The following is a 72,089-nucleotide window of genomic DNA, read 5'->3' on the forward strand; positions in this document are numbered from 1 at the left end:
GAGTTCCGTTAGCACGACGGCGTGGTGACGGTGATGGTGAAGTGATCCGCGTAGGGCTTCGCCTAAGCACTACGTGAATATGACCGAAGGCGTAAACTGTGGAGGGGGCGCCGCACACGGCTAGGAATCAATGTTGTGTGTTCTAGCGGTGCCCCCCACATATATATAGGTGGGAGAGGGAGAGGGGCAGCATGGGGTGCCCCAAGTAGGAGTAATCCTACTTGGGCGCCTCCTCCAAGTCGGCCTCCCCTCCTTACATAAGTGTCGGAGGGGGAAGGAAAGAGAGAGGGGGAGAGAAGGAAAGGGGAAGGCCGAATCCTCCCCTTTCCTTCCTCCCGTCCCCTCCTTCCTTCTCCTCCTATTCGGCCTATATGGGGGCGCACCAGCCCACTAGGGGTTGGTGTTGGTCTGTCCCGCCCTTGGCCTAATAAGGCCCATATCTTTGCCGGGGGTGGGGGGGGGGGGGGGTGGGGGGTGCCCGGAACCCCTTCCGGTGACCCGATATGTACCCGGTACCCTCCGGAACACATCCGGTGTCCGAATACTATCGTCCTATATATCAATCTTTACCTCTCGACCATTTCGAGACTCCTCGTCATGTCCGTGATCTCATCCGGGACTCCGAACAACATTCGGTCACCAAATCACATAACTCATATAATACTATATCGTCATCGAATGTTAAGCGTGCGGACCCTACGGGTTCGAGAACTATGTAGACATGACCGAGACACCTCTCCGGTCAATAACCAATAGCGGAACCTGGATGCTCATATTGTCTCCTACATATTCTACGAAGATCTTTAGCGGTCGAACCGTTATGACAACATACGTAATTCCCTTTGTCCATAGGTATGTTACTTGCCCGAGATTCGATCGTCGTTATCCACATACCTAGTTCAATGTCGTTACCAGCAAGTCTCTTTACTCGTTCCGTAATACATCATCTTGTAACTAACTCATTAGTCACTTTGCTTGCAAGGCTTCTTATGGTGTGCATTACCGAGAGGGCCCAGAGATACCTCTCTGATACTCGGAGTGATAAATCCTAATCTCGATCTTTGCCAACCCAACAAACACCTTCGGAGATACCTGTAGAACATCTTTATAATCACCCAGTTACGTTGTGACGTTTGATAGCACACAAGGTATTCCTCCGGTATCCGGGAGTTGCATAATCTCATAGTCAAAGGAATATGTATATGCAATGAAGAAAGCAATAGCAATAAAACTTAACGATCATTATGCTAAGCTAACGGATGGGTCCTGTCCATCACATCATTCTCCTAATGATGTGATCATGTTCATCAAATGACAACTCATGTCTATGGTTAGGAAACTTAACCATCTTTGATTAATGAGCTAGTCTAGTAGAGGCTTACTAGGTACACGGTGTTTTGTCTACGTATTCACACATGTATCAAGTTTCCGGTTAATACAATTCTAGCATGAACAATAAACATTTATCATGATATAAGGAAATATAAAATAACAACTTTATTATTGCCTCTAGGGCATATTTCCTTCAGTCTCCCACTTGCACTAGAGTCAATAATCTAGTTCACATCGTCATGCGATTAAACATTAATAGTTCACGTCGTCATGTGATTAACACCCATAGTTCACATCGCCATGCGACCAACACCCAAAGGGTTTACTAGAGTCAATAATCTAGTTCACATTGCCATGTGATTAACATCCAAGAGTACTAAGGTGTGATCATGTTTTGCTTGTGAGAGAAGTTTAATCAACGGGTCTGCCACATTCAGATCCGTATGTATTTTGTAAATTTCTATGTCTATACAATGCTCTACACGGAGCTACTCTAGCTAATTGCTCCCACTTTCAATATGTATCCAGATTGAGACTCAGAGTCATCCGGATCAATGTCAAAGCTTGCATCGACGTAACTCTTTACGACGAACTCTTTATCACCTTCTGATACGTCTCCAACGTATCTATAATTTATGAAGTATTCATGCTATTATATTATCCTTCTAGGATATTTTATATGCATTTATATGCTATTTTATATGATTTTTGGGACTAACCTATTAATCTAGAGCCCAGTGCCAGTTTCTGTTTTTTCCTTTTTTGAGTATCGCAGAAAAGGAAGACCAAACGGAGTCCAATTGACCTGAAACTTGACAGATCTTATTTTTGGACCAGAAGAAGGCCATGGAGTAAAAGAGTTGGGCCAGAAGAGTCCTGGGCTGCCCACGAGGGTGGGAGGCGCGCCCACCCCCCTGGGCGCGCCCCCTACCTCGTGGACAGCCAGGAGACCCCCCTGACTTGTTCTCGACGCCAAAACCTCTTATATATACAAAAACCTCCAGAACATAACCTAGATCGGGAGTTCCGCCACCGAAAACCAATCTAGACCCGTTCCGGCACCCTGCCGGAGGGGGAATCCCTCACCGGTGGCCATCTTCATCATCCCGGCGCTCTCCATGACGAGGAGGGAGTAGTTCACCCTCGGGGCTGAGGGTATGTACCAGTAGCTATGTGTTTGATCTCTCTCTCTCTCTCTCTCTCGTGTTCTTGATTTGGCACGATCTTGATGTATCACGAGCTTTGCTATTATAGTTGGATCTTATGATGTTTCTCCCCCTCTATTCTCTTGTAATGGATTGAGTTTTCCCTTTGAAGTTATCTTATTGGATTGAGTCTTTAAGGATTTGAGAACACTTGATGTATGTCTTGCATGTGCTTATCTGTGGTGACAATGGGATATTCACATGATCTACTTGATGTATGTTTTGGTGATCAACTTGCGGGTTCAGTGACCTTGTGAACTTATGCATAGGGGTTGGCACACGTTTTCGTCTTGACTCTCCGGTAGAAACTTTGGGGCACTCTTTGAAGTTCTTTGTGTTGGTTGAATAGATGAATCTGAGATTGTGTGATGCATATCGTATAATCATACCCACAGATACTTGAGGTGACATTGGAGTATCTAGGTGACATTAGGGTTTTGGTTGATTTGTGTCTTAAGGTGTTATTCTAGTACGAACTCTAGGATAGATCGAACGGAAAGAATAGCTTCGTGTTATTTTACTACGGACTCTTGAATAGATCGATCAGAAAGGATAACTTTGAGGTGGTTTCGTACCCTAGAATAATCTCTTCGTTTGTTCTCCGCTATTAGTGACTTTGGAGTGACTCTTTGTTGCATGATAGTTATATGATCCATTTATGTTATTATTGTTGAGAGAACTTGCACTAGTGAAAGTATGGACCTTAGGCCTTGTTTCCTAGCATTGCAATGCCGTTTTCCCTCACTTTTATCATTAGTTACCTTGCTGTTTTTATATTTTCAGATTACAAAAACCTATATCTACCATCCATATTGCACTTGTATCACCATCTCTTCGCCGAACTAGTGCACCTATACAATTAACCATTGTATTGGGTGTGTTGGGGACACAAAAGACTCTTTGTTATTTGGTTGCAGGGTTGCTTGAGAGAGACCATCTTCATCCTACACCTCCCACGGATTGGTAAACCTTAGGTCATCCACTTGAGGGAAATTTGCTACTGTCCTAAAAACCTCTGCACTTGGAGGCCCAACAACGTCTACAAGGAGAAGGTTGCGTAGTAGACACCACCTTCATAACCGAGAAATATTTCCTTAGTCCTCTTAAGTTACTAAGGATAACTTTGACCGCTGTACAGTGATCCACTCCTGGATCACTATCGTACCCCCTTGCCAAACTCATGGCAAGGAACACAATAGGTCTAGTACACATCATAGCATACTTCATAGAACCTATGGCTGAGGCATAGGGAATGACTTTCATTCTCTTTCTATTTTCTGCCGTGGTCGGGTTTTGAGTCTTACTCAACTGCACACTTTGCAACACAGACAAGAACCCTTTCTTGGACTGATCTATTTTGAACTTCTTCAAAATTTTGCCAAGGTATATACTTTGTGAAAGTCCTATTAAGCGTCTCGATCTATCCCTATAGATCTTAATGCCCAATATATAAGTAGCTTCACCGAGGTCTTTCATTGAAAAACTCTTATTCAAGTATCCTTTTATGCTATCCAGAAATTCTATATCATTTCCAATCAACAATATGTCATCCACATATAATATTAGAAATGCTACAGAGCTCCCACTCACTTTCTTGTAAATACAGGCTTCTCCTAAAGTCTGTATAAAACCATATGCTTTGATCACCTCATCAAAGCGTATATTCCAACTCCGAGATGCTTGCACCAGTCCATAAATGGATCGCTGGAGCTTGCACACTTTGTTAGCACCTTTAGGATCGATAAAACCTTCTGGTTGCATCATATACAACTCTTCTTTAAGAAATCCATTAAGGAATGGAGTTTTGACGTCCATTTACCAGATTTCATAATCATAAAATGCGGCAATTGCTAACATGATTCGGACAGACTTAAGCATCGCTACGAGTCAGAAAATCTCATCGTATTCAACACCTTGAACTTGTCGAAAACCTTTTGCGACAATTCGAGCTTTGTAGATAGTAACACTACCATCAGTGTCCGTCTTCCTCTTGAAAATCCATTTATTCCCAATGGCTTGCCGATCATCGGGCAAGTTCACCAAAAAGTCCACACTTCGTTCTTATATATGGATCCTATCTCAGATTTCATGGCCTCAAGCCATTTATCGGAATCTGGGCTCATCATCGCTTCCTCATAGTTCGTAGGTTTGTCATGGTCTAGTAACATGACTTCCAGGACAGGATTACCGTACCACTCTGGTGCGGAACGTGCTCTGGTTGACCTACGAGGTTCGGTAGTAACTTGATCTGAAGTTTCATGATCATCATCATTAGCTTCATCTCTAGTTGGTGTAGGCATCACGGGAACGGATTTCACTGATGTGCTACTTCCCGATTCGAGAGAAGGTACAATTACCTCATCAAGTTTTACTTTCCTCCCACTCACTTCTTTCGAAATAAACTCCTTCTCTAGAAAGGTTCTATTCTTAGCAACAAAAATCTTTCCTTCGGATCTATTGTAGAAGGTGTACCCAACAGTCTCTTTTGGGTATCCTATGAAGACGCACTTCTCCGATTTGGGTTCGAGCTTATCAGGCTATAGCTTTTTCACATAAGCATCGCAACCCCAAACTTTAAGAAACAACAGCTTAGGTTTCTTGCCAAACCACAGTTCATACGGTGTCGTCTCAACGGATTTAGACGGTGCCCTATTTAAAGTAAATGCAGCTGTCTCTAATGCATAACCCCAAAATGATAGTGGTATATCGGTAAGAGACATCATAGATTGCACAATATCTAATAAAGTACGGTTACGACGCTCGGACACACCATTACGCTGTGGTGTTCTAGGTGGCGTGAGTTGTGAAACTACTCCACATTGTTTTAAATGAAGGCCAAACTCGTAACTCAAATATTCACCTCCGTGATCAGATCGTAGAAACTTTATTTTCTTGTTACGATGATTCTCCACTTCACTCTGAAATTCTTTGAACTTTTCAAATGTTTCAGACTTGTGTTTCATTAAGTAGATATACCCATATCCGCTCAAATCATATGTGAAGGTCAGAAAATAACGATACCCGCCGCGAGCCTCAACACTCATTGGACCACATACATCGGTATGTATTATTTCCATAAGTCATTGGCTCGCTCCATTGTTCCGGAGAATGGAGATTTAGTCATCTTGCCCATGAGGCATGGTTCGCAAGTATCAAATGATTCATGATCAAGTGACTCCAAAAATCCATCCGTACGGAGTTTCTTCATGCGCTTTACACCAATATGTCCTAAACGGCAGTGCCACAAATATGTTGCATTATCATTATCAAGTTTACATCTTTTGGCATCAATATTATGAATATGTGTATCACTACGATCGAGATTCAATAAACCATTTACATTGGGTGTATGACCATAGAAGGTTTTATTCATGTAAACAGAATAACAATTATTCTCTGACTTAAATGAATAACTGTATCGCAATAAACATGATCCAATCATATTCATGCTCAACGCAAACACCAAATAACATTTATTTTAGGTCCAACACTAACCCCGAAGGTAGAGGAAGTGTGCGATGGTGATCTTATCAACCTTGGAATCACTTCCAACACACATCGTCACCTCACCCTTCACTAGTCTCTGTTCATTCCGCAACTCCTGTTTCGAGTTACTAATCTTAGCAACTGAACTGGTATCAAATACCCTGGGGTTACTATGAATCACTAGTAAAGTACACATCAATAATATGTATATCAAATATACCTTTGTTCACTTTGCCATCCTTCTTATCCGCCAAGTAATTGGGGTAGTTCCGCTTCCGGTGACCATTCCCTTTGTAGTATAAGCACTCAGTTTTAGGCTTAGGTCTAGCTTTGGGCTTCTTCATGGGAGTGGCAACTTGCTTGTCATTCTTCTTGAAGTTCCCTTTCTTTCCCTTTGCCCTTTTCTTGAAACTAGTGGTCTTGTTAACCATCAACAATTGATGCTCTTTCTTGATTTCTACCTTCGTTGATTTCAGCATCACGAAGAGCTTCGGAATCGTTTTTGTCATCCCTTGCATATTATAGTTCATCACGAAGTTCCAGTAACTTGGTGATAGTGACTAGAGAACTCTATCAATCACTATCTTATCTAGAAGATTAACTCCCACTTGATTCAAGCGATTGTAGTACTCAGACATTCTGAGCACATGCTCACTGGTTGAGCTATTCTCCTCCATCTACTAGGCAAAGTACTTGTCAGAGGTCTCATACCTCTCGACTCGGGCATGAGTCTGAAATACCAATTCCAGCTCTTGGAACATCTCATATGCTCCGTGGCGTTCAAAACGTTTTTGAAGTCCCGGTTCTAAGCCGTAAAGCATGGTGCACTAAACTATCAAGTAGTCATCATATCGAGCTTGCCAAAACTTTCATAACGTCTGCATCTGCTCCTCCAATAGGTCTGTCACCTAGCGGTGCATTAAGGACATAATTCTTCTGTGCAGCAATGAGGATAATCCTCAGATCACGGACCCAGTCCGCATCATTGCTACTATCATCTTTCAACTTGGTTTCTCTAGGAACATATCAAAAAATAAAAATAGGAGAGCTATACGCGAGCTATTGATCTACAACATATATGCAAATACTATCATGACTAAGTTCATGATAAATTAAAGTTCAATTAATCATATTACTTAAGAACTCCCATTTAGATAGACATCCCTTGAGTCATCTAAATGATCACGTGATCCAAATCAACTAAACCATGTCCGATCATCACGTGAGATGGAGTAGTCTTTAATGGTGAACATCTCTATGTTGATCATATCTACTATATGATTCATGTTTGACCTTTCGGTCTCCAGTGTTTTGAGGCCATGTCTGTACATGCTAGGCTCGTCAAGTTTAACCCGAGTATTCCGCATGTGCAAAACTGTCTTGCACCCGTTGTGTGTGAACGTAGAGCCTATCACACCCGATCATCACGTGGTGTCTCAGCACGAAGAACTTTCGCAACGGTGCATACTCAGGGAGAACACTTATTCCTTGAAATTTTAGTGAGGGATCATCTTATAATGCTACCGTCGTACTAAGCAAAATAAGATGCATAAAAGATAAACATCACATGCAATCAAAATATGTGACATGATATGGCCATCATCATCTTGTGCCTTTGATCTCCATCTCCAAAGCACCGTCATGATCTCCATCGTCACCGGCTTGACACCTTGATCTCCATCGTAGCGTGTTGGTCGTCTCGCCAACTATTGCTTCTACAACTATCGCTAACGCATAGTGATAGAGTAAAGCAATTACATGGCGTTTGCATTTCATACAATAAAGCGACAACCATAAGGCTCCTGCCAGTTGCCGATAACTTTTACGAAACATGATCATCTCATACAACAACGTATATCACATCATGTGTTGACCATATCACATCACAACATGCCCTGCAAAAACAAGTTAGACGTCCTCTACTTTGTTGTTGCAAGTTTTACATGGCTACTACGGGCTTCTAGCAAGAACCGTTCTTACCTACGCATCAAAACCACAATGGTGATTTATCAAGTTTGCTGTTTTAACCTTCAACAAGGACCGGCCACAGTCAAATTCGATTAAACTAAAGTTGAAGAAACAGATACCCACCAGCCACCTTTATGCAAAACTAGTTGCATGTCTGTCGGTGGAACCGGTCTCATGAACGTGGTCATGTAAGGTTGGTCTGGGCCGCTTCATCCAACAATACCGCTGAATCAAAATAAGACGTTGGTGGTAAGCAGTATGACTATCACCGCCCACAACTCTATGTGTTCTACTCATGCATATCATCTACGCATAGACCTGGCCCGGATGCCACTGTTGGGTAACGTAGCATGCAATTTCAAAAAATTTCCTACGCCCACGCAAGATCTATCTAGGAGATGCATAGCAACGAGAGGGGTAGAGTGTGTCCGTGTACCCTCGTAGACCGAAAGCGGAAGCGTTTGACAACACGGGTGATGTAGTCGAACTTCTTCTCGTTCCGACCGATCAAGCACCGAACGTACGGCACCTCCGAGTTCTACACACTTTCAGCTCAATGACGTCCCTAGAACTCTTGATCCAGCAAAGTGTCGAGGGAGAGTTCCGTCAGCACGACGACGTGGTGACGGTGATGGTGAAGTGATCCACGCAGGGCTTCGCCTAAGCCCTACGTGAATATGACCGAAGGCGTAAACTATGGATGGGGCACCGCACACGGCTAGGAATCAATGTTGTGTGTTCTAGCGGTGCCCCCCCCCACATATATATAGGTGGGAGAGGGAGAGGGGCAGCAAGGGGCACCCCAAGTAGGAGTAATCCTACTTGGGCGCCTCCTCCAAGTCGTTCTCCCCCCTTCCATAAGTGTCGGAGGGGGAAGGAAAGAGAGAGGGGGAGAGAAGGAAAGGGGGAGGCCGAATCCTCCCCTTTCCTTTTTCCCTTCCCCTCCTTCCTTCTCCTCCTATTTGGCCTATATGGGGCCGCACCAGCCCACTAGGGGCTGGTCTGTCCTGCCCTTGGCCCAATAAGGCCCATATCTTTGCCAGGGGGGGGGTGTCCGGAACCCCTTCCGGTGACCCGATACGTACCCGGTACCCCCCGAAAACACTTCCGGTGTTTGAATACTATCGTCCTATATATGAATCTTTACCTCCCGACCATTTAGAGACTCCTCGTCATGTCCGTGATCTCATCCGGGACTCCGAACAACATTCGGTCACCAAATCACATAACTCATATAATACAGAATCGTCATCGAACGTTAAGCGTGCGGACCCTACGGGTTCGAGAACTATGTAGACATGACCGAGATACTTCTCCAGTCAATAACCAACAGCGGAACCTGGATGCTCATATTGGTTCCCACATATTCTACGAAGATCTTTTGTCGGTCGTACCATAATGACAACATACGTTATTCCCTTTGTCATCGGTATGTTACTTGCCCGAGATTCGATCGTCGGTATCTTCATACCTAGTTCAATCTCGTTACCGGCAAGTCTCTTTACTCGTTCTGTAATACATCATCCCGCAACTAATTCATCAGTCACATTGCTTGCAAGGCATATTATGATGTGTATTACCGAGAGGGCCCAGAGATACCTCTCCGATACTCGGAGTGACAAATCCTAATCTCGATCTATGCCAACCCAACAAAAACCTTTAGAGATACCTGTAGAGCATCTTTATAATCACCCAGTTATGTTGTGACGGTTGATAGCACACAAGGTATTCCTCCGGTATCCGGGAGTTGCATAATCTCATAGTCAAAGGAATATGTATATGCCATGAAGAAAGCAATATCCATAAAACTTAACGATCATTATGCTAAGCTAACGGATGGGTCTTGTCCATCACATCATTCTCCTAATGATGTGATCCTGTTCATCAAATGATAACTCATGTCTACGGTTAGGAAACTTAACCATCTTTGATTAACGAGCTAGTCTAGTAGAGGCTTACTAGGGACACGATGTTTTGTCTATGTATTCACACATTATCAAGTTTCCGATTAATACAATTCTAGCGTGAATAATAAACATTTATCATGATATAAGGAAATATAAAATAACAACCTTATTAGTGCCTCTAGGGCATATTTCCTTCAGCCACCGAGGTGGGCACAACCCACCAGACCAGGCGCGCCCAGGTGTCTTGTGCTCACCTCGGCCCCCCTCTTCGGTACTTCTTTGGCCCACTGGATGTCTTCTGGTCCAAATAAATCCACAAAAAGTTTCGCTGCGTTTGGACTCCATTTGATATTGATTTCCCGCGATGTAAAAAACATGCAGAAAAGAGCAACTCGCACTGGGCACTATGTCAATAGGTTAGTACCAAAAAATGATATAAAATGACTATAAAATGATTGCAAAACATCCAAGAATGATAATATAACAGCATGGAATAATAAAAAATTATAGATACGTTGGAGACGTATCAAGGTGGGGTGTTGATCCTAAATGCGTGCACTTTGCATTCCAAAAGCATATCTACAGTAGTGCACACATCTAGGGGGAGCTCGTCTATATTTTGTAGACTGTGGGTTTGCATGCCTCACTGCTATATCTTTAGTGCAAATCCCATATTGTCATCAATCCACCAAAAAGGGGGAGAATGTTAGGGCATATTTCTCCCTAAGTGGTTTTTGTGATTGATGACAATATGTTTGCGGACTAATCGTGTGCATTGAGCATTCCAGACTATCAAGTATATGGCACAAGACGATTCGTGCCCCTCGGAGTTTTAGAGTGAAGACGGTTTTCTTTCCCGCGTTTCTTTTTCGGTGGACTTGAGTCGTAGGGATAACCGTACTATCAAGAGGGGGTCCGCTTCAGAAAGGTTTGGGTGGAATCATCATGTACACACTCATATTGCACCCATCGACACTTTCCGCTTCCTTGGAGTTGCCCATCTTTCTTGTTGAAGAAGGGGTGGAGGGCTGCAAGCGGTAGTACCGCGGGCAACAACGGTAGTATCGCCTATTGGCGGTAGTACCGCTGCTAGTCCTGCTCATACTACCGCTCGTAGTTGCGGTCTCGATTTTTCGTGTCGCGGTAGTATCTCCGGGTCTACCGTGCTAACTTTGACCACTCGAGGACAAGCGGAAGTAGGAGTGGTAGTAGAGGCAGTAGTACCGCCCCTACCACCGCTGATACTACCACCCAGTCCTCTGTTCTCCCCTGTTTCTTCTTCCTCCTTGGCTCTCTATAGGAAGCGGTAGTACCGCTCCTGGAGCAGTAGTATCGCTTGTGTGCAGGCTGAGAAGAGCATAACGGTTGGATTTGTTCCCCACTATAAAAGGGGGTCTTCTTCCTCACGAAGAACTACCTCTTCCTCCCCCAAAATTCCATTGTTGCTCCAAAGCTCATTTTCGCCCGATCTCTCTCCCTAGCCAATCAAACTTGTTGATTTTCTAGGGATTGGTTGAGAGGGCCCCGATCTACACTTCCACCAAGAGAAATTTGATTCCCCCACTAATCCCTTGCGGATCTTGTTACCTTGGGTGTTTGAGCACCCTTGATGGTTGAGTTCACCTCGGAGCCATATTCCATTGTGGTGAAGCTTCGTGGTGTTGTTGGGAGCCTCCAATTAAGTTGTGGAGATTGCCCCAACCTTGTTTGTAAAGGTTCGGTCGCCGCCTTCAAGGGCACCACTAGTGGAATCACGACATCTCGCATTGTGTGAGGGCGTGGAGAGAATACGGTGGTGTCTTCTTGGGGAGCATTGTGGCTCCACACCGCTCCAACGGAGACGTACTTCCCTTCAAAGGGAAGGAACTTTGGTAACACATCCTCGTCTCCATCAGCTCCACTTGTGGTTATCTCTTACCTTTACTTTGAGCAAAGCTATTATTGTGGTGTATCCTTTGCTTGTTCTTGTTGTAGTTGTTGTTAGCATCATATAGGTTTCTCACCTAGTTGCACTTCTAGACCACCTACGTGTTGCTTAACCTAATTTGTAAAAGATTAGCTAAAAATTGGTAGTTGCCTATTCACCCCCCCCTCTAGTCAACCATATCGATCCTTTCACAAGTACAATTTGGGCCCTGTGAACATTTTTTGGGAGATTTGTTTTTGGATTTGTGTTAAAAACAGAGCAATGGTTTTTTATTATGAATATGATGTTCTGTTCTATTCAGTTAATAATGGTAAGAACTTGTGTACGTAAGAGAGTTTTGGTTGTCAGTTATAAATTTGTGTTAAGACTTGGGAATGTTCTGTTAAATAAGAATGACTACTACGCTAACAAAAACGTACGTAAAGAGTGAAGTCGATTTCAGTAATGATTCGAACTTACACTCAATGCCACGATGCTCATGAGCTAGCCGTTGCAATCACCACGAAGACAACACACATACCTTAATGAAGAACCGCAAATTAGAGAGAATGTCTCCAACCTCTTGCCAGGAACACAAAGCAATAAGAGCTTTTGAACAAATAACTAGTCGACAGGTAGATATCCTGATCTGATCATACTCTGGTCCTCTTGGTAGAAGAGTCTAAATTTTAACTAAAACTTGCTCATCCCTAAGCTACAATTAATAGATAAGAATCTATATAGAGCTGGCGAAAGCTAGTTGAGATAATGTATGATACCCACCAACATACTGTACCAGGTAAACTTTCCAACTCAAAATTAAACTAGCCAAGCTACCCAAACGGTCACAAATTAGGAGTGTTGGGCGAGATGTTGCAAGCAACATATGTCATGAGTTGGAAAGGAAATTCTCTTGAAGTCAAGCTTAGGCCACCCCCAACATATGTCACAGTGTATTTTTCGAGCAACCCAACATATGTCACGAGTTGCTTCCAGGTTCCTTTACCTGTCTTAAAAAGCTAAACAAACCATAACAAATTTCCGATGAGGGTATCGAGGACGGAAAGAAAAAGTCACCTTGGAGGTCAGTGAGACTGCTTACGATCACCAAAGTATTTGGGCATAATGGGTTTTCATAACGTGGCCATGTTTAATCAAGCTATGCTTGGAAAACAATGCTAGATCTCGAACCAATTCACGATGTGCGCGTTTGTTACAAGGTCAATGTTATGCTGGTGGGTATTTGTGGACAACACAAAGCCCAATGTCATCTTCATACACATGGTGCAACATCATGCATGGAAAGAGTCTAATTAGACTAGTAATTTAAGATTTATTTTGACCATCAATTAGACCAGTAATAAGAGTTGTGTACCATAAGAACATACTATTGAAACTCTTCCAAATACAAATTCACTTCTATGTTTTATGGTATACAATTAATATTTTGTTCATCAAATTTATTGTTAAAATTGGTCTCAAATACGTGTGGGCCTTGTAAACCGAAAAAGAGGGAGTACCCGAGAAATGCATTTTCTAGAAAGTTGGTGATGGTAAGTACATAAACACCCTTAGGCCTCATTTTGTAAAGGAGGATTGAATAAGTTTGACGTGGATTTTCCGCGCGTGACCCAAAATTCCCTAAAATCGCCGTGTGGCCTTTTGGTAGACAGGTTTCACGACCCATTCCCTTCCAATCCCCTGCGACCCTCTCCTATCCATGCAGCTCCTAAGCGTGTTTAGTCAAATGATCCACATCACGGCTTTGCATTCTCCATGCCACGACACACCACAATTTGTTTTCGTTAGTTGTTCAGGCCACTAGTGAGCCACCCCAATTTCTGTTAACCTAGTGAGCTTTCCATTCCTTATGCAACTAGCCATAATTGTAGTTATATCTTGTTGCACCATCATACTAGCTATTCGGCATATCATGTTGCAGCAGTGATCAAATGTTATCATATGAAAAATTGCTTTGTCGACGCGGACAAGACTGCTGATTCAATTCTTGTATTGTTTGCAATTTATGTATCAGCTGTTCATCTGGTTACTGTCCAATAATGCCCCATCTCTCACCGTGAATTACCCGTGCAAAAGAAGCATCCCATGTTCATCTCTTTTTGTTTCATCAAGGTCCAAGCAACCAACGAGGCAAGACTAAAGAAGCTGGATGGATAAACTTTTTGGCCACTCAAAAGTTGGATGGTCATGACATCGAAAGAGCAATTCATCTCTATTGCAACATCATTCTCAGCCTCGCTTGGTTTGCAAAAAAGTATAGCTGGTCTTGAGCTATTGCACAAGTACTCCGTGTTGCAATCTTTGTTGCAAAATTATGTTGTGGCTGTGATGAACTGTTGTTTATGTGAAAACTCACATATGGCATATTGATTTTAAGTCATGTTGTTTGTGATATAACCAGGGTATCCTACCCTAAACGCCAACACTATCGATGAAGTAAAATACAATATGAGATTCACGAGGTGTTTCACAGGCGGTACACATGAGGTTGCTTGACTGAATCGTTCATTCCTTATGTTTAATTTATTTCAACTAATATTCATGACATGATCAAATATATTAAAGATAATTGTCGACGATAATCACGGGATAGTAATTTGGTAAATGTTGAGCGGTAAACGTGAACGGTTAACATATCGCGCAATGTGGATCATTGGATTGATGACTGATGGTTCAGACGGATTGGATCTCCACAATGGGTGCTTTTTATATTAGTGGAGATGGAGATAAAGATGATGTAGGCATCGGATAGAAGAGAAAATAAGTGTTTTCTTTCTTTCCAGGAAAGAAAGGAAAGCTCCTGGCTGTTTACGGCTTCCCTGCCTCCTGTCGTCCTGGCCGTTGATCTGTCTCGTCTTCCCTAACATTAGGGCTATGTAGGCGCGGTGGATCCCGGCCCTTGCCAGCAGGAGGGCTCATGCTTCCTTTTTAGGTGATTTTTTTAATCTATTTAGGGTTTGTGTCCTGCTCAGGAAGACGAGATGAGGCGACTCCGTGAAGATGGAGTGAGGTTCTCCCCGCCTAGCCCCCGTACCGGCTGCGCGTCTCATGTCGTCGGAGAGCGTGTGGAGATGTGTATTCAGCGGATCTCGCGGGATTCAGATGTCTTTGTCTTCGATGGATCTACTTGGATCCGGTCATCCTTCGTCTGCAGCCATGTGTCTACATGTTGGATACTTCTGATTCACGTTTCTCTTCATCGGCGACGATTGTTGTTCTGGTGCGCTGGTCCTTCGGGCCTTAGCACAACGGCTTTTTGACTGTCTACTACAACAAGGTCTGCCCGGCTCCGGTGAGGGAGGGGCGATGACGGTGACGCGCATTCGGCTCCCTCCAGTGCTTAGTAGTCGTCGCTAGGTGGTCTACGAACATGGATGTAATTTCTGTTGCTTTTCATGTTCTTTATACTGTCCTGATGTTCGATGAATAGGTCGGATGTTTTAATAATAATAATAATAATAATAATTGGAAGCTTGCTAAACATTTTTTCCACCACTACCACTGTTTGTACTTACTGGGAGTGATGGCGTTAATCACGTACTCTTGCCTTGTTGCTTGTTGAGAAATGACAGGGTTAATAAACTGGAGAGAGACAGAGAGGGAGAGAGAGACGGGGAGACCTCTGAAAACCACCCGCCCCATTGGCGATGCGATAGTCCCCTTCCACCTCCACCACCGCCCGCCCCCCGCCCCCTCGGGGTCGCCGCCGTCGCCGCTCCTCCCTCTGTCCTCGCCGGGGCATCGCGCGCCGCTGTCTCCGCCCCGCCTCCGCCGGAAAGTTCGAGTCTTTGGCTGGCCGGCCGGCCGGCCGTCCGCCCCCTCTGACTGATTGATTGAGGTATGAGCAGCTAGCTAGCCTAGGTCGTTTCTTCATCCATCCATCCAGCGCCGGCGGCGATTGGCCTCTACCTGGCAGTGAATCTCGCTGCGAATTTCTCCGCAGATCCGCGCCCGGAGCCGCGGAATCGCGCATGATCTAGCAATGGAGCCGTCGGATCTGAACACGCACCTGCCGCCGCGGAAGCGGCTGCTGGCGGGGCTCCGGACGGCGGCCGCGGCCTCCCCCTGCGACGCCGCCGAGCCCGAGCCCGCGCCCGTGCCGCCCCTGCTCCTCCCCGACGGCCTCGCCGCCCGCCTCCGCGCCATGCCGCCGGCCAGCACGCAGCAGGAGATCATCCAGGCCGCCCAGCGCGCGGCCGATGCTGCCGCCGATGCCGCGGCCGCCGCCCGGGCGGCTGCCGTCGACAAGGCGGCTGTGGCCGCCAGGGCTAGGGCTGCGGCCAGGGCTGCCATGGAGTTCCTCGACTCCCTCTGCATCGCTGGCGCGTCCAGAAATGGGATCCAGCTGCTCAAACCGAAATCCAAGAAGAAACATGTGCAGGTCAAGCTCCTGTACCGGCCGCCGTCGTCCAATGGCCGGGCGATCGAGGGCGCAGAGGAGGCTGTTGGTGGTGATGTCACTCCCAGGCCACATCGTAGGCGCAGGGAGAGCGACGAGGAGGTTGCTCGCAAGCTGCACCGTGTGATGAACAGCTCACCGCGGATTTCATTCACTGGACCCAAGAGACCCCGAGGTATCGCCGATGGGTTCCATAGCGAGGGGAGTGGGGGTGATGCTTGCAATGGCTCGTCGACGCACACGCCAACCTCAGTTGGCGTGTTACTTAACGGAGGAAGCTCTGTAGCGAAATCCGGTGAGAGAACCATTCACTCTTCCAAGACTAGGGCTCCGGACGCCGACGGTGAAGAGTATCCTTGGAACACTGCAAAGAGCAGCAGGCACATTGCTGACAATGGAGATGGAATTGGAAACCTAAGCGCTGGTCGGAAAGTGAAGATCAAGAGGAAGCAGCTGTTTTTGAACCACCATTCTAACGGTGAACAGAGAGAAGAGGATAAAGAAACAGAGCAATCCAGAGGTCCTCCCATAGGATACTGCAATGAGCTGAAGTCCAATGGCGCAGAAAAGCGGCCTAGTTTCGCAGACGCAATGGCAGCACCTGGTGGCGGCGATGATCCCGCGCCGACCAAGATCACGTCCGTGTGGAAGTTCAAGAAGTTCAAACAGGCGTCGGCGTCGCACTGCTCCTCCGACAGCAAGATGTTGTGTTCCTCGAGTTCGGCGGCTGAAACCTCTGCTTCGGTGAAGGCTGATTGATTAGTGAGGTGAGGTTGTTACCTCATTAGCTTACATATATATATATATATATAGTTGTCAGATGCGTGTCCTAGCTATATATATATATATATGCTTGTTGTGAGATTTTGTATGTTGAAATTTTTACTCTCCGGACAGACAGACAGACAGCGAGAGGAGGCGGTCTCTCTCTCTCTCGGTAGATTCTCACCTTTCATTCGATTTTCATACAAATGTGCTTGCTTTATAGTATATGAGTTACCGGGTATTTGTACCGAATCGTTCCTGTTCTGTACTCCCCATTTTTATATGTCAGTAATGATAGAAACTGTGACAAATTTGCCAGAGTTGATAGTTATACTACATGCTGTACTGGTTGGTGAAATGCCAAGTGCCATATAAACTTGTAGCTACTGTCTTCTTGTGAGTAAACAACCTCTGTTCTTTTTGCCTCATTTAACTTTAATTTAAATTTAATTGAGACGGTGAAAGTTATAGCAAAATTGCAGCATTTTTATTTGAGAAAACAAAATGGGCAGGACCCTTTCATTCATTTATAACCTGTTCATCATATCACATATAATGGTCCTGATCTCCTCAGGTGACGACACATTAAGCCAACAGGACTCAACACCATGTTCTGCAGATTAACATGGATGAAATTACAAGATAAATACTCGACTTGATATCCTGGACAATGGCACTTATATCTTTGCACCTTGTTTATCAGCAACCTGCAACTTCTGAAATCCTGCTCTTTTTTATTGGCAAAGATGAGGGGCTGACGAACAGCAAGAGCTTCAGCCATTTCTGGGCTTTCGGTATGATGAAACAAACATCGATTTGCCGCCAATAACAGCCCCTGATGATCGCACACCACAACGCCCCAGCCTGCTCGTCCTGATCATCGATATCGATCGTAACAGGCCATCGGGCGGCGGAGACCATTTCTGAATTGACGTCTATCTGTTGTTGGAGCCTGTCGAGCTGACATTATGTAGAGTAATGGAATCAATATAAGCCTTGATTTTCCCTGACCACACAAAGAGGATGAGGCAGCGCCTCGCCATTGCGAGAACAATCTCTGTTCTCCCATACATGCCACATAGCAACTGCCGCAGACATGGAACGGACAGCCCAAACTTCAGTTGTCCAGTCCAGCAACCATATCTTGTGGCATATTCCAGCAACCATATCTTCAGTTCAGTATGTTATTGAGCTTTAGGCAGATTCCATATTCCTTCTTAAATTCCTTCCAGATTTATATTTCACATGTATATCTTTGGAAAAAAATATATTGCATTTTCACTCAAGCTATGCTCGTCTTCAAGCATAACAGAGTTGGTTAACATGTACTCCCTCCGTTCGGAATTACTTGTCGCGAAAATGGATGTATCTAGAACTAAAATACGTCTAGATATATCCATTTCTGCAACAAGTAATATCGAACGGAGGGAGTAGGGGAGAGCAAGTCGATAATGTGCCAGGGATCCAGTGGTCCCTAAGGATGTTTCTGTTGGTCCCTAAGGATGTTTCTGTTTTCTGCTCCTGAGCTCAAATGCACCCTCATAAACAGTTGAAACAACATAGAAAAAAAAACTGATTTTGTTGGCAACAAACATTTTTGCCACATTCCAAAGACCCCTTCTGCCCAAATTCCCGAGGATACCTAGTCTCAAGATTTCCAATGTGCCTTCTTTCCCTCTTCGATACCCCCACCAATTTTTTTTATAGAAGCAACTCATGGCATATGTTGGGATAGTCTAAGCCAATGACTTCAAGAGAACTTCCTTTCCAACTCATGACATATGTTGCTTGTAGCACCACGTCCAACACTCCTACTTTGTATCTGCCTGAGTAGCTTGGTCGGTTAAATTTTGAGTCGGATCGTTTACTCGGTACAAAAGGTTGGTAGGTATCATACATGATTTCGACCAGCTTTCGTCAGTCCTATATTTTTGGTCTATCGTGGCTTCAGGATGAACAAGTTTTAGATAAAGCTTAGACTCTTCTACGGAGAGGAACCGAGTATGATCAAGTCCGGGTATCGATCCGTCAAATAGCTTCTTGCTCCTGGCGTGAGATTGGACAAGTTGTCTCTATTTGTTGTTGACTCATGGATGCAGTTCTTCATTAAGATATGCATGTTCTCTTCATGGCTAACTTGCGAGCTCCGTGACATTAAGTTAACTTCAAGATCATTATCGAAACCGTACTGCGAATGATTGGACAACAATCAACTTCACTACTTTTGCTTAATGCAATAGCCATTTTCTTAACCGAACATCCTCTAATCTTAACACAAATTTTATAATAAAAAATAACAACTCTCCTAGGTACATAATTCTTACCACGATCAACTGAACAGAATAGAACATCATGTTCATAATTAAAAACCGTAGCTCTATTCCTGCGGAAAATAACATAACTTTGTTTTTAACACAAATCCAAAAAGAGCTCTTAGAAAACATAACTTTCACTATGACAGGACCCATACTTTTGGGGAACTTCCTGCGGTAAAAGAGACAAAAAGCTAAAAAGTGGCTAGTCAACATCATGATATGCCCTGCGGTAAATATTGATATTTCACGGCCAGGTACCCATTGCAAAGCCTCATGATACAATCCTTTTCTTCCGTGAAGAATAGCTCCAGAACAACTCATTAGTCTAGGCCGACGAGGCCAGACATTTCTCTCCTTGACTGACGAGGCTAGGAGATGTTACTTTTTTTCTGTGGCCGACGAGGCCAGAAATATTCAAGTCCTCGCTGACGAGGCTAGGCATACTTCTCCTTGCCGACGAGGCCAAGAGATCATTTCCCTTTTCCGTGACGGACGAGGCCAGAAATTATTTGTCCCGACCGACGAGGCTGGACGCACTCTCTCCTTAACCGACGAGGCTAGGAGACGTTACCTCTTTCTGCGACCGACGAGGCCGGAAATCATTTGTCCTGGCCAACGAGGCTGGACGCACTATCTCCTTGACCGACGAGGCTTGGAGACATTACCCCATTCCGGTTCCGACGAGGCCGGAACCCTTTTGTCATGGCCGACGAGGCCGGAGTCACTCTGTTCGCGACCGACAAGGCTGAACACATTTTTTGAGGCTTTACTATGAACCCGGTGCCGACAAGGCCGGATGTCTCATACCAAAGGCCGACGAGGCTTTGGGATATCATTACATGCCACATTTATTTCTGAACACATGAGAATATTTCAGGTTCAAGACGACGACCATCAGCGCAGCTTAATCGGAGGTGTTCTGCGGTATTTACCAGCAGATGTAATTAACCGGATTGTCTTACAAGGCTCCGGGAACCAGAACCCCCATAATTGTTGGATATTAGTTAGATGTACTTGTCCATGTCGCAATATTTGTAATCAGTGGGAAACCATACTTTGTAATTCTCATGAGAACTAATAAATAAATGTTTCCCTAAGTGTCCTTCTCCTTTATTTATTTTGTATACTAAAGTATACTGGCACGTCCACATCCTTATTGCCTTTACGCGCTAGGAAATATCCCCTACCCGGGGACGTTTCTTTTTCGTGAAACATCGGGTCAATAGAGTTTTTTCTAAAAAATTTAAGCCCTCGAAAGGTATAACGCAAGGGGATCCTACACTAGTAGAAAAATGACCATTTGTCCCGGTTCGGGAACCAGGACTAAAGGGTCGGTACTAAAGCCCTATACCTTTAGTCCCGGTTCTTATATCAACCGGGACAGATGGGGCTCCACGTGGCCACTGCGAATTGCCCTGGCAGGGGGGCCTTTTGTCCCGGTTGGTAGCACCAACCGGGACCAATAAGCTACCACGCGTCAGCAGTTCAGGGGCTAGGGTTTTGTTTTTTTTTTCTGAGGGGGGGGGGGGGGGGTTGGGGGTTTTGGGGGGTTTTGTAGGGTTAATTTAGGTGTTTCATATATTGTGTTAGGTAGCTAATTAATAGAGAGAAGTGTCCTCTCTTATCTCCGTTCTTGGTCGACGCTACGTACTATACGTATAGAGAGGACTCGACACGTTAGCTAGTAAGCAAATGAAGGAAACAATTAAGTACAGAAGATCGTCATGAACATATACAGAGAGAAGTGATCGACCTCTCCTTCTCCGAGAGATTGGTCGAACAACAAGTTTTCGTATATCTATCCGACGCTACTAGCTACATATATACAATATAAGATCTCTTACAATCCCCTAACATTTGAACTCAACTTCCACATGGTATTCTCCGGCTTTATTGATGTCGTGATCAAGAAAGAATCCCGCCAATTCCTCTTGAATTGCTTTCATGCGATCTTGTTCTAGGAGTTCATCCCGCATCTGCCACGTCTAATTTGAAGAAGGGGGTCAATACATATATATGAATGAAACTCAACACAAATGATGGTAATAAAATGAAATTGTGAATATTATTGCTTACGCACATCATATTGTCTTTTAGAGTAGCCCCGCTTATTCTTGGTCCTCGCGTTGTAGATGAACTCGCAGACGTAGTATCCACAGTAATCATTCCCTTGTTCCTGCCACAAGCACTTTACGAGAAATAGAAGTCAATCAAACTGATAATGAAGCATTATAAATGGCATTGATGAAAGTGGCTAGAATCAACGGGAGATGCGCGGAACTAGCTAGCTAGTAGTACTTACTTTCGGGTATGTAAATCGCAACTCCCCCGACAGTCCCGGAGCTTGTGCGGTGAATAGTCTCCAAACCCTGCGAGACAAAGAAAATAATTACTTGATATCAGGAAATGAACAAAAAGTTGCCGATATGGTGCGATAATGATCGATTGAACTTACTTCTTGAGCATTTTAGTCATGTCCGCATATTCCTCGGGATCTTTTCGTCTCGAGTCTAAGACGGTTACTAGTCCCATCTCAAGCTTGATCTCTAGGAGAATATAGTGGAAGCTGCGCACGTATGCATAACTCATCAATTACATTACCATAACCTCGAGTAATAAGGGAAACCGAATATGCACAAGACAGTAACACTCACTTGAAGTTGTAAGGAAAGAGTATTTTATCTTTGTTTTGATTTATTATCAACGATCGTAGCAAGTTGGCCTCGGTGTCTTTGGCATGAAATTTAATCGTAAATTCATCTATGAGATTTGTGTTAATGAACCCAATATCATAGATTTGTGCTTTTCTGCATTCGACGATCTTCAATCTGCATAATATAGTGAGGATAATTATATATACATGCAATGAAAGAGCTGAGCTATATATAGAGACTTAATGACAGAAGTAGTACTTACAGACAGTAGCAAGTGACCGTTAATTTATCGAGGGCCTTTTGATTGAAAAACTGGAAGAACTCCTCAAATGGAATAGTCAGCGGTTCAATTCCAACGAGGTCGTGCTCCTCTTTAACTCTCAGCGTCAAAGTATCCTTCCCCCCCAGACTCTCTGCAGGTTTTCATGTACCATCATGGAATCTTCGCATCATCATTGTTAGAGGAGGACTTCCATCTTTGACGAGAGGCTTCCCGTACTGGTATTTGTGTTCGTCCACCTCCATTATATCAAAATGTGCATCGTCGTCGTGCATGTAATCTGCAGGATTGGTACCGGGAAAGATCCCCGGATGATTAGCGACGATATCGCTAGACACCTTGAGCGGGGGGCACGATAGGTTCGCTTGTTCGCCGAGCTGGGCAATTTTTTTCCCAGCTCGTCGTTCTGCTAACCTTCGATCACTGCAAGTACTTCCTGACTGCTCCGCTTCCTCATATGTCCTTTCAATAATGCGCTCATAGTTGTTTTTCGACAGAGGCGGTGGTGGTTTCTTCAGGGCATCGATAGTGCGCTTTGCTTTCACCGCATCTATCTTCTCCTCCGGAGGTGGATGTTTCTTAGCTCTTTGCGTTTCAAAGAAGTCCCTCACTTGGGCTTCACAGATCTCCGCGTTTTCCTTGTCAGTCATCTTGTATGGTAACTTCTCGAGAGGCTTGAGAGATGGACCGAATCTGTATTGCCTCCCGGATCTGGCTGTACTGCTACACGCCGGAGCAGACGGAGCGGCTGTCTTCTTTCCTTGCTTACGAGGCGGAGGACTACGACGCGCCGGAGCAGCCGGAGCGGCGGCAGGTCTTTTCCGCCCTTGCTGACGAGGCGGAGGAGGAGGTGGGCTGCTCGGAGGCGCCGGCTGATACGTCTCCAACGTATCTATAATTTTTGATTGTTCCATGCTATATTATATTCAACGTATCTTCCACCTTTTTTTGTGTTCTCCACAACCACCATTCTATTCCACATATAGTGCTATGTCCATGGCTCACGCTCATGTATTGCGTGAAGATTGAAAAAGTTTGAGAACATCAAAAGTATGAAACAATTGCTTGGCTTGTCATCGGGGTTGTGCATGATCTAAATACTTTGTGTGGTGAAGATAGAGCATAGCCAGACTATATGATTTTGTAGGGATAATTTTCTTTGGCCATGTTATTTTGAGAAGACATAATTGCTTAGTCAGTATGCTTGAAGTATTATTATTTTTATGTCAATATTAAACTTTTGTCTTGAATCTTTCGGATCTGAATATTCATACCACAATTAAGAGAATTACATTGAAATTATGCCAAGTAGCATTCCACATCAAAAATTCTGTTTTTATCATTTACCTACTCGAGGACGAGCAGGAATTAAGCTTGGGGATGCTTGATACGTCTCCAACGTATCTATAATTTTTTATTGTTCCATGCTATATTATATTCTATTTTGGACATTATTGGGCTTTATTATACACTTTTATATTATTTTTGGGACTAACCTATTAAACGGAGGCCCAGCCCAGAATTGCTGTTTTTTTTGCCTATTTCAGAGTTTCGCAGAAAAAGAATATCAAACGGAGTCCAAACGGAATGAAACCTTCGGGAACGTGATTTTTGGAACGAACGTGATCCAGAGGACTTGGACCCTACGTCAAGACATCAACCAGGAAGGCACGAGGTAGGGGGGCGCGCCTACCCCCCTAGGCGCGCCCTCCACCCTCGTGGGCCCCATGTTGCTACATCGACGTACTTCTTCCTCCTATATATACCTACGTACCCCCAAACTACCAGATACGGAGCCAAAAACCTAATTCCACCGCCGCAACGTTCTGTACCCGTGAGATCCCATCTTGGGGCCTTTTCCGGAGCTCCGCCGGAGGGGGCATCGATCACGGAGGGCTTCTACATCAACACCATAGCCTCTCCGATGATGTGTGAGTAGTTAACCTCAGACCTTCGGGTCCATAGTTATTAGCTAGATGGCTTCTTCTCTCTTTTTGGATCTCAATACAATGTTCTCCCCCTCTCTTGTGGAGATCTATTCGATGTAATCTTCTTTTGCGGTGTGTTTGTTGAGACCGATGAATTGTGGGTTTATGATCAAGATTATCTATGAACAATATTTGAATCTTCTCTGAATTCTTTTATGTATGATTGGTTATCTTTGCAAGTCTCTTCGAATTATCAGTTTGGTTTGGCCTACTAGATTGATCTTTCTTGCAATGGGAGAAGTGCTTAGCTTTGGGTTCAATCTTGCGGTGTCCTTTCCTAGTGACAGTAGGGGCAGCAAGGCACGTATTGTCTTGTTGCCATCGAGGATAACAAGATGGGGTTTATATCATATTGCATGAGTTTATCCCTCTACATCATGTCATCTTACTTAAAGCATTACTCTGTTCTTATGAACTTAATACTCTAGATGCATGCTGGATAGCGGTCGATGTGTGGAGTAATAGTAGTAGATGCAGGCAGGAGTCGGTCTACTTGTCGCGGACGTGATGCCTATATACATGATCATACCTAGATATTCTCATAACTATGCTCAATTCTATCAATTGCTCAACAGTAATTTGTTCACCCACCGTAATACTTATGTTCTCGAGAGAAGCCACTAGTGAAACCTATGGCCCCGGGTCTATTTTCCATCATATTTAATCTCCCGTCAACAAGCTATTTCTGGCGCCGTTTTTATTTTGCTTTCTTTACTTTGCATCTTTATCATAAAAATACCAAAAATATTATCTTATCATATCTATCAGATCTCACTCTCGTAAGTGACCGTGAAGGGATTGACAACCCCTTTATTGCGTTGGTTGCGAGGATTTATTTGTTTGTGTAGGTGCGAGGGACTCGTGCATGGCTTCCTACTGGATTGATACCTTGGTTCTCAAAAACTGAGGGAAATAATTACGCTACTTTACTGCATCACCCTTTCCTCTTCAAGGGAAAACCAACGCAGTGCTCAAGAGGTAGCAAGAAGGATTTCTGGCGCCGTTGCCGGGGAGTCTACGCAAAAGTCAACATACCAAGTACCCATCACAAACCCTTATCTCCCGCATTACATTATTTGCCATTTGCCTCTCGTTTTCCTCTCCCCCACTTCACCCTTGCCGTTTTATTTGCCCTCTCTTTTCCGTTCATCCTTTTGTTTGATCGTGTTGCCATGTGCCTTCTATATGCTTGCATCTTCGCTTGCTGAAAATCTATTGATATGGATCCACTTAAAGTGTTCTACTTGGATCATCTTCGATCCTTATGCGCTCGTGCTGAAACCCCAACTAGCCTAGTTGATGGGAAATCTTTAGATGAGCATGCTCATTTTGTGCTTCATCGTTTGTCTGAAAAAGGGAAGCTCTTATGGTATCATATAAATAGTTTGCTATGCTATGCTTGGAATCTTTGTGAAATTTGTGATTTTACTTTTTGCTCTAAGAACCCTAAAAAACACCTTCCCTACCTATGTGAGTTCAATGATAATGAAATCTTATCTTCTTATGCAAAGGGTGTTTATAGTTACTATGATATCGAACAAATTGAAGAATTTGTCGTTTTTAAGGGTGCTCATGAAGTTGCTTCTTTGATTGAAAAGTATGATTTTACTCTCAACAAATCTGAAAATTCCGTCATACTTAAATATTGCAATGAAAACTTTGCTCATAATGTCTATGTCCAAGAATTTATTGAGAGAATGACCGTTGCTTTGGAAGAAAATAATGATATGCATGAATCTATAGATAATGATGATTCCGATGATTTGGTTGAAATATCCCTTGATGAACATGATGCTTGCTATTCTTGTGGCCATGATGCCAATATTTATGAGACGAATTTGCTATAGTTCCTTATGTTAAAAATGAGATCGTTGCTATTGCACCCATGCTTGATAGTTCGTTCGATGAAAAGCATGATTGCAATAATTTTACTATAAATTCTCTTGATGTCAATTGTGCTAATAATATGCAAAACCCTAAGCTTGGGGATGCTAGTTTTGCTATGTCCACTATTTGTTGCAATGATCATGATTGGGGTGATTTTTCTTATGATCTTGAAAATTTATTTAATCCCCATGATGAATATGAGATTGATAATATTGTTTGCAATAATATTGAAAGATCCGACATATTTGGAGAATATTCAATCTTATGAATTTTTTGATAAAGGTGGATTTGGAGAGGTCATGACTTTAGTTAATGTTAATCCCACTATTTCGGAAGAGTGTCAACTTTGCATGCATGTGGATCGTGTTGAAAATATTTTATATGATAGCTATATTGTTGAATTTGCTTATGATCCTACATGTAATTATTATGAGAGAGGAAAATATGGTTGTAGAAATTTTCATGTTACTAAATTACCTCTCGTCATGTTGAGATTGCTATCGTCTCTTTCTTCTTCCTTCCATATGCTAGTTTTTGCTTGCCTTGATAATTTTTTTGCTCATAAAATGCCTATGCATAGGAAGTATGTTAGACTTAGATGTGTTTGTCACATGCTATTTGATGCTCTCTTTGTGCTTCAATTCTTGTCTCTCATGCGAGCATCATTAAAATTATCTATGCCTAGCTAGGGGCGTTAAACGATAGCGCTTGTTGGGAGGTGAAAGAACATGTGGTATCCCCATGTTTGGTTTTGGTAATTGACGACAATCTCTATGGACTAATGGTTGCCTTGAGTTATATTTGAAGGTTTTGTCCATAGGCTTTTCTTGGAGTACATGTGTTGGTTTCAAGGAGAGTTTGAATTGACCAAGGTGCTATTAAGGAATTATCCAAAGATTGGTCATGTGAGAGTTGAGCTTATTGCAAGCATGTCTTGAAGAAGAAGATTGTGTGATCATTCATGTTTACCTTCAAGACATCATCCAAATGAAGAGAGTTGGAAAGATTCTAGGTTGATCAAGACTAAGTCAAGAGTGAATCAAGTTGATCAACTCACAAAGCGTAGAAGATGTACTGAGAGGGATCAAGTGATCCCATGGTATGGTAAGCATTGTACATTGTGCTTTGTGTACTAACCCATGGTCTATGTGAGAGTTCTATGTGGGGTTAGGTACGTGTTCATGGGCTTGCGTCAAGAGGAAGATATCACTCAACCCATGGAGAGGATGACATCAAGTGGTGATCGTCATCAAGATTACCGTGTGCAAGTTCAAGTGGAGCATCACGAAGAGATCAAGTGCTTGAAGCTTGCCGTCCATTGTGGTGACAATGGACTTGTGAAGATGTGCCGAAGAGTGGCTCACCCATAGTGGACTATGGGGGAGTAATCATCTAGTCTTCATCGAGCCAACGCAATCAAGAAAGGTGGTCCAACTTGAGGGAGTCAAGATCGTTATCATCTAGATCAAGTGGACCATGTGCTAGGAAAAGGTTTGCCCTTGATAGGTTTTCTATTTTACCGTTCTCATGCTGGTAGTTGGGAGACCGGGTTATAGGATCGATAGCCGTACTATCAAGGGGGGCTCTCAAGTGAGTAGCTTGATCGTATCGTTCGTCGAGAGCTCAAACCATTGCATCCTTGCATCATGTTTCTTGGTTCTTGTTTGGTTCTCTTTGTGAGTCTTAGAGCTTATGGTCATCTTGATGACAAGCTTGAGTTCATCGAAAACGGAGTTTGCATGCGTCTTCTATGATGTTTTCGATGTTGGAGGTTTTACCGGTCTTATCCGAGGAAGGGTTCTCACCATTTTATTTTGGGCCTTTTCTCATTTGCTTCTTATTGGTATTTCTATCAAGTTTGTGTTAGCCCTTGTCGCTAGCTTTCCAACAAACTTGGTTTCGTCGAATTCGGAGTCCGTTTGCAGAAGTTGTGTCAGCTTTGGTGTTCTGAAAAGGCTGCAGCGGTACTACCGCGGACAGGAGCGGATGTAATTTTTTACTACCGCTCTTGGGAGCGGTACTACCGCTTGGAGCAGTACTACCGCGGCTACTTCCGTGGCTACTTCCGCTCGGGAGCAAAAACTCGTCACAAGTCCAACGGTGGTAGGCACGGATGCAATTTTTTAGTACCGCTCGCAAGCAGTAGTACCGCTACCCTTAGCAGTAGTACCGCTACCCCTAGCGGTAGTACCGTGAGGTCAAGCGGTACTACCGCTCCGACGGTTCTTCTGGCTTTTTTGCCTCATCGCTGTTGTGTTTCAAAGGGCTACTACCGCCCTAGTGGTAGTACCGCTCCTTGGAGCGGTAGTACTGCTTGGTGCGGGCTGTGACCATAACGGTTGGATTTTTCCCCACCTATAAAAGGGGTCTTCTTCCCCAATGAACCTTATCCTTTGAGCTCGTGTTCTTCCCCCATTGTTGACCTTCTTCGAGCTTGCTAACTCTCAATACCTCCATGGATTCTTGCTAGTTTTTGAGGGAAAAGAGAGAGGAGATCTAGATCCACATTTCCACCAATCACTTCCTCCTCTATGTGAGGGGAACCCCTTGGATCTAGATCTTGGAGTTCTTGGTGTTCTCCTTCTTGTTCTTCCTCTCTTTTTCCTCCCTAGCATTAGTTGCTTCGGTGGGATTTGAGAGAGAAGGATTTGGGCACTCCGTGTGCCCTTGCCATTGCATTTGGTGCATCGGTTTGAGTTCTCCACGGTGATACGTGGAAGTTACAAGTTGAGAAGCTTATTACTCTTGGGTGCTTGGTGCCCTTGAGCTTGTTCCTCTTGGGTGCTTGGGCGCCCTAGACGGTTGGTGGTGTTCGGAGCTCAATCATTGTGGTGTAAAGCTCCGGGCAAGCGTCGGGGTCTCCAATTAGGTTGTGGAGATCGCCCCGAGCAATTTGATGGGTACCGGTGACCGCCCCCAAGGGTTGCCAAAGTATACGGGTTCGGTGACCGCCCCCAAGGGTTGCCATTTGTACGGGTTCGGTGACCGCCCTCAAGGGTCCCTTAGTGGAATCACGGCATCTTGCATTGTGCGAGGGCGTGAGGAGATTACAGTGGCCCTAGTGGCTTCTTGGGGAGCATTGTGCCTCCACACCGCTCCAAACGGAGATTAGCATCCGCAAGGGTGTGAACTTCGGGATACATCGTCGTCTTCGCGTGCCTCGGTTATCTCTTACCCGAGCCCCTTTACTTATGCACTTTACTTTGTGATAGCCGTAGTGTTCCTTGTTATATATCTTGCTATCACATAGTTGTTTATCTTGCTTAGCATAACTTGTTGGTGCGCATAGGTGAGCCTAGTTGTTTTAGGTTTTGTGCTTGACAAATTAACCGTTAGGTTTATTCCGCATTTGTTCAAGCCTAAACCGTAATTATTTTAAAGCGCCTATTCACCCCCCCCTCTAGGCGACATCCACGATCTTTCAATTGGTATCAGAGCCTCGTCTCTCTTTGTTAGGCTTAACCGCCTAGAGAGTAAAAATGTCGACTAGGGGATTAGGATTCTCTGACACTCTTAGTTTCGATGGCACAAATTTTGATGTTTGGGTAATTCGCATGCTTAATCTCTTTAGGGTCATGGACCCAAATTTAGAGCGAATTGTAGATATGGGTTTTTCTCCTCCAAAGGATCCCCAAAGATTATCTTTAGAGGATGAGAAAAACTCTTATATCAATGCTCAAGCTTCTAATGTGCTTTTCGATGCTTTGAGCAATGTAGTTATATTTCAACTCATGCCGTTCCGGGATGCTCATGAGTTGTGGACAAAGCTTCAAGATAAATATAGTGTGTCCAAGATTTGTGGGGATGATTGTTCTCCCTCCACCTCCGGCCGTGTTCCCTTCTCAACTTCTTCTACTTCACCTACATGTGGATTGCCACAAGGTAATGCTAGGGTGAGTAGTGGTGGTCATTGCAATGATGATAGTGTGCTTGTTCTTGGTGATTCTTCATCACTATCTTATTGCAATGGTCCTTCTTTGGACTTTAACACTTCGAGCACCTTACATGTTTCACATGCTCGTGTTGGTAGTCCTTGCATATCATGTAGAAATTGCTTGCTCAAATCTCATGATGATATGCTTGCTATGTCTTGTTGCCATGATAAAAATGTATCTATTTCCTCGAGTTGTTGTAACAATGTAGAGGAAACCCAACACTCCATGGAACAAGATGTGGTCTTGAACGGTGCTTCAAGGGATCCTACACCATCATCGATTGCTTTTTGCCTTATGGCTAAGGCTTCAAAGGTATCTCCCACTTTGAATCCCGATATATCTTGTGATGATATTGATGATGGGAAGAATGATGATGATGTTGATTATGATGAAGAGAATGATAATGTTGCCTCCTTAAAAATGAAAGGGGAAATGGTTTTTAAAGCTCTTCATAAAAATAAAATTGCTCGTTCCAACTTCATGGAAATTATGTCCATTGCCATTGAGGGCAAGAAGTATATTGAGGAGTTGGAATCTCATCTCGAGGAGCATGAGGTCACCATTGAGAAAATGGAAGGTCATGAGCGTGATTACGCTAATGAGATTGCGGACCTCTCTCAAGCTCTTGAACTTGAACAAACCACCAAGGAATCTCTTGAGGAGACTTTTGCTCTAGAATTATCTAGAGTGAGGGAATCTCGTGATAGAGCTCTTGAGGTGGCCAATGATTTTGAAACTAAAAATGAGGGGCTTGAAGTTGCGCATGCTAAACTCCTTGAGGAATTTGAGCACCTCGAAAATGGCTCAAGGGTCATTAAGAGTGAGCTCATCAAACTCACCGAGTCTCATGCTCAACTTAAATCTTCATATTCAAAAGAGCTTGCGAAGTTGTCTTCTCCTGTTGTTGCTAATGATGATGCTTGTGCTACTAACTCTATTTGTGAAGCATCCATATTGAAGGAGAATGTTGAGCTAAGGGCTCAACTTGAGTTGCTATCTAGCAATTATGGGATGTTGGAAGAAAATCATGTAAAGCTCACAAGCTCTTATGATGATCTTCTAGTATCCCATAATGTGCTAAAGTTAGCTCATGAGGCCATGATTGCTAAGGTAACATCTAGTGAGCCTCATGTGGATACTAGCATTACTTTTATTCAAAATGCTATATTGCCTTGTGCTAGTCCTCGCGATTCATCCATGCATAACATTGGTACATCTTGTGATGAATTGCTTTCCTTGCCTTGTTGCTCTAAAGATGAAGCTTATACTTCCTCTAGTGCTTGTGTTGAGACTAACCATGTAGAGGAAATCAAAGAGCTCAAGGCCCAAGTCACTTCTTTGAAGAAAGATTTGGAAAAGTGTCATGAAGGGAATGCCACACTCAAGAATATCTTGAGTGTACAAAAATCCCCCAATGACAAAGGTGGACTTGGATTCAACTCCAATAAGAAGAAGAATTCCAAGAGCAACAACAAGAAGGGCCAAAAACAAGTCAAGATTTCGGCCAAGATTATTTGCTTCAAGTGCAAAATTGAAGGGCACCATGTTAGATCTTGCCCATTGAAGAAGAAGGCCATTAGTGACAAGCAACAAGGGAAGCGGCTACAAGTGCATTCTCATGCTCAACCTCAAGTTGAAGAAAGGCCTCTTCCCAAGAAGACTCAAGCTAATGCTTCTCAAGTTGAGAAATCAAGTGAGAAGAAAGTGAAGAGTAGACGTTGCTACCTATGTCATGAGAAAGGTCACCTCGCTTCTTCATGCACTAGTGGTAACTTATCCAACCCAATTATTATTGATGATGTCTATTCTCTTGGGAAGGATAAGGTTGGCAATGTGGTTGCCAAGTTTGTTGGTACTCAAAGTGGTTTGAAGCAAAGAACCATTTGGGTAGCCAAGCCTATTGTGACTAACCTCTTAGGACCCAACTTGGTTGGGGACCAACTAGCTCAAACTTGATCAATAGGTGTTGTTGGAGGGCATTGGAGACTTGGCTACTTTATGAAGAATTAAGGGGACTTCATCATTCTAATTGTCTCAAGCCAAGTCATTCGGATTATCAAGTTTCTATCTTATATCCAATGTTCCTCCTTGCGATAACTCATGCTTAAAGTGTTTACATTGATAGCTACTTACCCCTTTGCATGTTTGGTTTCGTTCCTTGCATGTGTTTGTATATGTTGTGCTTCCAACTTGATTATCTTGAGCAATCAAGTATGTGTGTGTTGGTTTGCACATCATGTACGTGTGTGTCATGCGTTGAGCCTTTTTGCATCTTGTTTATTTCTTAGTTGGCTCTTGTGAGAGATTAATGGAATATCCCATTATGGGGGAGTGATGTGCTTTGTGCACCTCACAATCCTATATATGTGTGTACATGAGTAATACCATCTAGTATTGATATTTCAAGATTATCTAGTCGCTATGTGGTATGTCTTCTCATGAGAAATTCAAATTCTAAATTGTCCATTAATTATCTCTTGTTGGATCGTTATTTTGCCTATTGTTTATCTTTAATTGGTATCACATTATGGGGGAGTAATATGCTATGTGTATATTACTAGCCTAGAAAATGTGTACATTTGAGATATTGTCACCTAATTGATATTGTAAATTATCTTGTTCCTAGGTGGCATGTTAGCTCTACAAGTTGCAATTTGCTTTTTGTTTGGTGTGAAGATGATGTCGGATATCCTTGCTATCTACCACCGGGAATTGTTTCCAAATACTTCTTGTCTTTTGACAATTGGTACTCACTTATGTGTGGTAGAAATTATTGATCATCTTTACATTGGCCTTTGCTTTTTCTCTTGCCTAGGAATGTATCAACTCCCTTTGTCTTCCATACCACTTGTGGATCTTGTTAATTTCTTGATCTTGTCTAGTGTTTTCTAGATATAGTGAAAGTGGTGATCCCACCTTGTGCATTTTGTATTCAAATGCAAATTCTCTATAATGCACTAGTCTTGGGGGGAGCTATCCTATTTTCTATAAAACACTCATCTTGCGATCCTTATCAAGTGTGTGTTGGTGGACGGCAAGCTGTTTCTTTTTGGTACTTGTTCCATCATGAAACTTTGTAGAGAGCTTGGTTTGTTTGGAACCATCCTCTCTTTTGGGAGTTTGATATCATTTTGTGGGTTCCAATGGATATCTCATTCCTTGATGTATCTTTTAATGATATCTTCCAAGTGATGATTTCTCCATTTGGTATTCTTTTCACTTGTTATTTCCTTGTATTTTGGTATCGGTTCTTGAAAGTCTTGAGCATGCATATTAACTTCATGTAGTTTCCTTGGCATGCTTTCTCTCTTTGACCCAATATATAGGGAAAACTCCACCAAGTCTCAAATTGGATGAGATGTGCATGAATTTCATTTCCATATCTATATGCACATAATTATGTGGAGCTTGTCCTATGTATTGTTGGTGTTTCTAACTCTTTGGTCCCAATGAGTTTGGGTACCATTTTGTTTGTGTTGTTGTTCTAGGAACAATTGGAGATGCATTGGATGCTCGGCTCACACACAAGGAAGGTGTTGTCACCATGTGCTTTTTGGAGTCAAGCTAGGATGATCAATGAACTACTTTGTACCTTCAATTGGTATCTACTACATCCTTCCAATGTTAACTCGGTAACAAGTATCTTCATATACTTCATGCACACATTTCTTGCATCAACCTTGTGTAGGTTGTATCATGACATGTTATTCATTCTCTCTTGTGATACTTGTTTCCTTTCTCAAAGCATCCCAACAATGATCTCTTGTTGCTAGTTGTGATGTCTTTGATGGTTGTGTGGTAGGAATTCATTTATGTACAATAAGACCATATCTAGCCATGTGCTATGCTTCCAAGCAAATATCTTATTGGTATATCTATGACTTCCTTTTGGATATCTTGTTCCTTCGTGTTGTAACTATTTCGGGTGTACATCCTTCTTTGTAGATATATATCATCATGATCTCGTCTACCTAGAACCTTATACACTTGAGAGAAATTACATCTCTAGATGATATCCTTTCTTTCACGTCCACCTTGTCTTTCTTGTTATTTATTTGGTGGCTCCGTGAAAGCTTTTGCCTTAAGTGCATGTCTTATCTCGTTCCATCTTGATGCACTCCTGTGTGGTGAAGATTATTTTCCTCATGCTTATCTCTACGAGGCTTTTGCCATCTTAATTGGTATCCCTTGTCTTGATGAGGCTTTCATCTTCTATCTTCACCATGGGTTGTCACAAGTGTTGGTTATTCATTTTGCATTTTTAGTGTGCTTGTGAACCCTTTTGCTTGGTGTGTGTGGGGAGGACATGTCATGCACCTTGTATCTCCACTATCCAAGACTATGTTGACGCTTAATGCTCATTCGTACATTAGTCTTCTCAAGTGCTTTGCCATGACTCACACACATCATTTTGGTTGAGCCTACTCTTAAGTTGCCTCTTTTATATGTTGCTCAACCATTTGTTTGTTGCAAGTGCTAGGCTTTGTTTCCTATATGCTCACTTGCACTTGTTGTGAGTTTCTATTGATTTTCGGGGAGTGATGATCCTATTTTGTGCACTCGGTATCCTAATGCAAATATTGTAAGAAGTGCACAAATCATGGAGAGCTTCACTAGTGTCTTTAGAACACTCTGTTGCTCTCTTGCACTTGTCGTGAGGTTCTATTGATCTTGGGGGAGTGACGATCCTATTTTGTGCTCGTTGTATCCAGTTACAAAACTAAATTGTGCACAAATCATGGGGAGCTTCTCTAGTTTCTCTAGAACACTCCTTTGCTCATATCATAATTTATTTCATTCATGTGGCACGTAGGATCATTGGTCTAGTTGGCTCAATTGATATCCGTTGATTGCTTGCTTCAATTGGTATCTTTTGATTGCTTGTTTGCTTGTTTCTCTCTTTCTTATGTGTTTGTGGCATATCTTTCTTTTGTAAACTTTGGGCCTAAATATAGTTTGTTTTCCTCCTAGTATTTACCGTCAAACTTGTGTATTGCATTCCACTCTCTTGTTGAGAAATACACAAATCATGGAGGAACACAATTTATATTGGCCTTCTAAGCCTTTCTCCCATTTTGGCAATCGATGCCAATGGGGGACAAGTTTCAGAGAGTTTTGTGGAGAAGTTTAGAGAATTCTCTCCTCTTGCTTTGGTTTTGTTCCTAAGCATTTGCATCTCTTACTCATGCATCACTGGTTGTTGCATTGCATGGTGATGCATAATTCCTTATATAAACTCTCTTGAAAGTGATTGTCATCAATTACCAAAATGGGGGAGATTGAAAGAACATGTGGTACCCCCATGTTTGGTTTTGGTAATTGACGACAATCTCTATGGACTAATGGTTGCCTTGAGTTATATTTGAAGGTTTTGTCCATAGGCTTTTCTTGGAGTACATATGTTCGTTTCAAGGAGAGTTTGTGTTGACCAAGGTGCTATTAAGGAATTATCCAAAGATTGGTCATGTGAGAGTTGAGCTTATCGCAAGCATGTCTTGAAGAAGAAGATTGTGTGATCATTCATGTTTACCTTCAAGACATCATCCAAATGAAGAGAGTTGGAAAGATTCTAGGTTGATCAAGACTAAGTCAAGAGTGAATCAAGTTGATCAACTCACAAAGCGTAGAAGATGTACCGAGAGGGATCAAGTGATCCCATGGTATGGTAAGCATTGTACATTGTGCTTTGTGTACTAACCCATGGTCTATGTGAGAGTTCTATGTGGGGTTAGGTACGTGTTCATGGGCTTGCGTCAAGAGGAAGATATCACTCAACCCATGGAGAGGATGACATCAAGTGGTGATCGTCATCAAGATTGCCGTGTGCAAGTTCAAGTGGAGCATCACGAAGAGATCAAGTGCTTGAAGCTTGCCGTCCATTGTGGTGACAATGGACTTGTGAAGATGTGCCGAAGAGTGTCTCACCCATAGTGGACTATGGGGGATTAATCATCTAGTCTTCTTCAAGCCAACGCAATCAAGAAAGGTGGTCCAACTTGAGGGAGTCAAGATCGTCATCATCTAGCTCAAGTGGACCATGTGCAAGGCAAAGGTTTGCCCTTGATAGGTTTTCTATTTTACCGGTGTCATGGTGGTAGTTGGGAGACCGGGTTATAGGATCGATAGCCGTACTATCAAGGGGGGCTCTCAAGTGAGTAGCTTGATCGTATCGTTCGTTGAGAGCTCAAATCATTGCATCCTTGCATCATGTTTCTTGGTTCTTGTTTGGTTCTCTTTGTGAGTCTTAGAGCTTATGGTCATCTTGATGACAAGATTGAGTTCATCGAAAACGGAGTTTGCATGCGTCTTCTATGATGTTTTCGATGTTGGAGGTTTTACCGGTCTTATCCGAGGAAGGGTTCTCACCATTTTCTTTTGGGCCTTTTCTCATTTGCTTCTTATTGGTATTTCTATCAAGATTGTGTTAGCCTTTGTCGCTAGCTTTCCAACAAACTTGGTTTCGTCGAATTCGGAGTCCGTTTGCAGAAGTTGTGTCAGTTTTGGTGTTCTGAAAAGGCTGCAGCGGTACTACCGCGGACAGGAGCGGATGTAATTTTTTACTACCGCTCTTGGGAGCGGTACTACCGCTTGGAGCAGTACTACCGCGGCTACTTCCGTGGCTACTTCCGCTCGGGACCAAAAACTCGTCACAAGTCCAGCGGTGGTAGGCATGTATGTAATTTTTTAGTACCGCTACCCTTAGTAGTAGTACCGCTACCCCTAGCGGTAGTACCGTGAGGTCAAGCGGTACTACCGCTCCGACGGTTCTTCTGGCTTTTTGCCTCCTCGCTGTTGTGTTTCAAAGGGCTACTACCGCCCTAGCGGTAGGAGCGGTAGTACCGCTCGGTGCGGGCTGTGACCATAATGGTTGGATTTTTCCCCACCTATAAAAGGGGGTCTTCTTCCCCAATGAACCTTATCCTTTGAGCTCGTGTTCTTCCGCCATTGTTGACCTTCTTCGAGCTTGCTAACTCTCAATCCCTCCATGGATTCTTGCTAGTTTTTGAGGGAAAAGAGAGAGGAGATCTAGATCCACATTTCCACCAATCACTTTCTCCTCTATGTGAGGGGAACCCCTTGGATCTAGATCTTGGAGTTATTGGTGTTCTCCTTCTTGTTCTTCCTCTCTTTTTCCTCCCTAGCATTAGTTGCTTCGGTGGGATTTGAGAGAGAAGGACTTGGGCACTCCGTGTGCCCTTGCCATTGAATTTGGTGCATCGGTTTGAGTTCTCCACGGTAATACGTGAAAGTTAGAAGTTGAGAAGCTTATTACTCTTGGGTGCTTGGTGCCCTTGAGCTTGTTCCTCTTGGGTGCTTGGGCGCCCTAGACGGTTGGTGGTGTTTGGAGCTCAATCATTGTGGTCTAAAGCTCTGGGCAAGCGTCGGGATCTCCAATTAGGTTGTGGAGATCGCCCCGAGCAATTTGACGGGTACCGGTGACCGCCCCGAAGGGTTGCCAAAGTGTACGGGTTCGGTGACCGCCCCCAAGGGTTGCCATTTGTACGGGTTCGGTGACCGCCCTCAAGGGTCCCTTAGTGGAATCACGGCATCTTGCATTGAGCGAGGGCGTGAGGAGATTACGGTGGCCCTAGTGGCTTCTTGGGGAGCATTGTGCCTCCACACCGCTCCAAACGGAGATTAGCATCCGCAAGGGTGTGAACTTTGGGATACATCGTCGTCTTCGCGTGCCTCGTTTATCTCTTACCCGAGCCCCTTTGCTTATGCACTTTACTTTGTCATAGCCGTAGTGTTCCTTGTTATATATCTTGATATCACATAGTTGTTTATCTTGCTTAGCATAACTTGTTGGTGCACATAGGTGAGCCTAGTTGTTTTAGGTTTTGTGCTTGACAAATTAACCGTTAGGTTTATTCCGCATTTGTTCAAGCCTAAACCGTAATTATTTTAAAGCGCCTATTCACCCCCCCTCTAGGCGACATCCACGATCTTTCAGGAGGCAACCCAATTTTATTTTTAGTTTTTTTTTGCTTTTTGCTTCTGTTTAGGAATAAATATTTGATCTAGCCTCTGGTTAGATGCGTTTTTATGTTTAAATTAGTGTTTGTGCCAAGTTTAACCTATAGGATCTTCTTGGATGATAGTTATTTGATCTTGCTGAAAATTCCAGAAACTTTCTGTTCACGAAAATAATTGTTAAAAATCACCAGAACGTGATAAAATATTGATTCCAATTTCTGCTGGTTAATAAACAAATTGTCTAGGTCTTCCTATTTTGGCTGAAGTTTTGGAGTTCCAGAAGTTTGCGTTAGTTACAGATTACTATAGACTGTTCTGTTTTTGACAGATTCTGTTTTTCGTGTGTTGTTTGCTTATTTTGATGAATCTATGGCTAGTAAAATAGTTTATAAACCATAGAGAAGTTGTAATACATTAGGTTTAACACCAATGTAAATAAAGAATGAGTTCATTACAGTACCTTGAAGTGGTGTTTTGTTTTCTTTCGCTAACGGAGCTCACGAGATTTTCTGCTGAGTTTTGTGTTGTGAAGTTTTCAAGTTTTGGGTGAAAGATTTGATGGATTATGGAACAAGGAGTGGCAAGAGCCTAAGCTTGGGGATGCCCATGGCACCCCAAGATAATCTAAGGACACCAAAAAGCCAAAGCTTGGGGATGCCCCGGAAGGCATCCCCTCTTTCGTCTACTTCCATCGGTAACTTTACTTGGAGCTATATTTTTATTCACCACATGATATGTGTTTTGCTTGGAGCGTCTTGTATTATTTGAGTATTTGTTTTTTTAGTTTACCACAATCATCCTTGCTGTACACACCTTTTGAGAGAGACACACATGATTCGGAAATTGTTAGAATACTCTATGTGCTTCACTTATATCTTTTGAGTTATATAGTTTTTGCTCTAGTGCTTCACTTATATCTTTTAGAGCACGGTGATGGATTTGTTTTATAGAAACTATTGTTCTCTCATACTTCACTTAGATTATTTTGAGAGTTCTACAAAACAGCATGGTAATTTGCTTTAATTATGATAGGCATTCAAGATTAGTAAAAAATTTCTTATGAGTGTGTTGAATACTATGAGAAGTTAGATGCTTGGTAATTGTTTTGAGATATGGAGATGATGATATTAGAGTCATGATAGTTGAGTAGTTGTGAATTTGAGAAATACTTGTGTTAAAGTTTGTGATTCCCGTAGCATGCACGTATGGTGAACCGTTATGTGATGAAGTCGGAGCATGATTTATTTATTGATTGTCTTCCTTATGAGTGGCGGTCGGGGACGAGCGATGGTCTTTTCCTACCAATCTATCCCCCTAGGAGCATGCACGTAATACTTTGCTTTGATAGCTTGTAGATTTTTGCAATAAGTATATGAGTTCTTTATGACTAATGTTGAGTCCATGGATTATACACACTTTTCTTTCTTCCACCATTGCTAGCCTCTCTAATACCGCGTACTTTTCGCCGGTATCATACACCCACCATATACCTTCCTCAAAACAGCCACCATACCTACCTATCATGGCATTTCCATAGCCATTCCGAGATATATTGCCATGCAACTTACCACCGTTTCGTTTACTATGACACGCTCCATCATTGTCATATTGCTTCGCATGATCATGTAGTTGACATCGTATTTGTGGCAAAGCCACCGTTCATAATTCTTTCATACATGTCACTCTTGATTCATTGCATATCCCGGTACACCGCCGGAGGCATTCACATGGAGTCATATTTTGTTCTAAGTATTGAGTTGTAATTGTTGAGTTGTAAGTAAATAAAAGTGTGATGATCATCATTTTTTAGAGCATTGTCCCAAGTGAGGAAAGGATGATGGAGACTATGATTCCCCCGCAAGTCAGGATGAGACTCCGGACTAAAAAAAAAGAGGCCATAAAAAAGAAGAGAAAAGGCCCAAATAAAAAAATGATGAGAGAAAAAGAGAGAAGGGACAATGTTACTATCCTTTTACCACACTTGTGCTTCAAAGTAGGACCATGATCTTCATGATAGAGAGTCTCCGACGATATCACTTTCATATACTAGTGGGAAATTTTCATTATAGAACTTGGCTTGTATATTCCAATGATGGGCTTCCTGAAAATGCCCTAGGTCTTCGTGAGCAAGCGAGTTGGATGCACACCCACTTAGTTTCTTTTGTTGAGCTTTCATATACTTATAGCTCTAGTGCATCCGTTGCATGGCAATCCCTACTCACTCACATTGATATCTATTAATGGGCATCTCCATAGCCCGTTGATACGCCCGTTGATCTGGCTGTACTGCTACACGCCGGAGCAGACGGAGCGGCTGTCTCCTTTCCTTGCTTACGAGGCGGAGGACTACGACGCGCCGGAGCAGCCGGAGCGGCGACAGGTCTTTTCCGCCCTTGCTGACGAGGCGGAGGAGGAGGTGGGCTGCTCGGAGGCGCCGGCTGATACGTCTCCAACGTATCTATAATTTTTGATTGTTCCATGCTATATTATATTCAACGTATCTTCCACCTTTTTTTGTGTTCTCCACAACCACCATTCTATTCCACATATAGTGCTATGTCCATGGCTCACGCTCATGTATTGCGTGAAGATTGAAAAAGTTTGAGAACATCAAAAGTATGAAACAATTGCTTGGCTTGTCATCGGGGTTGTGCATGATTTAAATACTTTGTGTGGTGAAGATAGAGCATAGCCAGACTATATGATTTTGTAGGGATAACTTTCTTTGGCCATGTTATTCTGAGAAGACATAATTCCTTAGTTAGTATGCTTGAAGTATTATTATTTTTATGTCAATATTAAACTTTTGTCTTGAATCTTTCGGATCTGAATATTCATACCACAATTAAGAGAATTACATTGAAATTATGCCAAGTAGCATTCCACATTAAAAATTCTGTTTTTATCATTTACCTACTCGAGGACGAGCAGGAATTAAGCTTGGGGATGCTTGATACGTCTCCAACGTATCTATAATTTTTTATTGTTCCATGCTACATTATATTCTGTTTTGGACATTATTGGGCTTTATTATACACTTTTATATTATTTTTGGGACTAACCTATTAACCGGAGGCCCAGCCCAGAATTGCTGTTTTTTTGCCTATCTCAGAGTTTCGAAGAAAAAGAATATCAAACGGAGTCCAAACGGAATGAAACCTTCGGGAACGTGATTTTTGGAACGAACGTGATCCAGAGGACTTGGACCCTACGTCAAGACATCAACCAGGAAGGCACGAGGTAGGGGGGCGCGCCTACCCCCCTGGGCGCGCCCTCCACCCTCGTGGGCCCCATGTTGCTACATCGACGTACTTCTTCCTCCTATATATACCTACGTACCCCCAAACTACCAGATACGGAGCCAAAAACCTAATTCCACCGCCGCAACGTTCTGTACCCGTGAGATCCCATCTTGGGGCCTTTTCCGGAGCTCCGTCGGAGGGGGCATCGATCACGGAGGGCTTCTACATCAACACCATAGCCTCTTCGATGATGTGTGAGTAGTTTACCTTAGACCTTCGGGTCCATAGTTATTAGCTAGATGGCTTCTTCTCTTTTTGGATCTCAATACAATGTTCTCCCCCTCTCTTGTGGAGATCTATTCGATGTAATCTTCTTTTGCGGTGTGTTTGTTGAGACCGATGAATTGTGGGTTTATGATCAAGATTATCTATGAACAATATTTGAATCTTCTCTGAATTCTTTTATGTATGATTGGTTATCTTTGCAAGTCTCTTCGAATTATCAGTTTGGTTTGGCCTACTAGATTGATCTTTCTTGCAATGGGAGAAGTGCTTAGCTTTGGGTTCAATGTTGCGGTGTCCTTTCGTAGTGACAGTAGGGGCAGCAAGGCACGTATTGTATTGTTTCCATCGAGGATAACAAGATGGGGTTTATATCATGTTGCATGAGTTTATCCATCTACATCATGTCATCTTACTTAAAGCATTACTCTGTTCTTATGAACTTAATACTCTAGATGCATGCTGGATAGCGGTCGATGTGTGGAGTAATAGTAGTAGATGCAGGCAGGAGTCGGTCTACTTGTCGCGGACGTGATGCCTATATACATGATCATACCTAGATATTCTCATAACTATGCTCAATTCTATCAATTGCTCAACAGTAATTTGTTCACCCACCGTAATACTTATGCTCTCGAGAGAAGCCACTAGTGAAACCTATGGCCCCGGGTCTATTTTCCCTCATATTTAATCTCCCGTCAACAAGCTATTTCTGGAGCCGTTTTTATTTTGCTTTCTTTACTTTGCATCTTTATCATAAACATACCAAAAATATTATCTTATCATATCTATCAGATCTCACTCTCGTAAGTGACCGTGAAGGGATTGACAACCCCTTTATTGCGTTGGTTGCGAGGATTTATTTGTTTGTGTAGGTGCGAGGGACTCGTGCGTGGCCTCCTACTGGATTGATACCTTGGTTCTCAAAAACTGAGGGAAATACTTACGCTACTTTACTGCATCAACCTTTCCTCTTCAAGGGAAAACCAACGTAGTGCTCAAGAGGTAGGCTGAGAAGGAGGCGGAGTGCCGCCACGCGCCGGAGAAGGAGGCGGAGTGCCCTGATCACTTGCCGGAGGAGGAGGCAGAGGAGGAGGCGGAGTGCCCTTACTCGCCGGAGGAGGAGGCGGAGGCGTCCAGTTAGGAAGGTTGATGAACTCCTTCCGCCATAGGCATGGAGTCTTCAGAGCAGAACCCAGCCGAGTCTCCCCTTCACCGGTAGGGTGGTCAAGCTTGAGCTCCTCAAATCCCTCCGTTATTTCATCCACCATCACCCTAGCATATCCTTCTGGAATCGGCCGGCGGTGAAGAGTTGCAGCGGGTTCAGGAGCTGCAACAGAGCCGACAACCGCCTTGACTTTGAATTTCTGCCATTGCATGATAAGGTGGCAATGTTGAGACTCTGTGATAGCATCCATGGGGTAGCTAGCAGGAGCCTTGAAGACAGGCTCCTGTAGCAGCTCGGTGGAAGCCACGCTGCTTCTCCGCTGAGATGGCGGGGTAGCTTCGGCAGGTCGCTTGCTGTGAACTGCTTCTCGTTCCTCTAGCGCTTTTACCCTTGCGTGCAGCGCCTGCGGTTGGGTCTGCTCCACTTTCCTCCTCCTCTCCTGGCCTTTGTAACCGCCTGCATCCGGAAACCCAGCCTTCCACGGAACGGAGCCTGGCGTGCCTCGTGTCCGTCCAGGGTGCTCAGGATTCCCGAGGGCCATTGTGAGCTCGCCGTTCTCTCTGTCGGGAACGAACGTCCCTTCCTGCGCTGCGGCGATATACTCCTGAAGCTTCATGACGGGTATTCGCAGTTGCTCGTTCGTCCAAACGCACTTCCCTGTTTCAGGGTCTAAGGTTCCGCCAACCCCGAAGAACCAAGTCCTTGAACGGTCTGGCCAGTTCAATGTCTCTGGTTCGACCCCTTTACCAAGCAGGTCATTCTTAGCCTTTTCCCACAACGGTCGGGCTTTGAGGTAGCCACCTGACCCCGTGCGATGGTGATGCTCCTTCTTCGTGGCATTTATCTTGTTTGTCGCTGACATCTTCTTACTCTTGTCCGATGTCTTGTGGGCCACAAATGCGTCCCAGTGATCTCTGATCTTCTCAAACTGGCCGGTGAATTCTGGTGTCTTTTCTTTGTCGACAAACTTTGTTTTCAGCTCATTCTTCCACCTCCTGAATAGATCTGCCATCTTCTTAAGAGCATGAGACTTGACCAATGGCTCTTTAACTGGCTTCTCCGGATCCTCCTCTGGCGGTAGGGTGAAATTTGCCTTCAGCGCGACCCAAAGATCATCTTTCTGCCTATCGTTGACATAAGACACCTCAGGGTCTTCGTTCTTAGGCTTATACCATTGGTGGATGCTGATCAGGATCATGTCCCTAACAAGAACCCCGCACTGAGCAGAAAATGCTTCCTTGGTCCGGATGGGTTCAATCGGTTGGCCATCGCGCGCGATTGCTGTGATCGTGAACCTTTCATCCTAGCGCAACTTTTTCTTCGGGCCTCGTCTCGTTACCGAAGTGTTGCTCGATCCGGAGGGCTATAAAAGAAGAAAGAAGAGAGTTAATATGTGTACATACCAAAACAATTAATGCATCAATTAGCTATAGTCAGCACATGCTTAATTAATATATATATATATACCTGGCCGGACTCCGTTCGGTCACCGGAGCCGTCATCACGGTGTCCTTCTTCCATCGGCATTCAGTCACCGGAGCCATCATAATCATGTCCTTCCTCCTCCATTGTTCGATCACTGTAGCCTGCTTCTTCACCTTGTCCTTCCAGACCATCGGTGTCGTTGAGATACGACAAGACATCAGCTCCGGCTGCGATTATGTCCCCCAACACCTGTTCTGCTTCCTCATCTCGGCCGTGCTCCATAGTTTCTGCAAATATTACAACATGGCAATTATTATACAAAACATGACAGATGGATATATTAGTGGCAAACGTAGACCTAGCTAGCTAATCACAACAAGGAATCATATTAGTGGCCTCGACGCTTCTCTAGGGTTTGGGGTGGCCTCGGCAACGCTTCTAGGGTTCGGGGTGGCCTCGACGACAACGCTCTTTTAACTTGGTAAATTTGGGTGGCCTTGGCAGCGCTTGTAGGGTTTGGGCCGGACCGCCTCTCTCATGATTGTCCGACGTTCGGACCGACAAATCTGGACCCTCCACCCTAGACCGCTCGGCGATCCACGACCCTCTATACCCTAGTTCCCGACCCTCGACCCCCTCATATCACGTTTGTCTAGTGTCAAAGGATTCAACAAAACCATGTCTTCATCATTAGGCGAAAGTAACAGGCGTATGATGGTACGAAGTTCTCCAAAGTTGTTTTGGAATGGAGTCCCAGATAGGATAATTCGCTTTTTGGTGCAAATTCGTACCAAAAAAAATTATCCTATCCGGGACTCCCTTCCAAAATAACTTTGGAGAAATTCGTACCATCATGCCCCGGTTACTTCCGGCTAATGATGAAGCCATGGATTTCTTCAATACTTTGACACTAGGCAACCTCTCGACCCCTCTGCGATCCTCGACCCCTCGACGACCCTCGAACCCTCGACCCTCGAACCCTCGGTGACCCTCGACCCTCTACATTAGCTAGTTCCCGGCCCTCGCCCCTCGAACCCTCGGCAACCCCCTCCCCCCTCCTCATGTCGAAGTTATCGGGGAGGGGGTATATCGACCCCCACCCCCCTCATGTCGAAGTTATCGGGGAGGTGGTATATCGACAAAGACATACCCGATAAAAAATAAGAAGAGGAGGAAGAAGAAAGGAATAGAGGAGACGATTGAAGAAAAAAAAGAAGTAAAAAAGAGGAGAAGAAGAAAGGAATAGAGGAGAAGAAGAAAAAATAGAATATTTTCTATTTTTTCTGCTTCTCCTCTATTCCTTTCTTCTTCTCCTCTTTTTTTTTCTTTTTTCCTCTTCTTATTTATTTCTCCTCTTCTTCCTCTCCTCTTCTTCGCCTTTTTCTTTTCCTTCTTCCTAAACTAAACATAAACTAAAATAATCCTAAAACTAAACGAAACTTCTCCTCCTCCCTTTTTTTCTTCTTCTTTTTTTTCATCCTAAAACTTTATGAACAAAATTACAACAGAAAAAGACAATAAAAATTCTATGAACAAAATAAAAATTCTATGAACAAAATTACAACAGAAAAAATCATAAAAATTCTATGAAAAAATGACATATTCTTTGCATATGAACATACAAACGTTTTCATATCTACAATAATATCACCAAAAAAATCTATGAACAGAAAAAATCCTAACTTTTGCATATTCTTTGCATATGAACATACATACATCATAGTCATCATCATCTACTACTACAATATGAACAGAAAAAAAAATCTATATATGTGAACAGGGCCTTCGTCGTCGGCGTGGGGGCGGGCGGCGGCGTGGGGGCGGGCGCGCGGTGGCGTTGGGGCGTGGGGGTAGAGGAGGGGAACGGCGTGGCGAGGCTCACAGTGCAGGGGAGCGACGGCGAGGTCGGGGCAGGGCGCTCGGCGTGCGCGACGGCGAGGTCGATCGGGGCAGGGCGCGGCGAGGTCGTGGCAGGGTGCGGCGAGGCCGGGGCAGGGCGACGGGGACGACGGAGACGGCGGACGGGGGCAGGGCAGCCTGGTGGCATCGATGAGTTCGGCGTCGTCGGCAAATGGTCGATGAAACTGAAAAATTTACAAGTCCTGCTTATATAGACAGAGCATTGGTCCCGGTTCGTGGCACCAACCGAGACTAATGCCCCCGTTTAGTTCGGGTTGGTGCCACTAACCGGGACCAAAGGTCTCTTTTCAGCAGCCCAAAGGGCGGGAAGCAGAGGCCTTTGGTCCCGGTTGGTGGCACCAACCGGGACTAAAAGGGGGGCATCGGTCCCGGTTGGTACCATGAACCGGGACCCAAGCACCCCTTTAGTCCCGGTTGGTGCCATCAACCGGGACCAAAGGCCTTGTGCTGCCTGCGTCGCGGCCAAAAGTTTAGCCCCACCTCGCTAGTTGAGAGAGCTCGAGAGTGGTTTATAAGCGCTGCTGCGCCCACCCTCTCGAGCTCCTCTCAACTGCAGGCTTTCGGGCCTAATCTATCACTATGTGCCTGTGGGTCCACTTGGCCTGCTGCGGACCTGAATCCTGGCCCATGGTTGGGTTTCTAGTCGTATTCAGGCCGTGGCACTTTTTTTATTTTTTTATTTTTTTGTTGCTTTATTTATTTTATTAAATTAATTTATTTTACTTTATTAAAGTTTATTTTGTTTCTACTTATTTATTTTATTAAAGTTTATTTTATTTTATTTTGTTTCTACTTATTTATTTTATTAAATTTTAATTTAATTTATTTTGTTTCTACTTATTTATTAAAGTTTATTTTGTTTCTACTTATTTATTTTATTTTATTTTTTGCTTTTTTTATTTATTTTATAAAAATTATTTTTGCTTTTAATATTTTGAACATAAAATACTTTGATAATTTTAGTTGCATAAATTTTATATAATTTTAGTTTCAATAATACTAGAGGTTAATAAAAGCTTTTTAGTTGATTCCTTTAGTACCGGTTCTAAGGTTATTACAAAGGCATTTCATTTAGTACCGGTTCTAAGGCTCCCCACGAGCACCTTTAGTACCGGTTCGTGGCAGGAACCGGTAATAGAGTTTTTGAGTTGATTTTTTCTGCAGCTGTTTTCTAGTCCCACCTCGCCAAGCGAGAGGCACTCGCAGCGGTTTATAAGCCCTGTGTGCAGAGACGATGAAGGAGAGGCGCAATGCTCACCTGCACGTTGCTTAGCTTCAGGCCTTGAGAAAGTGGTGTAGACTGCACGGAGCTATCAGGGTTTCAGACGAAAACTACACATAGCTCCGTGCAGTCTACACTATTTCCTCAAGGCTTGAACCTAAGCAACGTGCATGCGAGCATTGCGCCTCTCTTTTATTTTTAATAACTTATTACAACTCCGGACTTCTTGTGTGTTCAAAATGCAACATTCAAAGCCACATCATCAATTTTCAACCCTTTCTGACTTCATTTGTTATTTTTCATGCATTTACTGATTTTTTTGAGCTATAAGATCCTGAAATTGAAAAGCACTACAAAATGAACTTTGAAAAGGTTGAAACTTGGCATGGTATCATAATTTCACCCACATAGCATGTGCAAAAAAGTTGAGATGGTTACGGCAATCTCTTTCGAAGTATCAGGGTTTCATACGGAAACTCGTCTGTTACAACATGCATTTCTTTTTTTTGAACTTATTTGAGCTCCAGAATTCTTGTGTGTCAAATTGCACCATTCAAAGCCACATCATCCATTTTCAACCCTTTCTCACTTCATTTATTATTTTTCATGCATTTACTGATTTTTTTGAGCTATAAGACCCTGAAATTGAAAAGCACTGCAAAATGAAATCTGAAAAGGTTGAAACTTGGCATGGTATCATCATTTCACCCACATAACATGTGCAAGAAAGTTGAGAGGTTTACGGCAAAAACTGGATGCACTTCGTGTACAAAATGGACAATCTCTTTCGAAGTATCAGGGTTTCATACGGAAACTCGTATGTTACAATGGGCATTTCCTTTTTTAGAACTTATTTGAACTCCAGACTTCTGGTGCGTTCAAAATGCACCATTCAAAGCCACATCATCAATTTTCAACCCTTTCTGACTTCATTTGTTTTTTTCATGCATTTACTGATTTTTTTGAGCTATAAGACCTGAAATTGAAAAGCACTTCAAAATGAAATCTGAAAAGGTTGAAACTTGGCATGATATCATCATTTCACCCACATAGCATGTGCAAAAAAGTAGAGAGGGTTACGGCAAAAACTGGATGCACTTCGTTTACAAAATGGACAATCTCTTTCGAAGTATCAGGGTTTCATACGGAAACTCGTCTGTTACAACAGGCATTTCATTTCTTCACATGTAACTGCAGTGATATTCTAGATCAAAGGCATCATCATAATAGTTGTGGAGAGAAAGTCTTCACTTTTTCTTCGCTTGTGTCCTTTGCTTATTGCGTCGTAACCATGGATAATCTTCATCGTTTATCAGGGTGCTTGGGCCAGCCTTGACTTTGAAGGGAGGAATTTCATGAAACTTTTCATAATCTTCGGACATGTTTGTCTTGCCCTCCACTCCCACGATGTCTCTTTTTCCTGAAAGAACTATGTGGCGCTTTGGCTCATCGTATGATGTGTTCGCTTCCTTATCTTTTCTTTTTCTCGGTTTGGTAGACATGTCCTTCACATAGAAAACCTGCGCCACACCATTGGCTAGGACGAACGGTTCGTCTGTGTACCCAAGATTGTTCAGATCCACTTTTGTCATTCCGTACTGTGGGTCTACCTGTACCCCCCTCCTGACAGATTGACCCATTTGCACTTAAACAAAGGGACCTTAAAATCATGGCCGTAGTCAATTTCCCATATGTCCACTATGTAACCATAATATGTGTCATTTCCCCTCTTGGTTGCTGCATCAAAGCGGACACCGCTGTTTTGGTTGGTGCTCTTTTGATCTTGGGCAATCTTGTAAAATGTATTCCCATTTATCTCGTATCCTTTGTAAGTCAATACAGTCGAAGATGGTCCCCTGGACAACGAGTACAGCTCATCACAAACAGTGTTGTCACCTCTGAGACGTGTTTCCAACCAACTGCCGAAAGTCCGGATGTGTTTACATATAATCCAGTCGTCACACTGCTCCGGGTGTTTGGAGCGCAGACTGTTCTTGTGTTCATCGACATACGAGGTCACCAAGGTAGAGTTCTATAGAACTGTGTAGTGTGCTTGAGACCAAGAATGCCCGTCCCTGCATATTATTGAGTCCCCTCCAAGCGTGCCTTTTCCAGTCAGTCTCCCCTCATACCGCGATTTAGGGAGACCAATCTTCTTAAGGCCAGGAATGAAGTCAACACAAAACCCAATGACATCCTCTGTTTGATGGCCCATGGAGATGCTTCCTTCTGGCCTAGCGCAGTTACGAACATATTTCTTTAGGACTCCCATGAACCTCTCAAAGGGGAACATATTGTGTAGAAATACGGGGCCCAGAATGACAATCTCGTCGACTAGATGAACTAGGACGTGCGTCATGATATTGAAGAAGGATGGTGGGAACACCAGCTCGAAACTGACAAGACATTGCGCCACATCACTCCTTAGCCTTGGTATGATTTCTGGATCGATCACCTTTTGAGAGATTGCATTGAGGAATGTACATAGCTTCACAATGGCTAATCGGACGTTTTCCGGTAGAAGCCCCCTCAATGCAACCGGAAGTAGTTGCGTCATAATCACGTGGCATTCATGAGACTTTAGGTTCTGGAACTTTTTTCTCTGGCATATTTATTATTCCCTTTATATTCGACGAGAAGCCAGACGGGACCTTCATAGTGAGCAGGCATGCAAAGAAGATTTCCTTCTCTTATTTGGTAAGAGCGTAGCTGGCAGGACCTTCATACTTCTTTGGAGGCATGCCGTCTTTTTCGTGCAAACGTTGCAGGTCCTCCCGTGCCTCCGGTGTATCTTTTGTCTTCCCATACACGCCCAAGAAGCCTAGCAGGTTCACGCAAATGTTCTTCGTCACGTGCATCACCATGCTACTCCAAGAACAACTCCACCATTGAAGAAGGACCAAGACAAGAATAAGGAAGAGGAGGCTCCGCCACCATGCCGCACCGGCCTTTGGGCCGGTGCCATCTCATTCGCCGCTGTCTTCGCCGACGCCATCTCCGCCAACACCGCCATGCCTTTATCCTCCTCCGACTCGGTATAGGCTTGTATTGTATTCCTATCCTCTATGTTCGTCCTTCATATGTTTGAGTAAATGATGTTACTATACCCTAGGGTATGTTGTCTATTGTAGGAGGGCCAACAAAACTGGATGGTGCACTTGGAGATCCGAGATGGAAGAAAGCAGTGGATGAATAATATTCTGCACTTGTGAGAAACAAAACATGGAATGTTGTGCCTGATCAAAGAGGTAAAAACGTCATTGACTCCAAATGGGTATATAGAATCTAGAAGAAAGTCGATGGTTCTATTGACATGTATAAAACTCGTCTAGTTGCAAAAGGTTTTAAACAGCAAACTATGAAGATACTTTTAGTCATGTTGTAAAAGCTGCAACCATAAGACTGGTGCTAGCTATTGTTGTATCCAGAGGATGGAGTTTGAGACAGCTAGATATGCAAAACGTGTTTCTGCATGGTGTCCTGGAACACTAGTAGAAAACAGGGCTTTGGTTCGGCCAGAAAAGAGCATTAATCCCGGTTGCATTACGAACCGGGACTAATGCGTACAGGCATTAGTCCCGGTTCAAATGGGACATTTAGTCCCGGTTGGTGCCACGAACCGGGACTAAAGGGTGCGATGCCCATTAGTACCGGTTCGTGGCACCAACCGGTACTAAAGGTTAGACCTTTAGTCCCGGTTCGAGCCACCAACCGGTACTAATGGGGTTTGAGGCATTAGTACTGGTTCATGGCACGAACCGGTACTAAAGGTCCCATTTTCAAACTCTACCCCCCCCTTTGGATCGCCTTTTCAGTTTTGTAAAAAGCAAAAGAAAATGATAAAAACTTCAAAAATTAAAATCCTTCCAGATGTAGTTATGTTACTACATGTACTAGTTAGGAAAATTTAAAAACTTAAATTTGGACATGTTTTGCAAAAAGTGTAAGGAAAATGTAAAACGGCTATAACTTTTGAATACGATGTTAGAAAAAAAGTATAATATATCAAAATGTTCAGCACGAAAATCCGCATCCGATTTTGACCGCCTATGGCCTGTTTGCAAATTTTTAGAATCCTCAAATTCTAAAAGGAAAAAAAGTTATGCTCAAATTTCTGTTTTTTTTGAATTTTTGTTAAATCTGGTCAAACTACTTATTCAAGAAGTATTAGTGTTACTAAATAATTATTCAAGAGTATTAGTGTTACTAAATAATTATTTCAGTTTTTTGAATTTTGGTCAAATCTGGTCAAACTGTGGTCAAACTAATTATTCAAGAAATATTAGTGTTACTAAATAATTATTTCAGTTTTTTTGAATTTTGGTCAAATCTGGTCAAACTGTGGTCAAACTTTGGTCAAACTACTTTTTCAAGAAATATTAGTGTTACTAAATAATTATTGTTTTTTAGAACGATAGTTTCAAACTCAAACAGTGAAATGTGTGACTTCATGCTCAAGCGAAATTCCTGAGGGTTAATAGGATTGACATCTTACTATTATCAGGAAAACAACAAGTGCAGACTTGGAAACGAGGGAGAATAGAACCCGGAAGTTAAGCATGCTCAGGCTGGAGTAGTGAGAGGATGGGTGACCGTCCGGGAAGTTAGAAGATTTGGAATGATGAGGGGTGATTAGAGATTAGAGGTTAAATTGAGCAGTGATGAGGGGTGATTAGAGATTAGAGGTTAAAATAATTCAAAATTTTGAAAATAAAAAAAAAGTCAAAAAAATTTCGAAAAAAGATCATAAAATTTCCTTTAGTACCGGTTGGTGTTACCAACCGGGACTAAAGGTGGACCTCCAGGCAGCGGCCACGTGGAGGGCCTTTAGCCGGTTCGTGTAAGAACCGGGACTAAAGGGGGAGGCTTTGGTAACGACCCTTTAGTCCCGGTTCCAGAACCGGGACTAAAGGCCCTTTTTCTACTAGTGGAAGAGGAGGTTTATATGAGGCAACCACCATGATATGAGGTCAAGTAAGCATCCATTACATATGCAAGCTTGACAAAGCTCTTTATGGCCTGAAACAAGCACCTAGAGCATGCTACTCCAGGTTGAGCTCCCAGTTAAAATATATTGGTTTTATTGCATCCAAAGTTGACACTTCATTGTTCATTTATAACAAAGCAAATATTGTTATCTTTGTGCTTATATATGTTGATGCCATTATAGTTGCAAGCTCTTCACAAACTGCTACTAATGCTCTTCTAAATGATTTGAGTCCTAAATTTGCATTGAAGGATCTTGGAGATTAGCACTTCTTCCTAGGCATTGATGTTAAAATTCAAGATGGAATAGTACTAAGCCAAGAGAAATATGTTATTAAACTTCTAGCTCGCATGGGGATGAAGGATTGTAATTAATCTTTCAACCACACCTTTGTCTTCTTAAGAAAAAAATTCAGCATATGAAGGAGAGCTACTTAAGGAAGAAGAAAGTACAAAATATAGAAGCGTCGTTGAAGCCTTACAGTACTTGACTCTCAAACGGCTTGACATATAATTTGTTGTTAATAAGATTTGTCAATATTTGCATGCACCTACGAGTACACACTGGACAACTGTCAATAGAATTGTATACTATGTCAAACATACTGTGAATTTGGGACTTCAAATCAGACGCTCGAATTCCACACTTGTGAGTGTCTTCTCTGATGCTGATTGGATAGGTTACAGTGATGACAAAAAGTCTACTGGAGGTTTTGCAGTATTTTTTTTGGCTCTAACCTTATTTCTCGGAGTGCTAGGAAACATGCAGCAATACCAAGATCAAGTACAGAAGCTGAGTATAAATCTTTAGCTAATACCGCTGCTGAAATTATTTGCTAGAATTGTTGCTTGAAGAATTGGGAATTAAGCAACATCGTATCTCGTGTGTATGGTGTGATAATTTGGGAGCCACATATTTGTTGGCTCATCTTTTCACTAAAAACATATGTTCAGTCGCAATTTTGGATATTTAGACAGTTTTCTTTGTTACTTTTCGAGATTTTGTTGGAGCAGAAATTTGGTTTCTGATGCATTCAAACATCAATAATTAGCAGCGCCAACAAAGGTGAGAGGTATGAGTAAGAACATCTCTTCTACTGTACTTTTTTGGTGTCTTATAGTGGTTTATTTTCCGAAATGGTTTCCTTTTGCAGGTGAAAAGAAGGTAAGATCGTGTTCGACATGTGCCAGTGATGACCCTGGCTAGCTTGATATCTTGATGATGTTTCCCAGATACAACTTGGGTTCTTGTTGCCTGTCATAATTCGGTATCGACTAGTATTTCCTTCGTAGCTTGTAACTGTGTGGTTCTAACCTAAAATGAACACACTGATTCAACTATTTAATAGAACTTCATCATCAAGAGCTATGATTTTTTTTTTCCTTCTTGTTAGTTTCCATCAGTATTAAGATATTTGCAAGACCGGACCAGTGAATGGTGACTATCTCCACACTTGATCTCTCTATTTGACATCACATTACAGTGATGGCATCAGAAGATCAGTCTTCTGTCACGCCCGCGAGACGGATGTGGTCTACATCGAGGAATACTGCAACGGTGAGCCAACGATGGTGCCGACGAGCAGCTGCTCGAGCAGGCGGTGATGAAGGTGAGTGTCAGCTCAATGGATACATTTTTCATGCCATTGGGTTGTACTATCTCCGTAGGTCTTCTTTCCCGTGCTAAAATAGAAACATATGTGCTACACTACCTTTGAATCAATTGTAATGCGTGGCTGTCATTGTCTCTACAATCAGTTTTAAGTTGTGATCTGAACTAATAATTTCTCGGCTGCAACACATGCCTAACGTCCTCTATAAATGTGCACTAAGTAACCAGGTGCTTGCTTTCCTAAGACATATCAATCTGTGATGAACTTCAGCTTGTATAACTTGATCATTTCTGAAAACTTATCCATATGACTTACTGATGCATATGAATAGCATTTATCTGCTAAGCCTTCTAGAAATGATCATGTACACAACATGGACCAAACAAGCCAGCTGAATGGGCAGCAACAAATCAGGCACCCCACCATCAGGCCTCAAGCGGCTCCACCCTGGTGGCCCCCAGCCACTAGTATTTCTCCTAAGTGTTTTTTCCCATGATGTCCAGAAAATCAGGAAAATAAACATCTTGCAAATTAAATCATGCGACAGTCTTGCTGATTTATTTACCAAGTCTATACCAAATTCTACATTCCGGAAATATTTTCATGGAGTTGGTATGTGACGACTTTAGGACTTGCAAGTGTCGGGGGTTGAGATATCCTTGTTTAAAACATCACATTACGCTATTTCTAATTTGCGAGTTTATGTTTCAGGTTCTCATCAAATATTTTATAAAGAACTTTTGGAGGAGAATCATTTTGAGATGAGAGCACTACATGGACGACCGTGAGATGATTCTACATGGTCAAGTGTAATCTCCTCTTTCCCAAACGGCGTTCGGTTACACCTGCAACAGACGCCTCTCCCATCTCTCTCCGGAATCGATGTATCCTTTCCTAGCGTCGGATCTCTCCAGATAGTATATAATGTAATTTGCAACTCCCGATCAATAGAAGTTTCCATTTGGTTCAAAACAGTCTCAACCACGTCCGTTCGATCGTTAGCGTTGCTCAAAATTCAAAAAATATTCTCATTTTCCATAAATGTTCGATAATTATAGAAAATGTTCGGTTTTCCTACAAATTGTTTATGATTTGAAAAAATATTTAAGTTTGAGGAAATGTTCAAATTTTAACTTTATTTCATGTTTTCACATTTTTTTTCATAAATCCTAAAAATGTACGAGAATTTTAGAAAATGTTTTTGTTTTGTGTAAACTGTTCGAATTGTTAAAAAATGTTCATGTTTTCTTTTTTTCTCCAGACTCAAAAAAAGTTTGGGAATTTTAAAAAAATGATCGCCCTTTTGAGAAATTGTTCAGAATTACGAAAATGTTCAATCTTCACGTTTTCAGAAAATGTTTGGGATTTTCAAAAATTGTTGGCATGTTTTTCCAAATAAATTGAATTTTCAAAGTTTGTTCGAGTTGTTCAAACAATTGTTGGATTTTTAAACAGTACTCGCTTTTTAAAAATTTCTTCAGAATTTCCAAGAAAAGATCGATTTTTTTTCTTCCAAAAACTACCTGGATTCTGTGTTTTACTTAATTCTTAAAGTAGCGCACTCATTATTATTCTTAAAGAGCTCTTCTTTGCAACCTACAGGTCCGGAGTTTGAATCATTGCTAGGACGTTCTTTGTTATTTTTTTAGACATGTACTGGTGCGATTGCTACTGTGGCCACCTCCATGGGCCAGCCCAGTCGGGTGTATGTACGGCGTATACATTCTTGTGAAAAGTCCATACTGCCCTTTATACATTTAGTGAGGGGTTGTACCGAAGCGAGACTCGCCAACCAAATGTTTCAAGCGATAACCTATCTATTCAGCACAACAATCAATCTTTGCTCTCTGCATGCCAAAAGGAAATTCCAGCAGAAGCTGGCCGGCAGGCACGGACCATCAGCCATGAGAGTAGTCCTATTTTGAGCATAACTTGATTGGTAGGGTCTGATGACAACAAAAAAGATCACAATGAGGCATTCTGGATTCTGACTATACAAGAGCAGAACTTGATTGGCAGCCATAGTACTATGTTGTTGTTGCAGTACAATACTGCAGTATTACTCAACAAATTGAAAATGTAGGGAGAAGTTGAAGCGCAGTTTGGTCATACAAGGGTGGAGATGATATTATGCAACAATTGGTACTCTGCTTGCTCACTCGACTTTGACATGGCTAAAAAGAACAGAGCATGCATGCATGCATGCAGTTTCGGTAGCTCAAACCTGATTCGTGATCACAGTGGATTGGTGCATGCTGTTAAATGACAGCCAAGTTATATATGTGCTTGTTTGGTTCGTCATCCGTGTCATTGAGTTAATCATCAGTTCGTGACTCAGAGTAGTGTTGACATCAGATTTTGGCACGGTCAAGAACTTATTTAAAATGGCTTCAAATAGAGAAGTGATCTACATGAAAGAGTTCCGTATTGTTGATATGAACATTTTTAAAGTTTGGGCCATCGCCGTCCGATCTCATCTCAAAGGCCGAAGTTGTGTTCGAAATACCGAGATTTTGTATTCAGAACACTATTCGGCTGATTACACCCCCAAGACTCCCTCGTATGGAAAAGTGATCTACACAGATTGTCTTCGTCTCGTCGAAATGATCGATTTTGATATAAGAAATGTCTCAATCGGAGTTCGTATGCAAAAGTTACGACCAAAAATGCGTGACTGCATCAGGATGGCCGGACACTCCGGGAATGATCATCCGGGTTTTGGATTTCTCCGAGGATGGCCGGACACTCTGGGATATTTGTTCGGGTTTTGGATTTTTCTGCCGCAGACTTCGGAAAACAGCCGAAAACTCCCTCAAGATGATCTCTGATCAAAAAACGTTCAACATGAAAGTTGTTCGTCTATCCGAGATCGTTTACCACCACAAAAAAGACCCGCAAGGTGCAGCCAGTTTAAACCGAACAGTTTTGGAAAGTTCGAACAAAACCAATCCGAATTTGACTAGGGTTTTGGACGTGAATCCAAGCGTTTTCCTTGCACGGAAAGTCCAGCCGCCTCTTATATATCTAAGGGGTGACGGCCGATTGAACAACACCCAATCGAACAAATCATCTACCACTTTTTACCTTTACCTTTATCTCTCTCCCTTGTTCTTCTTCTTTCTCGTTCTTCGCTTGTTCTTCTTGTTGCAGGGCGGCGAACCTCGAGGCCCTAGGGGCGGTCAGGCCGACCTAGGGCAGCCCATAGCCGCCGCGCGCCTTGACGGGGTCCCTCCCGGGCTTGTGCGGTTTCGGGTCTTCAAAAGCGCCCGCCGGATTGCCTGCGTACCGCGCTTCCGGACGGGTCTCCTTCGACGTGAGTTGCGGTGCATCACCCCCGGCGTCGAGGGTACACGGTGACGTGTTCATGTGCGAACACATTTTTTGGCGACTCCGCTGGGGACGAAGCTTTGAACGGTCTCCGGTCTGTTCTTGCTACGAAGAGATCATCATCCAGGGTTTGCAATCTACAAAGGTAATATGAATACCCAGTTCACATATGTAGATGCAAACAATGCATATGTTGTTGCTAGATCATCTAATGAGCATAATGTATCGGCTAGCCCTAGCTTTATCAATCATGCATCTAATTATGTGCAAGAGCCGATGCAACAAAATCTTCATGCTTCTACCTCATGTAATTTTAGCAACATGCAACATATGTATTCCAACTCCCATGCATCGGCAACCCCAGAAATCCATATGCCGATGAACAACATGATGAGTTCGGTTAATCAAGTTAAAACACCTCATATAGGAAGTTCCGATAGTATGCAACAAAGTGCTTCATCTTTTTATTCATCGGCAACTAGCTTGCAGTATATTAATCCAAACATGCCAATGGATAGGGGAATTGGCCATGCTACTACTAGTTATCCGGCCAATTACCCTCAACCATCATATGTTACACCTCATGCTACTAATGTTTTGGCACCATATGCAACTATAGGTATTCATAATTCGGCTTCGCACCTTCATGCTAACAACCGAATAAGTGAAAATTCTATAGGATCACATGTGTCTTCACCTAGTATCGTAGCATACAATGTTTTCCCTACACAATTACAGAATTTCGGCGATATCTCGTTACCGAAAGAGTCTAAGAGTGTCGGGGGGCAATTCTATCCAGATTGGGTCATTGAGAAAAATCTTACGTCTTTTTGGGACGAATGCAATGTTGTTCTACATGAATTAATAAAAGAGGGAAAGCCTATTAATTCTGTTGCAATACAAGCTAGATTATGTCAAAAAGAGAAAGCATTGGGTGTGGGTAGAATTATCAAAAAGAGTGGTGATTCGGATAACAAAGCTAATTCGGTTATGGAAAAGACCGAATCAAATATTACGTATGCCAGATCTATTCTAGAAACAGAGGATGACAAGGTGTTGGGGAGCTATTTGAAAGGGGAACAAGATATCATTCAAGTAACGGAACCATCATGCTCTCCCAACATATTCGAAGAGGTATGTCTAACAAGTGATTTACCTATCTTTGGATTTGGTCGCAACTTTATTGTTGATGCTTCTATTAGAAAAATTCTCATAAGCAATCTTGAAAGACCAATGAAGAAGGGTAATTTATTTGTTAGCAATAAAATCGTTGCAAAGCATATCGGTCAACACATTGTGCCATTTATAAAGACCGATTATGACTTATTATTGCAGACAAAGTTTCCCCCATTGCTTTATCAAAAGTTCATATCTGATTGGGTAGCTTTGCTTGTTTCTTACTTGGCTTACACTTGGTCTCAATTGAGACATATGTGTTCTAACTATTTTCATTTCAGAAATTTAAAGCCAAGATTAAATTCTATTGAGAAAACTGATGCTAGTATAATATCTTATTCAAAGACATCGGAGATAGAATGCAAAACACAATGCATAGCCGAATGGGGGTATTCTAAACCATTCGTTTGCTTACCTGGAAAGCCGTTCTCACACCAAGATCGGCTAGAAAACGAGAAGCATACCTTCATTTCAAGCATGTGTGATAAAATATTTGATTTATTGCTAAAAATAATTACATTAGAGTTCTTAATCACCATGAAAAGCCATCTATCCAAGGACAAATGTATTGTAAGTTGCATAATTCGTTCAAGCATAGTTTTGAGGATTGCAATATATTTCATCAAATAGTTAGATCGGCCATTGAAAAAGGACGATTGAAATTTGTTGAAACACCAAGAGATGACCAGTCTATTTCGATTGGTCCTGATGGCAAAAAGTTTTTGCATCGGCTGCTTCAAGCCGATCCACTTAAAGATGAGAAGGCAAAAACTACAGGTGATGGGATCAAGCTTTCAAGTAAAGAAGTTGTTCAGGAGCACAATGAAAATATTCTTGAAGGCATGAGTCCTATCGAAGATACAATGAAGACGCCAAGGACTGGGGGGCAACAAAGCAATCCAAAGATCGATGCAAGCAAAACAAAATGAGATAAAGGCCGCAATGAACACAAGCACAAGAAATTCAAGGTCACTTTTGCACAGTTGTTAGATAAATATGAAAAGAAAAGTGAAGTGAATGGTGCTTATCAGTCAAGTGATGCAAAAGCATCAAGATCACCCCCTAGGCGCAAATCCAAGGATCGGTATTGGCAAGAAGAGAATTTTGATGCAACGTGTTCATATCCTTATTTTGGGCCGCCAATGCCAATGTCGTCGATGCCTCCCTATGCTCATGTAGATCGATATTCATCATGGGACAGGTATGATACAATGGCACATTCTCCATCATATTTTAGACCATCTCACCATTGTTATGCAGCTCCAAGAAGATCAATGTTCAGTGCTGTCATATGTTCAAGACCGTTTTAATAAGAAAGAATCGGCCCGGAGCTCAAGAAAGAAGGAAGAGGTGATCAAACAAGTATACCGAGTTAAAAAAAATGGTCGCAAGAGTGCCAATTCAGATTTGATCTTAAAGGATAAAGAGCCAATTAAAGTGTTAACATTGGCTACTAAAGGCAATGAGATGAAGCAATCAATTGTCGAGAATCAAAGTGCCAAATCTGAAGAAAAGAAGTTGAAAGTGCACAAGGTAAAACAAGAATTTTCATTAGTTCAAACAAAATCACAGCCGGGGCGCTCACTCGGCTTATCATATTGGCAAAAGAAGAAATTACAAAAACTTAGTGCACAAGAACTTGAAGAAAGGAACATGGCATGGGTTCCTAAAGGAAGTACTCAAAATAAGAATTATGTGAAAGCATTCATTACACGAAGTGCGGCAAAGATGAAGAAGAAAAAGAGTGAAAACTATGAAGGACCAAGCCGAAGGTTTCAACATCTTCGATCCACACATTATCCATATTCTTCAACTATGTCGTTGATGCATATGCCATGGAATCCTTTATCAGGTATGATTGGTTACCCTCAGTGGGCTTATTTTAATCCATGGATGCAATGTAATTTCTTACATCATGAAAGGGTATTACCAAATCATCATATGTTCAATTAGCTTCACTTTGTTGCTAATCTAAATGGCCGATATATACCTATCGTCATAAGCACGTACAAATGGCCGATGGAGTGTTGACATCGCGCTTAGAACAAACTTCGTGCAAGTTATTTTTCGGCACACAAGCTTTGCCGAAAAACAGGGGGGCATGTGTTGACACCAGATTTTGGCACGGTCAAGAACTTATTTAAGATGGCCTCAAATGGAGAAGTGATCTACATGAAAGAGTTCCGTATTGTTTATACGAACATCTTTAAAGTTTGGGCCATCGCCGTCCCATCTCATCTCAAAGGCCGAAGTTGTGTTCGAAATACCGAGATTTTGTATTCAGAACACTATTTGGCTCATTACACCCCCAAGACTGCCTCGTATGGAAAAGTGATATACACGGATTGTCTTCGTCTCGTTGAAACGATCGATTTTGATATAAGAAATGTCTCAATCGAAGTTCGTATGCAAAAGTTACGATCGAAAATGCGTGGCTGCATCAGGATGGCCGGACACTCCGGGAATGATCATCTGGGTTTTGGATTTATCTGAGGATGGCCGGACACTCCGGGGATATTTGCCCGGGTTTTGGATTTTTCTGCCGCAGACTTTGGAAAACAGCCGAAAACTCACTCAAGATGACCTCTGATCAAAAAACGTTCAACATGAAAGTTGTTCGTCTCGTCGAAACGGTCAAGATTGCTTTTGGGCTCGTTTCCATCCGAGATCGTTTACCACCACAAAAAAGACCCGCAAGGTGCAGCCAGTTTAAACCGAACAGTTTTGGAAAGTTCGGACAAAACCAATCCGAATTTGACTAGGGTTTTGGACGTGAATCCAAGCCTTTTCCTTGCACGGGAAGTCCAGCCGCCTCTTATATATCTAAGGGGTGACGGCCGATTGAACAACACCCAATCGAACAAATCATCTACCACTTTTTATCTTTACCTTTATCTCCCTCCCTTGTTCTTCTTCTTTCTCGTTCTTCGCTTGTTCTTCTTGTTGCAGGGCGGCGAACCTCGAGGCCCTAGGGGCGGTCAGGCCGACCTAGGGCAGCCCATAGCCGCCGCGCGCCTTGACGGGGTCCCTCCCGGGCGTGTGCGGTTTCGGGTCTTCAAAAGCGCCCGCCAGATTGCCTGCGTACCGCGTTTCCGGACGGGTCTCCTTCGACGTGAGCTGCGGTGCATCACCCCCGGCGTCGAGGGTACACGGTGACATGTTCGTGTGCGAACAAGTAGATTAGAATAGCAAAGCAAAAAAAGAAAAAGAAAAGAAGAGCCACCCTGCTCTCGGCAATTCAAATAAATTGCCAGGTTCCGCAAGATCCGAGCCGATCTGCCCAAGCATCGGCAGATACCTACTATTGTGAGTGCACCACCATATACTACATCAATTGCATTAGCATACTAGTACAAAATCAATCATCGCGTAAATCTGCTCTACCTTACAAGTTAAATCCTCGTTTTGTTGCCAACGTCATCAGTTTACAAGATGTAGCTCAAGAAGAATCACTTCACTCGCTACAAGAGTAAAACACACCTGGCACAAAATTAGCGACTCTTTGGAATCACTGCACCGGGGTTGCATTGCATTGCATTCGCATGGATGCACGTCTGATCCATGTATGTCAGCTATCCATCCAGAGTAACAGGCTGAGGCTGCCTGCATGTAAAACAACAAAAAGAAAAACCTTAATATGAACCTTTCTGTGCTAAATTGCCAGCTGAATGTTAAGGCTGTTGGTCGAATAACAATACAGCTTCACATAACTCCAGTGGTGTTCATGCATTATCCAAGAAACGCCAACACCGTACTGTGGATTGCTGCTAGAGTGCTAGCTGAATGTTAAGTTTGATGGCCCATTTCTCAGATGAAGTTTTCTTAGTGATACAACCCAACAGAGGCGACAACCGTGGCTGCTGAAACAATAAAACTACTGAAAATGAAACGAACCGACTGCTCTGTTCTACCCGGCTATGCTCTAACAGAGTCTCCATTACAAGGTATGTACCTCTACCTGTGTCATGTGCTTATGATCAAGAGAATTTTATTTAGGCTTCCTCTGTCTCATTGCATTGAAAAGTTTATAAGCAAGCGATAGTTAACAAAAAAGAGCTTGCAAGCTCGGTTTCATTATGTAGTTTGGAAATATCTCACATCCAAAACGTTCTATGCGTAACAGAAACTATAAAGGTCAAAATAATATCCTCCCTTATGAATAGGTAAAAGAGGCGATGAAGGGTTATAGGGCTATACAGGAGATGACAAAAGAGGCGATTAAGGGTTTTAGCTCTAACTATACAAGACACCGCCTATAATACTTTTTAACTTTAAACGGTTTTCTCTTCAGAACCATGGTATTATATTTCCTTTTCACAATCAGCCCTGCTATTCAAATTCACACAGAACATTTATAATATCTCATAGAAAAATGTTGAATCACATAAACATGGGATCCAGTAATTGAACTTGAATTCAAGTTACCTGCAACACTCAGTCCTCATCTGCTAACGTGTCTGAAAAGCAAGGCACGTACGGACGAAACCAGTCAAAATGGCCTGATCCGAGAACGAAAAGACAGCGTGCTTTGCCACGATCAATATCATATGACATCAGCCTGTTCTCCAAACCGATAGTAAAGAAGAAGGTATTGCAATCTGGGTGAAATGCAACAGGATCCCGACAGTCTGAACCGGGGAAACTATGGTTGAAGCTCCATGCACCATCTTCCAGAGTCCAGAATGATATTTTATTCTCATCTTCATCTTTGGCGACATACCACAAGCAGCCCTGAGACTGTCCAAGCAGGAAAAAAGTAGATCCCCCAGCATCGGGCAACTCAATCTCCTTCAACTCCTTTGCCTCCAAATCCATGGTCACAAGCACGTACTCATAGGTAAGGAAATACAGCAGGCCATTGAAGTAGACGGTGCTACGTAGACAAATCCAGCGATTCAAGCTCATGTCCCGGATAATCCATCGACCAGTCCGGGACGAGTAGATCCTCACTTGGCCATTTGAGCCGATCCCCTCCTGATACAAGAAGACGTGGAAATGAGAGGAGACGGCCGGGTCAAACGCCAGACAGGAGGGGTTGGGAAAGAATTCATCATCGTCCCCAACCCCAAGGTCCGGCAAGGCTACCCATTTCTCAGTAGCGGGATTGCAGACGAAGTAATCATAGTGTGGTGGCAGAGGAGGAGGAGGAGGCCTTTGCAGCAGTCCAAGACGCTCATGTCAGCATGGTTGGGCAGGAACGGGAGCATGGGATTAACCAACGGCGGTTGGCAACCCGATAGATTACAGAAGTGTTGCTCGAAGATTGGGCAGAGGCGGTTGTTGTCCCAGCTCTCGCTAACGTAGAAGAAGCCGGCGAGGGTCTGCGGCAGCCTCTTGCAGTGGTTGCGGTCGGAGATTAGGTAGCGCCACGGGTTGGAGACACACTTGAAGCGGTACGCTGACTTGGCGGGGAGTCGCGAGAGGATCTCAACAAGGATGTCGTCGGGGAAAACAGCACATGCCTCCATCCGCGGTAGCACCATTTTTGCTTCAGAAGTGAACATCACTCACTTCATTAATAAACACTACAAATGACTGATTTTTTTTGAATATAAACACCGAGTACATCTAATAATGCAAAAAATTCCAATTAATTTATGCCAAGGAACAAAGAGTGCTATTGCAACTTTATGAGTAGTCAACATGTACTGGAGACTACATGCTCTAAACATGGTCGACATGAGCCATTTCTTTCTTCCCGTTTCGAATATCTCAAAGATGTTGAATCCTCTGGCATGCATTTTGATCTTTATGCAGATTGTGAAGTCTCGTCTTCTCTGGCTCAACAACTTTTCTTTTCCAGCTACGAGTTTCCTTGATTTTTATGTGGCATTGTGACTCTTTATGTTCTGGGCATTCAAATTCCTTTGTGATAATCTCATGGAATTTGGACTCTCTGATGTTGCTCCAGTAGCACTATTTGTAGAATTTGTTCGTTGTCTGCTCCTTCACAAAGAACGACCATCTCTTCTTTTGTCATGTTCATGTTATGTTGTGGTTATTTGATAACAAAATGAGTTGTGCTTATTTGATGTTTTGCCAGGACAATTTCTACGAGATGCAACCATGGATATCACCATGATTCTGCTTGACGCCAGGGACCAGGACACTGATGTATGGTGTGTAACAACAAACCTCCTTGTAGCTGTAGCTTTCCTCTAGTGGTGAGTAAAAATAAAGTTGTGCTGAGAACATGAAATTCTTCATTTTTTGCATTCAACAATATAATTTTGACACTCATGAATAGCAAGCAACCATCTTAGCATCACCTATCTATTTTTGAGATTGTTGTATTTGTGTTTTTTTACTGGGTACACTATACAATATCTTCTTGTGTTACAAAGTTCAGTTGAAAGCTGGGCTATTTCTTCTATAAGACATGCAAGTTTTATGCTTGTAGAAGTTATGGTTACAAATGCAGTCAATTATAATGTCGGTTCATTTGGTTTGGTTTGGTCTGGTTTGATTTGGATCATGAACAGAACTCCGCTGACTTCACGTACTAAATATTTGTGCTAGTATCAGTTACTCCCTCCGTTCCTAAATATTTGTCTTTTTAGAGATTTCAAATGGACTACCACATACGAATGTATAAAGACATATTTTAGAGTGTAGATTCACTCATTTTGCTCCGCATGTAGTCATTTGTTGAAATCTCTAAAAAGACAAATATTTAGGAACGGAGGGAGTAGTTTGCAGGGTGAGATGCATATATAGCCGGTTTCCCTATTTTGTATTGCTCACTTGCTCCTCTTGTTGTGTGACTGTATGGCTCAGATTGTATGGTCGAGATTAAGCTCGGCGTCGACAAGAGCGTCAGCCTGAAGCTTGGCGTCCTCCTCTACCAGCAGCATGGAACCACCATGGCTGGGTTGTGTGTACGTATTAGCTTCGAATCCACAGTAAAGAGCTGTTCTTTCGTTTGTCTCTAGTCTTGGTATGTCTCTTCGTGATCCTTGATGCAGTCCTGATCGTTGTGAGCAGCCACGCCGATGTGCCCAACCCTAATTTTCTTTTGTCACAAACAGGGGGTTTGTGGCTTTAATTTACCACCGGCATGCAGAGCAACCCCGAAGCGCAAGGATGGAATACATCCCGATGGTGATCAAGCGGCAGGAAGTTGGACAGGCTTGCCAAGCCGAGCGACCTACGGACCAACGGGACCAAGGCAATGTCGACGTCATGGTCTCATGGGGTACATAGTGCGACCCCACGAGATGGTGGCGGAGATTGAGAAGGTGGATGCAACTGTGTGAGCAAGAAGCCAGCCAATGGTTGCTTGGGGAGCAAAGTTTTTGATCAAGGAGCTAGATAGTTAGTTATCAAGGGTCATTTGCTGACCGTATCCAACACGTAGATACGGCAGTGCTGGCCTCAGTGTGGTGTTCAGTAGAGTATCGCTGGTCGGTCTCTTTAATGTATAATGCTTGTTGAAATAAAAGACTAGTTCATTACATGTACGTGTATGGCTCGGATCGTATGTCTTTGTAAGATGCAATGAAACCAAATTGTTTCTGTTCGTGTTGATCACACAATCTATTTGGCCTTCTTTGCCCATGGATGGATATATTACCAGATCCATTTGCTTTCTTGTGAATGCTGGCTAGCATTTGTTATTCTTGTGAAATAAGAGAAAATTAAGAGGCTGCCCGTGCATGCCCATCAACATCAAAGAAGGCTTCAACGTTATTCCAAACATAACAAACTCTTGGAAATCGACTGACTTGGAAATTGACTTTTTCTTACACCCACAAAGAAACCAAAAAAGCTCTGTCTGACTTGAAAGAACAGAGGAACTGGAATTCGGCACCACATTCCATGAAGGCCATTGTAGAAGCCGTGAGAAAACCGTGCCACTTAATCACCCCCTTTTCTTGGGAAGTGGAAACAATTGTGCCCGTACTAGCTATTATAGCATCATCATGTCATTAAACGAACGACCTAGGGATGCCCACCGACCAGCCATCAATGATCCGGCTTGTGCCACCTCACTGATCCGTGTCACCGTGGCCTCCTCCTTCTCTCCACCATGCTATCTCTTCTCTCTCTCTCTCTCTCTCTCTCTCTCTATATATATATATATATATATATATATATATATATATATATATATATATATATTGGGAATAGCATCCATCCGCGTGCAAGGTGCGTGTGCAACTTAGGACTTGTGGTGTTGGTCTCAGTTTGTGTGAGCTGACTAGAATTGCCGACTTGTGGTGTTGGTCTCAGTTTTTGCCTCTGCTCTCTGTTTCATCAATCTTCCACCAAGTGTACTTGGCTATTTATGCTTTTTCTGTCATGTTTAGTGTCTCTCCTGTTTCATTGAGAAAAAAAGCAAGAGGATGTTTTTGCTGCCCTTTCTTGCTCGTCATTGTTTGCTAGCTGTAGGAGTGGAGTAGTTTTTTTGTTTGGTTTTTTAGTTTTTTTGATACTTTGCGGTGTAAAAGCATAATGAAAGATCAGTCGGTTTCGATTATCTAAAAAGGACCCTGTTCACGGGTGTGTCGGAGTGTACCAACAAGCCCTGGGTCCATCGATGAATGAGGGGATAATTTGGTTGGAGTCGAAAGCCGGAACTCAGCCCATGGGACAACCATTCATATGATGTCATATGACTTCGCCTCTATTCTTAGCTTCATTTGGTCGTTGCACTCACAGGCGCAACGAGTCATCTAGCTAATATTAGAGATAATAGTAGATTGTGGTAAATTGTAAAACTACATCTGAAGACATTGGTGGATAAAGTCCACCAAAAGTCCAGCGAAAGTCAATGTTGGGGAGGGGGAGGTGAAGGCAAGCAGGCCACCTATGAGGATACCGAAAAAGGCTTTCGCCCCGCTTTATATTATAAAGCCAACCGCACCACAAGCATCCAACAAGGTCCAACACAAAACCACGCACACACACACGAAAGTCCACAGGAACAAAAGGTACAAGAAAGGGTCAATGCTGAGGGCACGGCACAACAAGCCCTAAACCCAAAACACACACGCCATACAGCCGCCAGGCGGTCTAGTCAGGCTCAGGAGGAGGAGGCGGCAGCGGGGGAGCCACGCGGAGCGCCATCGAGCGGAGATCGGAGAGGAGGGTGGTGATGACGTCCCGGTCCTGGGGGCGGCTAAGCGGCCGCCAAAGCTGCAAGTAGCCACACAATTTGAAGATTGCGTCAGTCGCACGTCGGAGAGGCACCTTCTGAATAACAAGCTTATTGCGAATGTTCCAAAGCGTCCAGGCGAGAACCCCAACGCACAACCATCTAATATGGCGGTAGCGAGTAGGGGAAGCGTTGAGCTCGGCAAGCACGTAGGGGAAGTTGGTATTACACCACTGTCCGCCAACCGTTTCGCGGAAGCAGGCCCAAAGGAACTGGGCCGAGTGCACGAGAAAAAGATGTGGTTAGCATCCTCAATCGTGCCACAGATGGGGCACGTCCCATCACCCGGGCCATTATGCTTGAGGACTTCAAGCCCAGAGGGGAGGCGTCCACGGATCCATTGCCACAGGAAGATCCCGATTTTCAGCGGAAGTCGGATGTCCGAGATCAGGCTAAATGGTTCCGGGGCCGTCGAGGGAGCAATGGCGCCGTACAGGGACTTCGTGGAGAAACGGCCAGAGGGCTCGAGGCGCCAGGAAAGAACATCCCAGTCCTCCTCGACGTCAATCGGCATAAGTGCGATGTCTTGGAGGAGGGAGTCCCAGGCGGCCACCTCGAGGGGGCCAAAGGGGCGCCGGAAGGCGAGACGCCCTAAGTCAATAAGGGCCGTCTCGACAGAGACCCGAGGGTCAGCCGCAATGGCAAATAGTTCTGGGAATCGCGCAGCCAGGGGGGAGTCCCCAAGCCAGCGGTCGAACCAGAACAAGGCCGAGGCCCCGGAGCCAACCGAGATGGATGTGCCGATGCGTAGTACGGGCAGAAGCTGGATCACGGACTGCCAGAACTAGGGTCCACCCGTACGTTGGCAAAAGGCAAGAGGTTGGCCACGGAGGTACTTATTACGGATGATGGTGAGCCAGAGGCCTCTCTCCCCATTGGCAATACGCCACATCCATCGGGTCAGGAGGGCAATGTTCATGCGTCGGGATGACAGGATCCCAAGGCCACCCTGGTCTTTGGGTTTGCAGATGTCGGGCCAGCTCACCATATGGTACTTCTGCTTGTTGCCCTCACCAGCCCAGAAGAACCTCGACTGGTATTTGGCCACCTCCTGATGGAGGGTCTCAAGAAGGCTGTAGAAGCTCATGAGAAACCAGAGAAGGCTGGCAAGCGAGGAGTTGATTAGAATCACCCTGGCAGCTTTCGACAGCCAGCGTCCCTCCAGGGTTCAACCCTGTGCTGCATCCTAGTCACCGTCGGGCGGAGATCCGCGACGGTGAGTCTGGAGTCACTAATGGGCACCCCCAAGTAAGTCGTGGGGAAGGAGCCCAGGCGGCAGTTCAGCCGGTCCGCAATGGACAAAGCATCGTCCGGGGGGTAGCCGAGGACCATCACGTCGCTCTTGTCAAAGTTGATGGTGAGGCCGGACATCTGTTGGAAGCACAGGTGGAGGAACTTCAAGTTGGCGATGTCGGACGCGGAGCCCTCCACCATGACTATGGTGTCGTCCGCGTATTGGAGGAGGGAAACCCCTCCTCCGTCCACTAGGTGGGGGACAACGCCCCGGATATGGCCGCAGGCTTTGGCCTTATCAAGGATGACCGCAAGGGCATCGACAACCATGTTAAAAAGGAACGGGGAGAACGGGTCACCCTGGCGCACCCCACATAGGGTGGGGAAGTAGGGACCGATCTCGCCGTTAATGTTGACCGCCGTCCGACCGCAGGTGACGAGTTGCACAACGCGGGTCACCCATCGGTCGTCGAAGCCCTTCCGAAGCAATACTTCCCGAAGGAAGGGCCAGTGGACCGTGTCGTAGGCCTTATGGAAGTCGAGCTTAAGGAACACCGCGCGGTGGTGCTTGGATCGGACTTCGTGGAGGACTTCGTGAAAGACCAACACCCCATCCAAAATAAATCAGCCTTGAATGAAGGCGGATTGGTTGGGGTGGGTGACAGAGTCCGCAAGAAGGGTCACCCTATTGGCGTATCCTTTGGCCAGGATCCTGAAGATCACGTTAATCACGGTGATCGGGCGGAACTGGCGGATGTCCGAGGCCCCCGGAACCTTTGGGATGAGGGTAATGATCCCATAGTTCAGGTGCCCCAGGTCCATGGTCCCAGAGAAGAACTCGTCGAAGAGGGCCATGACCTCCGGTTTAATGGATTGCCAGAATGTTTTAAAAAACAGGACTGGCAATCCATCCGGGCCCGGAGCCGAGGAGGGGTTCATTCCATTGATCGCCGCAAGGACCTCCTCCTCCGAGAAAGGCGCCACCAAAGCGGCGTTGGCCTCGGCGGATACAAGCTGGGCACCCGACCAGGTATCGGGGGCCAGCACAGCCCCACCCCGAGGGGTGGGGGTGAAAAGGGCTTTATAGAAGCCGTCTACGTGGGCACGGATGTCCGAGGGTCGAACAAGCTGAGTATCACCTTCCCACAGGGAGTGAATGGAGTTGCGACGACGCCGGCCGTTGGCAATCGCCTGGAAGTAGGCCGTGTTGGCGTCGCCCTGAAGCACCAACCGTTGGGTGCCGCGCAACCGCCAGTAGGCCTCCTCGTCAGCATAGATGACCGAGAGCTGGTCCTCGAGATCATATCTCAACATCCACTCATCCAGGGAGATCCTGGACGAGTCAGCACGGGCGTCCAGGGCCTGGATGGCGCTCAGGAGGGCCTTCTTGCGGTCACGGATATCACGACCGAGGTTCGCGCCCCATCCCTTCATAAATTGGCGGGCTAGTTTGGCGTAGAACTGCCAGGAGTCCACCGCGGACATGGCGCGGTGAGGGGAATTGCGCGCGGCGGTACACTTAGCCGCAACAGCCTTGCGGAACCCGGCCTGGTTGAGCCAGACGAGCTCAAACCGGAACCGAGGGGGGATGGGGGCCTTCATCAGCAGAGGAGAGGAGAAGAGGAACATGATCAAAGCCGATCCTGGTAATAGCCTGAACCGAGGCCAGGGGGCATCTGAGCTCCCATTCCGGGGAAACTAAGACGCGGTCAAGGACAGACTGCGTCGGGTTCGCCTGGCGGTTAGTCCAGGTGAACCGGGCCCCCATGCGCTCGAGCTCACGAAGGCCCAGCTCCGCGATGCAGTCGTTCAACATCTGCATCCGAGGGCGATTAACCCGGTCATTGTTCTTCTCATCCGGGGAGCGGATGAGGTTAAAGTCACCTCCCACCACAACAGGTAGGGGGGAAGCGGAGATCTTCTGCTGCAGCTCGGCGAGGAAGGTTGGGGAGCGGCTATGGTCTGCCGGTCCGTAGACGATGATGACCTCCCATTTAAAGTTGAGCGCACGCTCGAAGATCTCCATACTAACGAAGAACTCGCCCCGATTCATACCTCCCACCTCAAAGGTGGCATCCTTAACACCTAAGAGGATGCCACCCGAGTGGCCATTGTTCCCACTAGAAGGGAGCCAATGCCAGGCGAACAGGTGGGAGCTAAGGCTGTCAAGCTCGGGAAGACAGAAATCCATGCGCATGGTTTCTTGGATGGCAATGATGTCGATGTGCTCGTCACGGATGTACTCAACTAGCTGGCGGCGGCGGCCGTCATGGCCGAAGCCGCGGATGTTCCAGAAGAGGGCACGCATCTAAACCGCCATTGAGGGGCTGCTTGACCCCAAGACGGTGGAAGCACTGTGGGATCTAAGAGCGGCAGTGCGGGATTGAGTGCGACCACGGATTTCCTCGGCCGGCAACCCAGAAGGGGTCTGGGGTGCCGGGGTGCGGAGGAGGCGGGCCCGGGTTCCCCCCTGAAAACTATAGCCGAGTCTAGGGCCACCTTGGCGAGGCGGCCCAGCGGGATCGCTTCGAGCGCAGAAAATGAGCAGACGGAAGAACTGGAGGGGGTGTCGGACGCACCTGTCTCGAGGTTCCGGGCCGCAGCCCGGATCTCCGCCCGCTCTGAGATGGACGGAACCGGGAGGCCGGCCGGGCGGTCCGCGTCGAGTCGGGCACTGCGGCGGGAGGCAGTCACCGGAGTCGACGAGGCCCGAGCCCGGCGGACGTACGGAACCGACCGAGGCGGGTGGGAGGCGACAGGGGTGGCCACATCAGCGGAGGCCACCAGGAGCAGGCGCGGCGGGGACGCTGGATCCGATGGCGCCAGCAGGGCACCGGACCCCGCCAAGTCGGGAGAGGGCGGGTCCGGGGCAGGCAGGTCGGCCACCGGGGCGGGAGCGGAAGCCGGTGGAGAGGCGGGAGGCGACGGAGGATCCTCCCCAGGAGGGTCAGCCGGGGCAGACCCAAGGGGGGCGGGATCCAACGTCGGCGAGCCCGACAGCAGCAAAGAGGCCACCGTCGGGGGCGGAGGTGGCGGGGCGGCCTCGGTGGAGAGGCACGGCGAGCGCGGCGAAGATGCCGGGAGGACGAGGAGACTGACGCTGGAGATGTCGCTGAGCTCGGCCGAAGAGGAGGGGGAGGAGTCGGGCAGCGCGGCGGGGGCCGCCTCGACGGAGGCCAACCCCCGCGACCGGCCCGCTCCCGAATGCCCGCGCCCCGGAGGGGGGTCCGAAGGGACGGGCGAGGGGGAGCGGCTGCGGCCTGAGCGCTCATCGTCGTCCTCCGGGTCGTCGTGGCGGGAGGGGCGCGGACGG

General features: G+C 44.3%; 2 protein-coding genes and 1 pseudogene across 2 annotated transcripts; 1 reads left to right on the forward strand and 2 right to left on the reverse strand.

Annotated features, from left to right (window-relative positions):
• Nucleotides 1-15,364: 15,364 nt before the first annotated feature.
• Nucleotides 15,365-17,300, forward strand: LOC109787322 (uncharacterized). Its single transcript, XM_020345887.4, has 2 exons — nucleotides 15,365-15,663; nucleotides 15,769-17,300. Exon 2 carries the CDS (start codon nucleotides 15,808-15,810, stop codon nucleotides 16,981-16,983), a length of 1,176 nt encoding a protein of 391 aa, XP_020201476.1. The 5' UTR covers nucleotides 15,365-15,663; nucleotides 15,769-15,807; the 3' UTR covers nucleotides 16,984-17,300.
• A 46,167-nt stretch (nucleotides 17,301-63,467) lies between these two features.
• Nucleotides 63,468-63,854, reverse strand: LOC109787276 (uncharacterized). The gene has a single exon (XM_020345832.1). The coding sequence runs from the start codon at nucleotides 63,852-63,854 to the stop codon at nucleotides 63,468-63,470; it is 387 nt and encodes a 128-aa protein (XP_020201421.1).
• Nucleotides 63,855-67,411: 3,557 nt separating this feature from the next.
• Nucleotides 67,412-69,394, reverse strand: LOC141026263 (uncharacterized; annotated as a pseudogene).
• Nucleotides 69,395-72,089: the final 2,695 nt, after the last annotated feature.

Source organism: Aegilops tauschii, chromosome 6 (assembly GCF_002575655.3).
Source record: "Aegilops tauschii subsp. strangulata cultivar AL8/78 chromosome 6, Aet v6.0, whole genome shotgun sequence".
In the NCBI taxonomy this organism is placed as follows: Eukaryota; Viridiplantae; Streptophyta; class Magnoliopsida; order Poales; family Poaceae; genus Aegilops; species Aegilops tauschii.

Excerpts from the sequence above, each read along its gene's own strand:
- LOC109787276 (XM_020345832.1), bottom strand. The coding sequence starts at position 63,854 with ATGGAGGCATGTGCTGTTTTCCCCGACGACATCCTTGTTGAGATCCTC.
- LOC109787322 (XM_020345887.4), top strand. The coding sequence starts at position 15,808 with ATGGAGCCGTCGGATCTGAACACGCACCTGCCGCCGCGGAAGCGGCTG.